Source organism: Entelurus aequoreus, linkage group LG10 (genome assembly GCF_033978785.1).
Source record: "Entelurus aequoreus isolate RoL-2023_Sb linkage group LG10, RoL_Eaeq_v1.1, whole genome shotgun sequence".
NCBI classification, from domain to species: Eukaryota; Metazoa; Chordata; class Actinopteri; order Syngnathiformes; family Syngnathidae; genus Entelurus; species Entelurus aequoreus.
The window spans coordinates 66,900,769-66,972,857 of NC_084740.1; the positions used below are offsets into that span (position 1 = coordinate 66,900,769).

General features: G+C 38.5%; 9 protein-coding genes and 1 long non-coding RNA gene across 10 annotated transcripts; 6 read left to right on the plus strand and 4 right to left on the minus strand.

Annotated features, from left to right (window-relative positions):
• The first annotated feature begins 3,576 nt into the window (after window positions 1-3,576).
• On the plus strand, window positions 3,577-4,518 carry LOC133659199 (olfactory receptor 2AG2-like). The gene has a single exon (XM_062061936.1). It carries the CDS (start codon window positions 3,586-3,588, stop codon window positions 4,516-4,518), a length of 933 nt encoding a protein of 310 aa, XP_061917920.1. The 5' UTR covers window positions 3,577-3,585.
• Window positions 4,519-10,730: 6,212 nt separating this feature from the next.
• Window positions 10,731-20,892, plus strand: LOC133659200 (olfactory receptor 11A1-like). Its single transcript, XM_062061937.1, has 4 exons — window positions 10,731-11,170; window positions 11,402-11,472; window positions 11,515-11,645; window positions 20,716-20,892. The coding sequence occupies exons 1-4, from the start codon at window positions 10,731-10,733 to the stop codon at window positions 20,890-20,892; spliced, it is 819 nt and encodes a 272-aa protein (XP_061917921.1).
• Window positions 20,893-21,987: 1,095 nt separating this feature from the next.
• LOC133658081 (olfactory receptor 11A1-like) lies at window positions 21,988-22,899 on the plus strand. Its single transcript, XM_062059696.1, has one exon. It carries the CDS (start codon window positions 21,988-21,990, stop codon window positions 22,897-22,899), a length of 912 nt encoding a protein of 303 aa, XP_061915680.1.
• Window positions 22,900-24,766: 1,867 nt separating this feature from the next.
• Window positions 24,767-25,644, plus strand: LOC133658082 (uncharacterized). Its single transcript, XR_009827395.1, has 3 exons — window positions 24,767-25,004; window positions 25,146-25,411; window positions 25,537-25,644. It is a non-coding gene; the product is annotated as an uncharacterized LOC133658082 (long non-coding RNA).
• Window positions 25,645-31,114: 5,470 nt separating this feature from the next.
• On the plus strand, window positions 31,115-32,568 carry LOC133658083 (olfactory receptor 11A1-like). Its single transcript, XM_062059698.1, has one exon. It carries the CDS (start codon window positions 31,115-31,117, stop codon window positions 32,057-32,059), a length of 945 nt encoding a protein of 314 aa, XP_061915682.1. The 3' UTR covers window positions 32,060-32,568.
• A 5,890-nt stretch (window positions 32,569-38,458) lies between these two features.
• Window positions 38,459-39,391, plus strand: LOC133659201 (olfactory receptor 10J4-like). Its single transcript, XM_062061938.1, has one exon. The coding sequence runs from the start codon at window positions 38,459-38,461 to the stop codon at window positions 39,389-39,391; it is 933 nt and encodes a 310-aa protein (XP_061917922.1).
• Window positions 39,392-47,759: 8,368 nt separating this feature from the next.
• LOC133659202 (olfactory receptor 10J4-like) lies at window positions 47,760-48,692 on the minus strand. The gene has a single exon (XM_062061939.1). The coding sequence runs from the start codon at window positions 48,690-48,692 to the stop codon at window positions 47,760-47,762; it is 933 nt and encodes a 310-aa protein (XP_061917923.1).
• A 5,152-nt stretch (window positions 48,693-53,844) lies between these two features.
• On the minus strand, window positions 53,845-54,777 carry LOC133659203 (olfactory receptor 10J4-like). Its single transcript, XM_062061940.1, has one exon. The coding sequence runs from the start codon at window positions 54,775-54,777 to the stop codon at window positions 53,845-53,847; it is 933 nt and encodes a 310-aa protein (XP_061917924.1).
• A 3,278-nt stretch (window positions 54,778-58,055) lies between these two features.
• LOC133659204 (olfactory receptor 10AG1-like) lies at window positions 58,056-58,985 on the minus strand. Its single transcript, XM_062061941.1, has one exon. It carries the CDS (start codon window positions 58,983-58,985, stop codon window positions 58,056-58,058), a length of 930 nt encoding a protein of 309 aa, XP_061917925.1.
• Window positions 58,986-66,779: 7,794 nt separating this feature from the next.
• Window positions 66,780-67,709, minus strand: LOC133659205 (olfactory receptor 10J4-like). The gene has a single exon (XM_062061942.1). It carries the CDS (start codon window positions 67,707-67,709, stop codon window positions 66,780-66,782), a length of 930 nt encoding a protein of 309 aa, XP_061917926.1.
• Window positions 67,710-72,089: the final 4,380 nt, after the last annotated feature.

Sequence of the window (72,089 nt, forward strand, 5' to 3'; positions counted from 1 at the left end):
TCAAATTCTATTTGAGTTTTGTCTCTCTTAGAATTAAAAATGTCAGGCAAAGCGAGACCAGCTTGCTAGTAAATAAATAAAATTTAAAAAATAGAGGCAGCTCACTGGTAAGTGCTGCTATTTGAGCTATTTTTAGAACAGGCCGGCGGGCTACTCATCTGGTCCTTAAGGGCTACCTGGTGCCCGCGGGCACCGCGTTGGTGACCCCTGCTCTAGGCTCACTGCAAAAAGTCAGTGTTCAAAAACAAGAAAAAACTAAACAAAAATTAGGGGTATTTTATTTGAACTAAGCAAAATTATCTGCCAATAGAACTAGAAAATGTGGCTTGTCAAGACTTTCCAAAACAAGTACAATTAGCTAACCTCAATGAACCCCAAAATAGCTTATAATAAGTATATTCTCACTAATAACAAGTGCACTTTTCTTGGTATAAAAAAAAAAGATATGCGCTCGGCATTACATTTCTTGAAACCAGCAAACTTACACTAAAAACTAATGTATTGTTCTTAATGGAAAGGCAACAAGGCAACCGCTTGTTACTCTCGGGGTCTCCTAGCCACTCAGGCAAATCATATTGTCTAAAAATGCATTTTTCCATCGATAACATGACATCATCGCGCCAAGTGCATGCTTTTTCAGTCAATTGGTGCACATATATACAGCCTGGCCCCCGGCCAAAACATTTTTTTATTGTAATTTTGAGGAATTCATCTGAATGTGTATGAACTATTTCTGTTCAAAATAGTTTGAAATGTCACATGTAAAATGTTTAAATATTAACTGTCAGTTTGCTGTACTGTGCCAACTGTACTACTATATGAGTACGTATTCTCTCTTGTTTCATTGAAAATAAAACAGCAAAGTCCATTTGGCTGTCAACCGTTTTAATTATGAGACACAATTGTGTCAAAGTCATGATTTTTTTTTCATGCTTGAAATAAGAAATGATTACTTTAAAAAAGTAGTTTTATACTCGTGAGTGTTGATGACACAGCTTTGCAACAGTTGATATTCTAGTTTCAAGCATGTTTTACGCAATATAGGTCATAAAATCTCAGCAACAAGCTGTAATATCTTACTGAGATCATTTCGGACCAAAACCCTTAAAACAGGGGTGCTCACACTTTTTCTGCAGGCAAGCTACTTTTCAATTGATCAAGTCGCGGGGATCTACCTCATTCATATATATAATTTATATTTACTTATTTATGAAATATATGTTTTTGTTAACAAGTTAAAGGTGTTTAATGATAATGCAAGCATGTTTAACACATATAGCTAATATTGTTAATAAATTAAAGGTGTTTAATGATAATACAAGAATGTTTAATACATATAGTTAATATTGTTAACAAGTTAAAGGTGTTTAAAGATAATGCAAGCATGTTTAACACATATAGTTAATATTGTTAACAAGTTAAAGGTGTTTAAAGATAATACAAGCATGTTTAACACATATAGTTAATATTGTTAACAAATTAAAGATGTTTAAAGATAATGCAAGCATGTTTAACACATATAGTTAATATTGTTAATAAATTAAACGTGTTTAATGATAATACAAGAATGTTTAATACATATAGTTAATATTGTTAACAAATTAAAGGTGTTTAAAGATAATACAAGCATGTTTAACACATATAGTTAATATTGTTAATAAATTAAAGGTGTTTAATGATAATACAAGAATGTTTAATACATATAGTTAATATTGTTAACAAATTAAAGGTGTTTAAAGATAATACAAGCATATTTAACACATATAGTTAATATTGTTAACAAGTTAAAGGTGTTTAATGATAATACAAGCATGTTTAACACATATAGTTAATATTGTTAATAAGTTAAAGGTGTATAAAGATAATACAAGCATGTTTAACACATGTAGTTAATATTGTTAACAAGTTAAAGGTGTTTAAAGATAATACAAGCATGTTTAACACATAGTTAATATTGTTAACAAGTTAAAGGTGTTTAAAGATAATGCAAACATGTTTAACACATAGAGTTAATATTGTTAACAAGTTAAAGGTGTTTAAAGATAATACAAACATGTTTAACACATAGTTAATATTGTTAACAAGTTAAAGGTGTTTAAAGATAATGCAAACATGTTTAACACATACAGATTCCTTTCTTTCATGAAGACAAGAATATAAGTTGGTGTATTACCTGATTCTGATGACTTGCATTGATAGGAATCAGACAGTAGTGCTGATAACATCCGCATTTTCAAATGGAGGAGAAAAAAAGTCCTCCTTTCTGTCCAATACCACATGAAAGTGGTTGGTTTTTGGCATCTTATTTGTCCAGCTTCCGTACTCCTTTGTATACACTTTACAAGAAATACATTGGCGGCAAACTCCGTAGCTTGCTAGCTTGTGCACGGCAGCTTTCTGAGACTCTTATTTTGTTAGTGCAGGCAGGATGAAGCAGAGCTTTCATTGTGCAACTGTGCAGTCGGTCTTTGGAGTTTTGACGACAGGTACGGCGCCAGAGTCTGTTGAAATAAAAAGTGTTTCTCGCCTTCCTGTCGGTAATGTTTTCTTAATAATGAGCTGGCCGCAGCCAGCGTCATCCCAGAAGACCCTTGGGTGCCGTGAATGTCAATCAAGTGACGAAAGTGACGTCATAGTGAAGATTTATGATCGCTCATTTTTCAGACTATTTTTTTAATGCCTGACTGGCGATCGACTGACACACCCTCCACGATCGACCGGTAGCTCGCGATCGACGTAATGAGCACCCCTGCCTTAAAACAAGTAAAACACTCTAACATAAAATCTGCTTAGTGAGAAGAATTATCTTATCAGACACAAAATAAGCAAATATCACCCTTATTTGATATATTTAATCTTACTTAGATTTCAGTTTTTGCAGTGCTGCTGTGCTCTGTTTAGTCTAAAAGCCAGAGTTGCTATCCTGGCGGCCAGCGCATCTTTGAAGTTGTCAGCATCAATTGGAAGAAGATCAGCTGAAAGCTCAACCAAACCAAATTTAGGGAAACAAAACATGCAATTCAAACCACGAGTACTTGAATAAACAAATGCTGAAAACCAGCAAACATAACAAAACACTAATGCAACAAACTTAGCACCATTTGAAAGCTAACACTTAGTCTAAGTATCATTCCTCTACAGCTAATACTCACTAAATAAGCAGCTTGATTTACTTTTATCTAGGAGCAAATATATAAACACATTTTATCAACGGTAACCATCAAGGTCTCTCCCTGACTTTGATACCAAGATCATCAGTTAATTAGCATACAGTGTGCATTACAACACACACAGTCCTGCGATAGCCGCCCATCTGATGACGAAGACAAGGAAAGAGTCATGTGTTTGGGTCACGTGTTACAAACTGATTTCTTTGGAGGACTACCAAGTACAACAGCTTTGAGGCAGTCCTGAAAAGATGGGTTACTTCTTACTCTTCTCAGCATTGACTGCTCACAACAAGTTCCAAGACTTGGAGGAGGTTGTTGACATGACAGCAGCGCTTGGTGGAGCGCTTAATGAGATCCATGGAGGCTAAAGGAGGTTTGTTAAAGACTTCTTTGACTATTTTTTATCTTTGGTGTCATGGATGCTGAATTCAATGGAACATTTATAACTCTTGGTGGCTTAGTAGACCTGGACCAATACAGATATCTTTACTTTGTCATCTTTTTAACATTATATATTCTCATCCTCTTTACTAACGGCACCATTATATGTGTGATCTGCATTCACAGGAACCTTCATGAGCCTATGTACATTTTCATTTCTGCTTTGTCACTCAACTCTCTTTTGTTTAGCACTGCTATCTACCCTAAACTTTTCATTGACGTCCTATCTCAAAAACAGACCATTTCTCATTCAGCATGTTTGTTTCAGTTTTTTCTTTTCTATTCATTTGCAAAATCAGACTTCCTACTGTTGTCAGCCATGTCTTATGACAGGTATGTGTCTATCTGCAAACCTCTGCAGTATCCAACTATCATGGGAAAAAGAACTGTCGTTGTCCTCTTGACTTTGGCCTGGTTTCTACCTGCATGTGCGGATGTAGTGGCAACTGTGATTAATTCTCAACAAAAACTATGCAACTTTAAAACAAGAGGAATTTTATGTAACAACACAATTCATAAGCTTCACTGTGTAAAATCAGCATTTTTTACAGTTTTTGCTTACTTTATGCTGACGACGGCTGTTGTTGTTCCTGTGATGTTCATCCTTTTTACGTACATAAAGATATTTATAATAACTTATCACAGTTGTGCAGAAGTCAGGAAAAAAGCTGCAGAGACATGTTTACCTCACCTGATTGTTTTATTCAGTTTTGTTTGTTTGGGTTCATTTGATGTCATCGTAGCTCCACTGGAGTCAGATCTTCCAAAAATTGTACGTTTAATAATGACTTTACAAATAGTTGTGTATAGTCCTCTGTTGAATCCAATCATATATGGAGTGAAAATGAAAGAAATTTGGAAACACATCAAGAGATTGTTTTGTCAACTGGTGAACAAAAGAATATGATCACACTTGTTAGCATTGAAGTCTTTATTTCTCCATGCTGCCTTATTTGTGGTGTTTATAAGATGTATGAAAAAGGACAATTAGATCCATGCTGTCTGATGTCATTTTATATTTTAAATATTATTTTATAATCAATATTAAGTTGTTGCCAAGTCAATATCCCGCATTTATTAATACTCCACTTGTCACTTTCAACCTCTGTACTAAGGTATTTCTAATGTATCTATAATCTAGGCTGAAAACACATCAATTTGATTATGAAAACTGAAATTATGTAATCTACACTCACATTTTAATTTGAATTTTGATCATTTTTATGGTGATTCTAGTTAATATAATACTTATTTTTACCCTCATGTATTTTTCTGTAAAGCATTCTGAATTGCCTTTTGTACATATTTCACTTTATAAATAAACATGCACTTGCCTTGCCTATAATATCTTTATTTTAATTTGTTTATCTATGTGCATATACTTTTGTGGTCATTTATAATGTTTAAACCTTTATCACTGCATAAGCCAAACATATATTGTCACAAATGCTCTATTATTTTATCTTATGAAATTGTAATATTTTAACAAAGAAAGTAAAGAAACAATAATGACATATGGAGAAAGTGTAGGAATAAATATGATCTGCTTCTACCTAGTTCTTTTCTGACATATTCAATTGTTTATTTATAAATATGTGTTGTGCTTTAATGTAACATTGTCACACACATTTCAAACACATACATTTGTTAAATACTGATGAATCATTAACAAGAAATGTAAAATGTTGTAATTGTTTTTACATTCTGCACCTTAATAAACTATCCTGACATACTTTTGTGTTTTATGTCATCAGCATGAAGTCAAAATGATACTTTCTTCTAGGCAGCCACTTTGATAATGGACATTATAACAATGCTACGACTCTGGTCGTCGAGTTAAAAGCTTGAGCTGTCAATATGATGTGATAAGGTGTTAGGGTGTGAGGTTTCACATGGCATAGCCATAGGTCTCTTCAGTACTTGCTGCAGGTGAGTGTGAAGAGGATAAAAACATGAGGCCTGATTTTCAATTGGAAAATGGTATGTTCCTGCACCAGGTGGAGGCCTTGAAAAATGGCAGGTGTTGGAAGCGCCGTCATAAATCATTGATCATAGATAAGATCATGATAAGAATATAATGGAAAAGTCCCACAGATTTTCTCAGAGTGGCACGCAGCATTAGTTGTTTTGGAATTTTTCATATTTGACAAAGCGACGTCCAAAGAAAACTAATGTATTTGAAGTATTTTGTTTTTAGATTTCAAATAGCACCAGAATTACAAAGGAGAGAAGTTTACGCTGCTACAGAAAGAAAGAAAGAAAAACGAGCAAGTAGGAAAAAGAGTGAGAGAACTCCTTTCAGTACATGATGACTTTTTGGGAATGAGAGGGGAAGTAGGAGGTGTTGGGTGAAACATCCCATCCTGGGAGGAGCAGAGAGAAGAAAATGGGTGAATGCAAGCTCTATGTGATTGTGGACAGAATTGTTTCGGTTAAGCATTGGGTAAGGCAGGTATAAAAGAAAGCCATTTGAAGAGTGACCTTTTGACCAAAATACAAATACAACATAAGTTTGTGATCTCCCAACATCACAGCAATCTTTGTTTCATACTTGGAGAAATTTGCGGTTTGGAGACATCCTGAATGAGCTCCAAAAAATTACAGGCTATAATAGTGTCTTATATCTGACAACACCCAGGCACGGGCAGCTAAGGAGAACAAACCCTCTGCAAACACTTAGGGCCTGATTTACTACAGGTTTGCATGCACTAAAACACGTGCAAACTTGATATCCCACGCAAAGCTGATCTACTAAATGTGTCCAAAGTGAGCAGAATAAGGTGTGCAATCCATTTTGCGTTGCTGTCTTTATTAATATGCAAAATATATGCAGATCATTCAAAATGTCCACAATACTAGGAGGAGAAGATGCACATATAATTATTTACCACGTGCAATGTGATTCATCAATACTCATCATCGTTTTGCAAGCATTATTTTGCGTTTTGTTTAGCACCTGTGCGACGACATGCTAACTGATAGTTCCACACACGGCTGCAGGATCAGTGCTTGCCCTGCAAAGACTAAAGATGGACAGACGAGAATCCTCCATCCCACGTGTGTGTGTGAGTGTGTGTGTGTGTGAATGTGTGCAAATAGAGTATTGTTGGTGCTTTTTTGGATGTTTATTTAGAGTCCTTTATGGGCATAGTAGAGGACCTACCATTAACTCTATTGTCAGTGGACTTTTTTTTACGATTTAAAATGCATAAAAAAACAAATTTTTCTTCTTGTCTCTCATAATAATTGCGAACGATAGGCAAAATACCCCCCAAAAAATGCAGTTCCCCTTAAAGGGGCTGATTAAAATGAATTGAATTGATGCTTTTTGAAGTAATTTTGTATTTTTTTGATGTTAATTTTTTTCGCATAGAATATATACATTATAGAAATATTTCTTATATTAAAAAAAATATTTAAATATGCATTTTTTGTGTCTTTGGGAGAATAAGTGCAGCCTCTCTCCAATGAGCACACCTCGTCGGTAAAAAAACAAATAAAAAAGTGTCAATGTAAATGCACCGCCGGACTGCTTCTAAAATGCCCATAAAAAGTGGTACATGTATCCCGCATGTTTGAAAACATAGCAAAACACAGCAGATATGAGCATGATAACATGGATGTACAGTAAAGGAGTGTCTTTCTGGTGATGCCATGTATAGTACAAGCAAAATCCTCATTTAAATAAGGCGGTCTGCACCACTTTACAATTGCACATGCAGTCTTAGTAAATCACACGCAACACGCCCACTAATAGACACGTTTAAAATATTTGGTCGAGGGCCGAAAGCAGACTTAATGTAAAGTAACTACATACAGTGTACGGTATATATATAATATATATATATATATATATATATATATATATATATATATATATATATATATGATTGGATATTAAGAGATTGTGTAAGTTGGACTACTACCTTGTTTACTTCTGTGATGACATCCTTAAAGTTTTGTAATCAGTCTATTAAATTGAGTATATGTCGAAAACGATTTGCAAATCATTGTATTCTGTTTTTATTTACCATTTACACAACGTGCCAACTTCACTGGTTTTGGGTTTGGTAATTTCACAATTCACTTATTAATAATTATTTAACACTTCAAACACACGACACAGAGCACACACAGTAGCTAATACAAATAATAACAGACACAATTAATGAATTGAACAGATGGTTTGACAAAAACAGACTATCTTTAAGTCTTTGTAAAGCTAAAATAATGCTATTCGGTAGCAGCAAGAGAGAAAGTCAAACACACGAGCGGGGTGCGAAATCTACATCGCCCGAACTGAGAGGTAAGTGGGCGAACCACTAGGCTAAAAGCCAGAGTTGCTAACCCGGCGAACAGCACATCTTTGAAGTTGTCAGCATCAATTGGAAGAACATCAGCTGAAAGCTCAACCAAACCAAATTTAGGGAAACAAAACATGCAGCCAGTAGCACAGCCCTTGAAGGAGCGTAGGTATGGGCAGTGTAATATTCTGGGTTGGAATCAATATCCAGGCGAAGTGACGAAGTTAGGTCTCTTTACTTCATACTTCAGAACCGACTCCCACACTTGCCGTCAGGGTGCGCAATACAACGTAAACCGTTGGACAACCAAAAAGTAACCACAGAACACTATACGGTATAGTGTTTTGTGGTTACTTTTTGGTTGGCCAAGCGGACGTGATGACAGGCTGTCCTCATTCAGGTCCGCACGGACCTGGAGGGGGCGTGCCTTAAGTCCGTCTGGAAATCGGGAGAAATTCGGGAGAATGGTGGTTCTGGGAGATTTTCGGGAGAAACACTGAAATTCGGGAGTCTCCCGGAAAATTCGGGAGGGTTGGCAAGTATGCTTCCCTTACTGCCACCGCTCCGAACGGGGCGCGAATCTACATCACCCGAATTGAGAGGTAAGTGGGCTAGCCACTAGTCTAAAAGCCAGAGTTGCTCTCCTGGCGGCGTTATTTTACGTTATTTTTTATGTAGTATCGGCTAGAAACAGATGCGCTGCGGTGTCGTTCTGCTGAATCTTCCTCTGTCACAAGCCGGAGAGAAGAAAAGAGGCGTGTGTGTGGGTGTGGGGAGGGGAGGGACACACGTGATCCGCGGTTTGATATATGAAACAAAAAAAAAGTTGTTCGCACGTTCAGTCCACACACAGCGTGGTCATGGCGAGCGGAGTAACGGAGGAGCTTGAACGCCCCGCGCCATTTAATCGGTGTGTTTATTATAGGTGCAGACTCCGTTGTGCAAGATGAAGCTTTTAAACACATGCTGAACGTGCTTGAGCCACGTTACGACATCCCGTCGCGCACCCACTTCAGCGATAAGATTGTGCCAGATCTTTATGAGCAGGAGAAGAAAAAAGTTGTGGATGAACTATCCCGAGCATCATCTGTTGCGCTCATGACAGACTGGTGCACGTTCAGGGAAACTATGTGACGATAAGCGCTCACTTCATCACAGCAGACTGGCAGATGAGAAGACACGCCCCCTCTACGAGAGTCACCTTGCGCAGGTACTGACACAAGCAGTGGAGGAATGGAAGATAAAGATATCCCAGTCACACGTGATAATGCCAAAAATCAAATAAATGCAGTGAATGACGCAGGACTGGGACCACAGACAGTGCATGTAGTGAATTTGGCATCACATCTCAGTCAATAGGATGGAGCGCCTCCTTGGGAGGATCAGGAAGGAGGTTTTCCACTTCCACCAAAGCACAACAGCTGTTCATGTGCTTAAGACAAAGCAAACAATGCTAAAGCTGCCTACTCATAAAGCTCATACATGATGTCATAAGGAGGTGGAACTCCACTTATAAGTTGGAGCAGCAGGCAGCTATATACTCTGCATTGACCCACAACACCCTGAAGACAAATGTCAAAGACATCATCACCCTGTCTGATGATGATGTGAGAGTGGCAGAGGAGGTCCTCCAGGTGCTTAAACCCCTCAAAAGTGTTACATCTGAAACTTCACCATCTGTGTCAATGATCCTGCCACTGAAAACAAGGATTGTACAATCCATGACTCCAAGTGTGGAAGACAGCAGCATCACTCCAGATGTCAGACTTTATTTCACTATCTATGTTTCAAGGAAGATGATGTGCCTTCTTATGTTGCTCTTTCAGTTGTTTTTTTTATTAATGGTCATTGGTCCAAGTTTCAAGAAAGGAGAAATGCCTTTTTGTGTTGCACTGTTTTTCGTTAATTATGTTAAAAGGAAAATAAAAATGCATGTCAAGTTGATCAACAGATTGTATTATTCTCCAGTGCAATAACAGTATTGTAATGAAGGCTAAAAGGCCATTAATGGGAGCTTTAAAAAAAAAAAGAAGAAAAAAAGAAGTAACTAAATAGTTACTTTTCACAGTAACGCATTACTTTTTGGTGTAAGTAACTGAGTTAGTAACTGAGTTACTTTTGAAATTAAGTAACTAATAATTGTAACTAGTTACTGGTTTTCAGTAGCTAACCCAACACTGGTCAGCATCAATTGGAAGAACATCAGCTGAAAGCTCAACCAAACCAAATTTAGGGAAACAAAACATGCAATTCAAACCACGAGTACTTGAATAAACAAATGCTGAAAACCAAAAAACATAACAAAACACTAATGCAACAAACTTAGCACCATTTGAAAGCTAACACTTAGTCTAAGTATCATTCCTCTACAGCTAATACTCACTAAATAAGCAGCTTGATTTACTTTTATCTAGGAGCAAATATATAAACACATTTTATCAACGGTAACCATCAAGGTCTCTCCCTGACTTTGATACCAAGATCATCAGTTAATTAGCATACAGTGTGCATTACAACACACACAGTCCTGCGATAGCCGCCCATCTGATGACGAAGACAAGGAAAGAGTCATGTGTTTGGGTCACGTGTTACAAACTGATTTCTTTGGAGGACTACGAAGTACAACAGCTTTGAGGCAGTCCTTAAAAGATGGGTTACTTCTTACTCTTCTCAGCATTGACTGCTCACAACAAGTTCCAAGACTTGGAGGAGGTTGTTGACATGACAGCAGCGCTTGGTGGAGCGCTTAATGAGATCCATGGAGGCTAAAGGAGGTTTGTTAAAGACTTCTTTGACTATTTTTATCTTTGGTGTCATGGATGCTGAATTCAATGGAACATTTATAACTCTTGGTGGCTTAGTAGACCTGGACCAATACAGATATCTTTACTTTGTCATCTTTTTAACATTATATATTCTCATCCTCTTTACTAACGGCACCATTATATGTGTGATCTGCATTCACAGGAACCTTCACGAGCCTATGTACATTTTCATTGCTGCTTTGTCACTCAACTCTCTTTTGTTTAGCACTGCTATCTACCCTAAACTTTGCATTGACGTCCTATCTCAAAAACAGACCATTTCTCATTCAGCATGTTTGTTTCAATATTTTCTTTTCTATTCATTTGCAAAATCAGACTTCCTACTGCTGTCAGCCATGGCTTATGACAGGTATGTGTCTATCTGCAAACCTCTGCAGTATCCAACTATCATGGGAAAAAGAACTGTCGTTGTCCTCTTGACTTTGGCCTGGTTTCTACCTGCATGTGCGGATGTAGTGGCAACTGTGATTAATTCTCAACAAAAACTATGCAACTTTAAAATAAGAGGAATTTTATGTAACAACACAATTTATAAGCTTCACTGTGTAAAGTCAACATTTTTTACAGTTTTTGCTTACTTTATGCTGACGACGGCTGTTGTTGTTCCTGTGATGTTCATCCTTTTTACGTACATAAAGATATTTATAATAACTTATCACAGGTGTGCAGAAGTCAGGAAAAAAGCTTTAGAGACATGTTTACCTCACCTGATTGTTTTATTCAGCTTTGTTTGTTTTGGTTCATTTGATGTCATCATAGCTCGATTGGAGTCAGATCTTCCAAAAATTGTACATTTGATAATGACTTTACAAATAGTTGTGTATAGTCCTCTGTTCAATCCAATCATATATGGAGTGAAAATGAAGGAAATTTGGAAACACATCAAGAGATTGTTTTGTCAACTGGTGAACAAAAGAATTTGATCACACTTGATAGCATTGAAGTCTTTATTTCTCCATGCTGCCTTATTTGTGGTGTTTATAAGATGTATGAAAAAGGACAATTAGATCCATGCTGTCTGATGTCATTTTATATTTTAAATATTATTTTATAATCAATATTAAGTTGTTGCCAAGTCAATATCCCGCATTAATTAATACTCCGCTTGTCACTTTCAACCTCTGTACTAAGGTATTTCTAATGTATCTATAATCTAGGCTGAAAACACATCAATTTGATTATGACAACTGAAATTATGTCATCTACACTCACATTTTAATTCGAATTTTGATAATTTTTATGGTGATTTTAGTTAATATTCATTTTTGCCCTCATCTAATTTTCTGTAAAGCATTCTGAATTGCCTTTTGTACATATTTCACTTTATAAATAAACATGCCCCTGCCTTGCCTATAATCTCTTTATTTTAATTTATTTGTTTATCTATGTGCATATACTTTTGTGATCATTTATAATGTTTAAACCTTTATCACTGCATAAGCCAAACTTATATTGTCACAAATGCTCTATTATTTTCTCTTATGAAATTGTAATATTTTAACAAAGAAAGTAAAGAAACAATAATGACATATGGAGAAAGTGTAGGAATAAATATGATCTGCTTCTACCTAGTTCTTTTTTGACATATTCAATTGTGTATTTATTATAAATATGTGTTGTGCTTTAATGTAACTTTCTCACGGACATTTCAAACACATACATATTGATGAATCATTAACAAGAAATGTAAAATGTTGTAATTGTTTTTACATTCTGTGCACCTTAATAAACTATCCTGACATACTTTTGTGTTTTATGTCATCAGCATGGAGTCAAAATGATACTTTCTTCTAGGCAGCCACTTTGATAATGGACATTATAACAATGCTACGACTCTGGCCGTCGAGTTAAAAGCCCGAGCTGTCAATATGATGTGATAAGGTGTTAGGGTGTGAGGTTTCACATGGCATAGCCATAGGTCTCTTCAGTACTTGCTGCAGGTGAGTGTGAAGAGGATACAAACATTAGGCCTGATTCTCAATTGGAAAATGGTATGTTCCTGCACCAGGTGGAGGCCTTGAAAAATGGCAGGTGTTGGAAGCGCCATCATAAATCATTGATCATAGATAAGATCATGATAAGAATATGATGGAAAAGTCCCACAGATTTTCTCAGAGTGACACGCAGCATTAGTTGTTTTGGAATTTTTCATATTTGACAAAGCGACGTCCAAAGAAAACTAATGTATTTTAAGTATTTTTTTTTTTAGATTTCAAATAGCACCAGAATGACAAAGGAGAGAAGTTTACGCTGCTACAGAAAGAAAGAAAAACGAGCAAGTAGGAAAAAGAGTGAGAGAACTCCTTTCAGTACATGATGACTTTTTGGGAATGAGAGGGGAAGTAGGAGGTGTTGGGTGAAACATCCCATCCTGGGAGGAGCAGAGAGAAGAAAATGGGTGAATACAAGCTCTTTCTGATTGTGGACAGAATTGTTTCGGTTAAGTATTGGGTAAGGCAGGTATAAAAGAAAGCCATTTGAAGAGTGACCTTTTGACCAAAATACAAATACAACATAAGTTTGTGATCTCCCAACATCACAGCAATCTTTGTTTCATACTTGGAGAAATTTGGGGTTTGGAGACATCCTGAATGAGCTCCAAAAAAGTACAGGCAAATAATAGTGTCTTACAAACCCTGTTTCCATATGAGTTGGGAAATTGTGTTAGATGTAAATATAAACGGAATACAATGATTTGCAAATCCTTTTCAATCCATATTCAATTGAATGCACTACAAAGACAAGATGTTTGATGTTCAAACTCATAAACTTTATTTTTTTTTTTGCAAATAATAATTAACTTAGAATTTCATGGCTGCAACATGTACTAAAGTAGTTGGGAAAGGGCATGTTCACCACTGTGTTACATGGCCTTTCCTTCTAACAACACTCAGTAAACGTTTGGGAACTGAGGAGACACATTTTTTCAGCTTCTCAGGTGGAATTCTTTCCCATTCTTGCTTGATGTACAGCTTAAGTTGTTCAACAGTCCGGGGGTCTCCATTGTGGTATTTTAGGCTTCATAATGCGCCACACATTTTCAATGAGAGACAGGTCTGGACTACTGGCAGGCCAGTCTAGTACCCGCACTCTTTTACTATGAAGCCACGTTGATGTAACACGTGGCTTGGTATTGTCTTGCTGAAATAAGCAGGGGCGTCCATGGTAACGTTGCTTGGATGGCAACATATGTTGCTCCAAAACCTGTATGTACCTTTCAGCATTAATGGCGCCTTCACAGATGTGTAAGTTACCCATAGGGATGGCGTGGCGAAGTTGGTAGAGTGGCTGTGCCAGCAATCGGAGTGTTGCTGGTTACTGGGGTTCAATTCCCACCTTCTACCTTCCTAGTCACGTCCGTTGTGTCCTTGGGCAAGACACTTCACCCTTTGCCTCTGATGGCTGCTGGTTAGCGCCTTGCATGGCAGCTCCCGCCATCAGTGTGTGAATGTGTGTGTAAATGTGGAAATACTGTCAAAGCGCTTTGAGTACCTTGAAGGTAGAAAAGCGCTATACAAGTACAACCCATTTATCATTATTTATGTCTTGGGCACTAATACACCCCCATACCATCACAGATGCTGGCTTTTTAACTTTGCGCCTATAACAATCCGGATGGTTCTTTTCCTCTTTGGTCCGGAGGACACGACGTCCACAGTTTCCAAAAACAATTTGAAATGTGGACTCGTCAGACCACAGAACACTTTTCCACTTTGTATCAGTCCATTTTAGATGAGCTCGGGCCCAGCAAAGCTGGCGGCATTTTTGGGTGTTGTTGATAAACGGTTTCCACCTTGCATAGGAGAGTTTTAACTTGCACTTACAGATGTAGCGACCAACTGTAGTTACTGACAGTGGGTTTCTGAAGTGTTCCTGAGCCCATGTGGTGATATCCTTTACACACTGATGTCGCTTGTTAATGCAGTACAGCCTGAGGGATGGAAGGTCACGGGCTTAGCTGCTTACGTGCAGTGATTTCTCCAGATTCTCTGAACCCTTTGATGATATTACGGACCGTAGATGGTGAAATCCCTCAATTCCTTGCAATAGCTGGTTGAGAAAGGTTTTTCTTAAACTGTTCAACAATTTGCTCACGCATTTGTTGACAAAGTGGTGACCCTCGCCCCATCCTTGTTTGTGAATGACTTGAGCATTTCATGGAATCTACTTTTATACCCAATCATGGCACCCACCTGTTCCCAATGTGCCTGTTCACCTGTGGGATGTTCCAAATAAGTGTTTGATGAGCATTCCTCAACTTTATCAGTATCTATTGCCACCTTTCCCAACTTCTTTGTCACGTGTTGCTGGCATCAAATTCTAAAGTTAATGATTATTTGCAACAAAAAAAATGTTTATCAGTTTGAACATCAAATATGTTGTCTTTGTAGCATATTCAACTGAATATGGGTTGAAAATTATTTGCAAATCATTGTATTCCGTTTATATTTACATCTAACACAATTTCCCAACTCATATGGAAACGGGGTTTGTATATCTGACAACACCCAGGCACGGGCAGCTAAGGAGAACAAACCCTCTGCAAACACTTAGGGCCTGAATTACTACAGGTTTGCATGCACTAAAACACGTGCAAACTTGATATCCCACGCAAAGCTGATCTATTAAACCTGTCCAAAGTGAGCAGAATAAGGCGTGCAATCCATTTTGCGTTGCTGTCTTTATTAATATGCAAAATATATGCAGATCATCAAAATGTCCACAATACTGGGAGGAGAAGATGCACATATAATTATTTAGCACGTGCAATGTGATTCATCAATAATCATCACCGCTTTGCAAGCATTATTTTGCGTTTTGTTTAGCACCTGTGCGACGACATGCTAACTGATAGTTCCACACACGGCTGCAGGGTCAGTGCTTGCCCTGCAAAGACGAGAATCCTCCATCCCACGTGTGTGTGTGAGTGTGTGTGTGTGTCAGAAATAGAACATATTAGACGTGTCGTTTATTCAGCAACATCATTTTATAATTTTATAGCTGCTAAAGGGGAACTGCTCTTTTTTTTCGGAATTTTGCCCATCATTTACAATCATTATGGAAGACAAGAACACATATGCTTTTCTTTTTTTATGCATTCTAACTAGTAAATAAATGTGATCAAATGTCTGCTTACAATGGAGCCTATTGGAGTTGCTCTATTCTACCTGTACAGGGCTTAAAATAATCATCCAAAAACCTTCATCAAAGTACATATGTAATGTAGTAACAAGCACATTAATAATAACACGTAATATTTATGTATTTTGCTCATTTTAAGCATACGGCGGTGCATTCATTTCAAAAACACATTCCAAAGTTTGCTTTTTCCTTCGACAGCGTTACTGATTACTACTCAGACTTCATGAGAGCCAACAAACATAATAAAACAATCACTTACCGTACAATGTCTGCTGTCACTGGGATGCCGACTGACAGGATGTTGATATATTCCTGTTTAGATGAAGAACGACTCATAATCTTCGCAAACAAAAAAGACAGGCGTCTTTTTGTGTCTTTCTCGCCATATTGGATGCCAAAGTTGACCAACTTGTCGAATTATGTCCTCATCCTTCTACTACCAAGGAGAGAAGCATTATTTATGACCCAAATAAACTTTCACGAGCTCCGTGGTGAGAAAGCAGCTCACTAGCTCATGACCTCCAGATAGCAGCAACAATCTTGTTAGCTCTCTGTGACAATGCGCCGTGTTAGCGCTTATAATAACAATATCACTTATACTCTGTTAAAATTCACAAAATGTCAATAGAGTATTGTTGGTGCTTTTTTGGATGTTTATTTAGAGTCTTATGGGCATAATAGAGGACCTCCCATTAACTCTATTTTTTTACGATTTAAAATGCATAAAAAAACAAATTTTTCTTCTTGTTTCTCATAATTGAGAACGAAAAAGTGCAGTTCCCCTTAAAGGGGCTGATTAAAATTAACTAAATTGATGCTTTTTGAAGTAATTTTGTATTTTTTTTTATGTTAGTTTTTTTCGCATGCAATGTATATATTATAGAAATATTTGTTATATTAAAAAAAAATATTCAAATACGCATTTTTTGTGTCTTTGGGAGAATAAGTGCAGCCTCTCTCCAATGAGCAGACCTTCGGCGGTAAAAAAAAAAAAGAAAAAAAAAAAGGTGTCAATGTAATGCACTGCCGGACTGCTTCTAAAATGCCCATAAAAAGTGGCACATGTGTCCCGCATGTTTGAAAACACAGCAAAACGCAGCAGATATGAGCATGATAACATGGATGTACAGTAAATGAGTGTCTTTTTGGTGATACCATGTATAGTACAAGCAAAATCCTCTATTAAATAAGGCGGTCTGCACCACTTTACAATTGCACATGCAGTCTTAGTAAATCACACGCAGCACGCCCACTAATAGGCACGTTTAAAATATTTGGTCGAGGGCCGAAAGCCGACTTCATGTAAAGTAACCACATACAGTGTATATGTATATATATATATATATATGTATATATATATATATGTATGTATATATATATATATATATATATATATATATATATATATATATATATATATATATATATATATATATATATATATATATATATATATATATATATATATATATATATATATATGTATACATACATATATATATATATATATATATATATATATATATATATATATATATATGTATATATATATATATATATATATATATATATATATATATATATTAGTGTTGTGTCGTTCGCGAACGATTCGTTCGAAAGAACGAATCTTTTGAGTGAACGTACTGAACCGAATCACTTCATGAACTGATTCGTTCCTTTCTCAGTTCAGTTGAGCTCCGCCGCGACCATGCCGGTATGAGTGGAACTGGCGCATTCTGTGACTCACTGAACCCTCGACGTCGGCGAACGACGCAGCCGATGAGAGGGCGGGGGGAGGGACTGAGCGAACGATTCGTTCACCGCGGATTAACGACATGATTTGGTGAACGCATTTTTTGAACGAATCAATTTAAGGAACTGATTCTAGTGATTCAGTACAGTCAAAAGAACTGCCGATCCCATCACTAATATATATATATATATATATATATATATATATATATATATATATATATATATATATATATATATATATATATATATATATATATATATATATATATATATATATATATATATATAAGGCTAACTTGTTATATTCCTTTGTAATCTCTGCCTACTGAGCCTATGGTGCTGTTAAGTTATTGTGGCTCAATTTGCCTCCATTTTTTTTATGTTAATGTTATATTATTTAATATATATTATTGTTTTAGTTGCTTAAGAGATATTCCTGGCTCTGAATTTGCTCATTGCTATTTTTAAGTTTTTGTGCATCATTAGTTGCCGTCATCATTAAACGAACAGGTTACTGTAGGCACGGCGTGGCGAAGTTGGTAGAGTGGCTGTGCCAGCAATCGGAGTGTTGCTGGTTACTGGGTTCAATTCCCACCTTCTACCTTCCTAGTCACGTCCGTTGTGTCCTTGGGCAAGACACTTCACCCTTGCTCCTGATGGCTGCTGGTTAGCGCCTTGCATGGCAGCTCCCGCCATCAGTGTGTGAATGTGTGTGGAAATAGTGTCAAAGCGCTTTGAGTACCTTGAAGGTAGAAAAGCGCTATACAAGTATAACCCATTTATTTATTTATTTACTTGAGTAGTTTTTTCACAACATACTTTTTACTTTTACTCAAGTAAATATTTGGGTGACTACTCCTTACTTTTACTTGAGTAATACATCTGTAAAGTAACAGTACTCTTACCTGAGTACAATTTCTGGCTACTCTACCCACCTCTGCTAGGGATCTTGTTCACAAGTGAAGGAAGGTGTAAGCCTAATTTGTGCAGCGTCTGCAGAAGGACTGTCTTTGACTAAGGATTTTTATCATCAAATCTGATCCGTTAGATTTTTCCCACAGTCAACGATAAATTGAATCTATGGTTATGGTTAAAGATTATTTCGAACATGCATACAATTTCAATATGATACATGACATATTTCACATATTTTCATTTTCTCCTTACAATATGTCCCAAATGGAGTACGAAGAAGCAGATTTGATCCAATCCTCCCCCGTTCCCTTTTCATAGTATTTACTGTAACTCCCGGGCTATAAGCTGCTACTTTTTTCCTACACTTCGCACACCGCGGCTTATAAAACGGTGCAGCTATTTTATGAATGTTTCCTCTCTGACGGCCGTAAAATAAATAAAAAATTGAAATGTTAAAAAAAACGCAAAAGGAGTGTTATTGTTTGTGCCATCTTTTGGACGAAGTTGCTCACTGCAGGTATATCAGTGTCCTTCCATTTAGAGCTTTCAACCGGAAGTAGAACTGCCTTTCCGTCTTCGAGCAGACAATAACGTTTCTACTGGTTTAGATTGGTCATCACTCCAAGCAATGTTTGTAAGTTTTACAATATAGTAAAAACTTTTCATGTCTACTAAACTAACCCAAGTATGATTTCTTTCAGAGTGTTTTCATGCATATTTGTACGTGCTATAGTAATGTAATCAAGCCAGTGTCGTTAGCATTTGCTAATATGCTAACACGTTTACGAGTGTCTGTGTTAATAACATACAATGGCATTCTTTTTGTATTGTTTTGGGTTCACAAATTCCTCAGTAAATTCACCAAAATGTCACCGTGGAGTTATTAAGTCTGTTTAGCTGATTGGAGAGCTAGCCTTCGCAGCTAGTGGGTCCATGACGATGACATCACCTGTTTTACTGCCGTCTTACAGGCACCGTTTGGAAACAATAAAAACATGTAAATAAACGTTTGCAGAATCTTTTGGTATAAATAACTAATTTATTACGTATATATCTGGAGCTAATAGTCTGGTGCGATTAATATTTGAGAAAACACATTCCCAAAATTTTGTGGGTGCATTTACTGGGTGCGGCATATTTACTGGTGCGCCCCATAGTCCGGAAAATACGGTACTATCACAATTGTCCGCTTCCTGTTCTCATTATGTAACACAATTCAAATCAGTTAATAATGAATAATGAATACAACCATTCTCTTAAATAAATAGTTAAGTAAGTTACGATTCACATAATGAGATGGATAAGATCACCTAAAGTTCTTTTCAGGCAATACAATATATTTAGTGAAAGCCAATGCGAAGCTGAGAATATTTTTTATGTTATTTAGGATATGATTGGTTAGACTTCTATTTATCCCACAATGGGGAAATGGTGTGGTTGCAGTGCAGCTTTTTACATACAGTTGTCAATGGGTGGTTAGCGTTGCTTGATTCGTGACCTAAAAATGCAGAGAATGGCAGGCGCAATGCAAGTAAAAAAAACATTTATTACTTACAAGGCAGCGTGGAACCAAAACAGCACACGAAGCATCGGCCTCAAAAGAAAGAATGATCCAGCCCTGAAGAAGCCACCCGGGTGGAACTAAATATAACGAATTAAACGGGGAACAGGTGTGCTGACAGGACATGGAACAGGAAGTAAAGGTGCTGCAAAACACAGAGACCAAACAGGAAACACTGACAAAACAAGAGCACCAGGACAGGAAGTGACTTTAAACACAGGAAAACCCAAACATAACCAAACTGTCAAGAGCACTTCTGACAACAGTAACAGAAGTAAAACGTAATGAGAAACTAAAAATGAGTAATACATAATACATATTGCTCACTAACGACTGCACTATGTTTAGCTAAACAGTCAAACAAAAACACTATCTTAACACCCGCATTGCACACCAGGAAAAATAGCAGGTCACAGTAATCACATAAGGGCGTTGTAAAGTCCTTTGGATGTGGGTAGAAAGGACCTGCAATAGCGCTCCTTCTTGCACTGTGGATGTAACAGTCTGATGCTGAAGGAGCTACTCAGGGCCTTCAGAGGGATTGAACATCATGTCAACTTGGTCTGCATTCTTCTGTCGGTCATCTCTTCATTGCTGTCTAGTGGGCAGCCTTGGACGGAGTCAGCTCTCTTAATCAGTTTATTAAGTCTGTTCATGTCTCTGACCGTGCTGGCCACACCCCAGCAAACGACGGCATAGAACAGCCGCCACAGTGTCGTAAAAAATGTGCAGCCAACCTGAAGGACCTCAGTCTCCTCAAGAAGTCTAGGCGACTTTAACCCTTCTTGTACGGGACTCTGTAGTTGTGAGTCCAGTCCAGTGTATTGTTGAGGTCTGATCCCTGGATATTCACCGGTGTGGGTGGTGGAGCTGACCGCCGGAAGCCAATCACAAGCTCTTTTGTCTTACTGGTGAGTATGTGCACATCAGTCAACGAAGCCTGAGATGACTTCTCTGTATTCCTGGCTCGGCTCCCCTCAAAGCGTACAAGGTCAAGTCCCAGCCACTGCGGAGTCAGGTCCTAGAACTTGCTGCAGATTAGGCAGCTGGTGGCGTAGTGTCCAAAGGTCGTGAGGGGTATGGCAGCGGTAGAAACAGTTAAGGTAAGAGAGCTGACTCGTCCTTGGGAGCCCACTGTGTCAGCAAATGACCGACATCCGAAGAAGCAGTCACGCAGCCCCACGTACTGTCATCCTTGGGCCTGAGTAGATAGTTCAGATGATCCATCCAGCCAGGTGATGGTCCTCTTCCAGTTTCACCCGGTGCAGTGCCGGCTAGATTGTGTTGAAAGTGCTGGAGAAGTCAAAGAACATGACTCCCACGGCACTTCCCCTGGTCTCCAGGTGGGTGAAGGCCCGATGCAGCAGGTAGATGATGGCGTTATCCACCCCGAGGTCCATTGCTGACAATTATGTTATGTTATTGTCTCTGATCACTGACAGGATCTTCATTGATGACTATCGACATGATGACCATTAACATACTGATCAATGTCGCCACCTCCAGACCCCGTAAAGGGGCCAGTGAGGTTGTGAATGACCAGGACAAGGACACAATATCACAAAAAAGACAGAATTTGTCACAAGTTTACGATACATGTTACGAATTAAGGTCTTTGGAGGATTGGGAAGTAAAAGAGGAGAACGCCTCTGCTACTTAGCGGCCAATCACAGGCAGTCTTCATTCTTATAAGGTGATGACTTCTTACTCTTCCCAGCATTGACTGCTCACAACAAGTTCCATCAACATCACCATGAAGACTTGGAGGAGCTTGTTGACATGACAGCATCTTTCGATGGAGGACTAATTGAGATCCATGGAAGGTGAACAATTATCATAACAGACTTGATTTGACTACTTTTCTGTTAGGTGTCATGGATGCTGAATTCAATCAAACATTGATAACTCTTGGTGGTTTTGTAGACGTGGACAAATACAGATATCTTTACTTTGTCATCTTGTTGACATTATATATTCTCATCCTCTCTACTAACTGCACCATTATGTGTCTGATCTGCATTCACAGGAACCTTCATGAGCCTATGTACATTTTCATTGCTGCTTTGTCACTCAACTCTCTTTTGTTTAGCACTGCTATCTACCCTAAACTTTGCATTGATGTTGTATCTCAAAAACAGACCATTTCTCACTCTGCTTGTCTGTTTCAATATTTTCTGTATTACTCATTTGCCGCATCAGACTTTTTACTGTTGTCAGCCATGGCTTATGACAGGTATGTGTCTATCTGCAAACCTCTGCAGTATCCAACTATCATGGGAAAAAGAACTGTTGTTGTCCTCTTGACTTTGGCCTGGTTTCTACCTGCATGTGAGGTTGTAGTGGCAACTGTGATTAGTTCTCAACACAAACTCTGTGACTTCACATCGAAAGGCATTTTTTGTAACAATACATTTTTTAAGCTTCACTGTGTAAAATCAGCATTTCTTACAGTTTATGGTTTGTTTGTAATGATGAATCTTGTTGTTGTTCCTGTGATGTTCATCCTTTTTACGTACATAAAGATATTTGTAATAACTTATCACAGGTGTGCAGAAATCAGGCAAAAAGCTGCAGAGACATGTTTACCTCATCTGATGGTTTTATTCAGCTTTGTTTGTTTAATTTTATTTGATGTCATCGTAGCTCGATTGGAGTCAGATCTTTCAAAAATTGTACGTTTAATATTGACTTTACAAATAGTTGTGTATAATCCTCTGTTCAATCCGATCATATATGGAGTGAAAATGAAAGAAATTTGGAAACAAATCAAGAGGTTGTTTTGTTGACTGGTGAACAAAAGAATTTGATCACACTTGATAGCATTGAAGTCTTTATTTCTCCATGCTGCCTTATTTGTGGTGTTTATAAGATGTATGAAAAAGGACAATTAGATCCATGCTGTCTGATGTCATTTTATATTTTAAATATTATTTTATAATCAATATTAAGTTGTTGCCAAGTCAATATCCCGCATTTATTAATACTCCACTTGTCACTTTCAACCTCTGTACTAAGGTATTTCTAATGTATCTATAATCTAGGCTGAAAACACATCAATTTGATTATGACTACTGAAATTATGTAATCTACACACACATTTTAATTCAAATTTTGATCATTTTTATGGTGATTCTAGTTAATATTTATTTTTGCCCTCATGTAATTTTCTGTAAAGCATTCTGAATTGCCTTTTGTACATATTTCACTTTATAAATAAACATGCCCCTGCCTTGCCTATAATCTCTTTATTTTTAATTTATTTTTTTATCTATGTGCATATACTTTTGTGATCATTTATAATGTTTAAACCTTTATCACTGCATAAGCCAAACATATATTGTCACAAATGCTCTATTATTTTGTCTTATGAAATTGTAATATTTTAACAAAGAAAGTAAAGAAACAATAATGACATATGGAGAAAGTGTAGGAATAAATATGATCTGCTTCTACCTAGTTCTTTTTTGACATATTCAATTGTGTATTTATAAATATGTGTTGTGCTTTAATGTAACTTTCTCACGGACATTTCAAACACATACATTTGTTAAATATTGATGAATCATTAACAAGAAATGTAAAATGTTGTAATTGTTTTTACATTCTGCACCTTAATAAACTATCCTGACATACTTTTGTGTTTTATGTCATCAGCATGGAGTCAAAATGATACTTTCTTCTAGGCAGCCACTTTGATAATGGACATTATAACAATGCTACGACTCTGGCCGTCGAGTTAAAAGCCCGAGCTGTCAATATGATGTGATAAGGTGTTAGGGTGTGAGGTTTCACATGGCATAGCCATAGGTCTCTTCAGTACTTGCTGCAGGTGAGTGTGAAGAGGATCAAAACATGAGGCCTGATTCTCAATTGGAAAATGGTATGTTCCTGCACCAGGTGGAGGCCTTGAAAAATGGCAGGTGTTGGAAGCGCCGTCATAAATCATTGATCATAGATAAGATCATGATAAGAATATAATGGAAAAGTGCCACAGATTTTCTCAGGGTGGCACGCAGCATTAGTTGTTTTGGAATTTTTCATATTTGACAAAGCGACGTCCAAAGAAAACTAATGTATTTTAAGTATTTTGTTTTTAGATTTCAAATAGCACCAGAATGACAAAGGAGAGAAGTTTACGCTGCTACAGTAAGAAAGAAAAACGAGCAAGTAGGAAAAAGAGTGAGAGAACTCCTTTCAGTACATGATGACTTTTTGGGAATGAGAGGGGAAGTAGGAGGTGTTGGGTGAAACATCCCATCCTGGGAGGAGCAGAGAGAAGAAAATGGGTGAATACAAGCTCTATCCCAGGTAACACCTAACGTTAACGTAACGTTCCCTTATGGTTCTCTTTTGGTATGCAAGATGAGAACGTTCTAAGAACGTTCTAAGAACGTTCTTAGAACATATCAAAAAAATAAAGTTTTTGATATGTTCTAAGAACGTTCTAAGAACGGTCTTAGAACATATTAAAAAATATGTTTTTTTAAAAATATGTTCTAAGAACGTTCTTAGAACGTTCTCATCTATATACCAAATATAAATTTGCCTGCAATGGAAACAGCAACTGTTAGGCTTTTATAAATGTTTTTTTCGCAAATTTACTTTTTATACAGTATGTTGTAACGTTTCCCTAACTTTCTGCGAAAGTGTTGTGTTTTGTGAACAATCTGACGCCGGCTGAGTCAAGGCTGCACGCACAGTAGGTGGCGGTAATGCACACACAAGGTTGCTTGCCAACCGCCATAAAAATCAGAAGAAGAAGAAGAAGAAGGAGAAGAAGACTGCACGCATGCACAATTGAAGCTGCTCCGTGAGACAAAGAAGGACGAAGGCTAACTACTTCCAGAATCCCGATTTTAAAGCAATTTGGTGCGCCATCCATTTATCACAAGTAAGTATAGAAAGAGTGAAATACGAAGCACGTTTTTGTATAACAATTTCCAACTTACATGATTAATTTCAGACCATTTTACGGTTTTAGCATTGTGTATAAATGCGCGCCGGCGCTAACTAGCATACATTTCTCGTGCAGGTTGGCTGTTATAAAGTTTCCAAACTGACCAAAGACCAACGAATGACTTCTGATGAAGGGTGGATTTAGTTGTAGTTTAGTTAAACAATCATTTGCCCCGTCAGTGATATGGTTTGAATGCTGCCTGAACGTTCCGAATTTGGCAGACACGGTGAGGACAATGCTGAGGAAAATTGCCACAAACAAAGTCCTGGAGCAGCTTGGCCTCCGTGGAATGTCAGGAAAAGTGGCGTTTGAGGACTTGCCCCTTTACAGAATAATAAATAGTAAGTGTTAATCATAGGTTTGCATCTTTGAACATATGTTGCATGTATGCTCACAAGGTCGATCTAGCTGTTATTATTACAGTATTTATTCTAAAGGGAATTCTAAATTGTGCTGGTGATTGCAGAGGCATGCAGGGGTGTTTACAAGGAGACGACCACAGCTGAAGTGGATTGTGAGCTTGGAGAGGTCCTGAAACTGGCCACTTTTCGAAAGGGAGGTTCAAAATTTGAGGTACGGAGAAGATAAGATATCCCAATTTTGAATTCCCATTTTATTGAAGTTCCACTGCATGTCTTTTGAATTTGCAATTATAACTACTTGCAGGAGAAGAGGAGGAATTAAGAGGGAGGACAAAAAAGGAACAGAAAAAGAACAGAGTGAGATGAGAGGTAAATGATAAAGTAATTATGCCAATGTTTTAATTCAATTCAATTAATCTACATTCAAGTGCTGTCTTTGTTGTATTTGTGATAATTATTTACTTCCAGGATTTGGGTTTCCCTGCTTGGGCTGCTGCCCCCGCGACCCGACCTCGGATAAGCGGAAGAAGATGGATGGATGGATGGATGGATTTACTTCCAGGAAGAGAACCAAGAAGGGGCAGGATACACTGACGCGCACGACCAAGACCACTGCATTCCATTCCATTTATAAATGATAAATGGGGTATATGTCAAAGCGCTTTGAGTACCTTGAAGGTAGAAAAGCGCTATACAAGTATATACTTGTATAGCGCTTTTCTACCTTCAAGGTACTCAAAGCGCAATTGACAGTATTTCCACATTCACCCATTCACACACACATTCACACACTGATGGAGGGAGCTGCCATGCAAGGCGCTACCAGCACCCATCAGGAGCAAGGGTGAAGTGTCTTGCCCAAGGACACAACGGACGTGCCAAGGATGGAAGAAGGTGGGGATTGAACCCCAGTAACCATCAACCCTCCGATTGCTGGCACGGCCACTCTACCAACTTCGCCACGCCGTCCCCATTTTTGTATTATATCACTAATAAAGAATTATTTCTGTTGAAATCACTATCACAAATAAAGAATTAATTCTGTTGAAATTTCTGTTTGAGTGTTATTCCTGACAATATAGCATAAAAACAGATGTAAATAGCATGTTCCTAAACAGTTCCCTAAACGTTCTAGCCAAACGTTCTTGGCTAACGTTCTGCTAACCAAGCAAGAACTCCACAACCAAACGTTCTTTGAACGTTATAAACGAACGTTCCCAGAACAATACCACAACGTTCTCCTAACGTTCACATAACGTTCCCTTGTTACCTGGGATGTGATTGAGGACAGAATTGTTTCGGTTTAGCATTGGGTAAGGCAGGTGTAAAAGAAAGCCATTTGAAGAGTGACCTTTTGACCAAAATACAAATACAACATAAGTTTGTGATCTCCCAACATCACAGCAATCTTTGTTTCATACTTGGAGTGTGTGTGTGTGTGTGTGTCTGTGTGTGTGTGTGTGTGTGTGTCAGAAATAGAACATATTAGACGTATCGTCTATTCAGCAACATAATTTTATAATTTTATAGCTGCTAAAGGGGAACTGCTCTTTTTTTCGGAATTTTGCCCATCATTTACAATCATTATGGAAGACAAGAACACATATGCTTTTCTTTTTTTTCTGCATTCTAACTAGTAAATAAATGTGATCAAATGTCTGCTTACAATGGAGCCTATTGGAGTTGCTCTATTCTACCTGTACAGGGCTTAAAATAATCATCCAAAAACCTTCATCAAAGTACATATGTAACGTAGTAACAAGCACATTCATAAAAACACGTAATATTTACGTATTTTGCTCATTTTAAGCATACGGCGGTGCATTCATTTCAAAAACACATTCCAAAGTTTGCTTTTTCCTTCAACAGCGTTACTGATTACTACTCAGACTTCATGAGAGCCAACAAACATAATAAAACAATCACTTACCGTACAATGTCTGCTGTCACTGGGATGCCGACTGACAGGATGTTGATATATTCCTGTTTAGATGAAGAACGACTCATAATCTTCGCAAACAAAAAAGAGAGGCGTCTTTTTGTGTCTTTCTTGCCGTATTGGATGCCAAAGTTGACCAACTTGTCAAATTATGTCCTCATCCTTCTACTACCAAGGAGAGAAGCATTATTTATGACCCAAATAAACTTTCACGAGCTCCGTGGTGAGAAAGCAGCTCACCAGCTCATGACCTCCAGATAGCAGCAACAATCTTGTTAGCTCTCTGTGACAATGCGCCGTGTTAGCACTTATGATAACAATATCACTTATACTTGGTTAAAATTCACAAAATGTAAATAGAGTATTGTTGGTGCTTCTGTGGATGTTTATTTAGAGTCCTTTATGGGCATAATAGACGACCTCCCATTAACTCTAATGTCAGTAGACTTTTTTTTACGATTTAAAATGCATAAAAAAACAAATGTTTCTTCTTGTCTCTCATAATAATTGATGACGTCCTTAAAGTTTTGTAATAATCAATCAGAAATATCAAGCAGCTAAAATGAGCTCAACATGGATAAGTGTGTGGCACTAAGTGATTTAATTTGACTAAAATAGTTGCCCCCCCATTAAAAACTCTTTAAGGTCAGAAAACTTGATTTAAATACTGTTTATAGACTAATGTTTTGTGATGTCAAGGTTTTCTATGTATTTCTATGCAGCATGCGATATTTAGTTACACCAGCAGAGGGCGCTTGGTGCCGTTGGTATCAGTAGCTGGCGCCGTAGAAGAAGTCTGCCAGTACGTGATATGAAAAGAAGCATATGCATCAAGCTCCAGTTGTAACGCAGTGTCAATTGTTTTGCAGGTAAGCTTGTTTGCATATAACACATAAAAGCAGTAGTAGAATTCATTCTGTACCTTTTAGAGTAAGCAATGTTAAGCTAATGTCTGTTTTGTGAATGTTATGAGTTAAAAACGAGTTACATTCAGGGTATTTTCTAAGATGGCGGACGTTGGTCCGAGGGTAACCACGGTGACGAAGCAAAATACAGTTCGCTTTAGTTTAAGAGTAAGTTCACAACATAACTCCTCAGAGATACTTGAAAATAAAATGTTAAATGCCATTTATGTTACAAGGACATGCTAAACGAACTTTTGAGTGTTGTATTGATCATAAGCACACAGACACGTGTGTCAAAGCTGAACTATTGTTAGTGTGCTAAGGCAGTAGATTTACAGTCGCACATAGGACAGTAGATTGAGTAAAAGTAATGATAAGATGACATTGAATTGAAGTATTTGAATTGAAGTATTTATTTAAATACTAAATAAAATAAATAATAAATAAATACATCTAATAAATACAATCCATACATTATTAAACAGTGATTAAGAGCATGATTCAAAGGTAGATAGAAATAGTAAAAAGGGGTTTTGTGTATATATATGTATGTGTATGTGTATACATAAATATATTTTTGGAATATTTGTAAAATTGTTCAACTCCAGACATTGTATTTTGTAGAAGAAGTCTGCCAGTACGTGATATGAAAAGAAGCATATGCATCAAGCTCCAGTTGTAACGCAGTGTCAATTGTTTTGCAGCTTGATCCTGAAAAATAAATGTGTCGCACAACGAAAGAGTTGGCCCATCTTTCGAGCCGTGTAACATGAAGATAGTGTTTTGCATTTTTCCCCATCATGTTTTGCAATGGATTTAAATGTGTGTAATTCAAAATGTTTTTATGGTACATGACAGTTTTTTATAATATCCACAATTTGTGTTGTACTGTGTTATGTGTGACCATGTATGTTGGCATTTTGTGTTGGCTTGATTTTCTTTTTTGCATCACGGCTACAGAAGGTAGTTTGCATTGGGTCCTATAAGTAAATGCTGCGCTTGGCATTAGTCAACGCATGATAAGTGGTCATAGACTTGATATACTCATCTCGCATACAAGATGGCTGCCTGGCAGAAGCATGAACATTGAGCGTTTAACTTGATTGATATCACCCTTCGGCAGAGGTGGGTAGTAACACGCTACATTTACTCCGTTACATCTACTTGAGTAACTTTTGGGATAAATTGTTGTTTCGGTTTGTCAGACAGACCTTCAAAGTAGGATCTATCGCATGCCTGCGTTTCACCAATCAAATGCAGTCACTTGGGACGTTTGACTCCGTTTCATCAATCAAACAGAGCCAGGCGGTCACATGTGACTGCCGCTGAAACATAAAGTTTCAGCCGCAAAACAACAACAAGCTTAAGCTTACATGAACTCCACATCAAATTTCAGAAAGCACATGGCGGTAAATAACGTTAGTAGATATTTTGGCTGTCACCGTAAGCTGATGTTAGCTTCCCTGCTATGAATCACCGTCAAATGTACAAACGTACAATTTTAACACTTTTGTGCAAATAAGCACAGTTGCACTTGTTTTTTCAAATGTGTTTATTCTGTAAAGGAATGAGTTAAATGTTTAAAATGACTGGTTAATTGTGCTATTATGAAGTGCAATGTCAGCACAATTTTTTTCCCTGCAATTTCAAATGCACTTGTTTTAACAAATAAATACAGCGTTTTAAAAGCATACAAAATCTGTGTAAATATATTAGTCTGTGGTTAAAAGGACTTGAAAGGACTCGAAAGTCAAAATGCAGGACTTGGGACTCGACTTGAGACTTTCCAGTCTTGACTTTGGACTTGACTCGGAACTTGCCTGTCTTGACTCGGGACTTGACTCGTGACTTGAGGGCAAAGACTTGAGACTTACTTGTGACTTGCAAAACAATGACTTGGTCCCACCTCTGCTGGGCGGACAGGGTAAGCAGCTCGGCACGTGTAAAAATTAAACTCCCCGCTGAAGTTCAAGCACATCCACTGTGACACATAGCACAGGTTTTCAGGCTGCAAACTGACTATGGAAACATATACCGGCGACAGAAAGCCCCATATATAAATGTTATACAGGTGTTGCGGCTCTGCGTTGGTATCGATCTTCTCTTTCTTCCACCGCTCCGAACGGGGCGCGAATCTACATCACCCGAATTGTGAGGTAAGTGGGCTAGCCACTAGTCTAAAAGCCAGAGTTGCTATCCTGGCCGCCAGCACATCTTTGAAGTTGTCAGTATCAATTGGAAGAAGATCAGCTGAAAGCTCAACCAAACCAAATTTAGGGAAACAAAACATGCAATTCAAAGCACAAGTACTTGAATAAACAAATGCTGAAAACCAGCAAACATAACAAAACACTAATGCAACAAACTTAGAAAGCTAACACTTAGTCTAAGTATCATTCCTCTACAGCTAATACTCACTAAATAAGCAGCTTGATTTACTTTTATCTAGGAGCAAATATATAAACACATTTTATCAACGGTAACCATCAAGGTCTCTCCCTGACTTTGATACCAAGATCATCAGTTAATTAGCACACAGTGTGCATTACAACACACACAGTCCTGCGATAGCCGCCCATCTGATGACGAATACAAGGAAAGAGTCATGTGTTTGGGTCACGTGTTACAAACTGATTTCTTTGGAGGACTACGAAGTACAACAGCTTTGAGGCAGTCCTTAAAAGATGGGTTACTTCTTACTCTTCTCAGCATTGACTGCTCACAACAAGTTCCAAGACTTGGAGGAGGTTGTTGACATGACAGCAGCGCTTGGTGGAGCGCTTAATGAGATCCATGGAGGCTAAACGAGTCTTGTTAAAGACTTCTTTGACTATTTTTATGTTTGGTGTCATGGATGCTGAATTCAATGGAACATTTATAACTCTTGGTGGCTTAGTAGACGTGGACAAATACAGATATCTTTACTTTGTCATCTTCTTGACATTATATATTCTCATCCTCTTTACTAACTGCACCATTATGTGTCTAATCTGGATTCACAGGAACCTTCATGAGCCTATGTACATTTTCATTGCTGCTTTGTCACTCAACTCTCTTTTGTTTAGCACTGCTATCTACCCTAAACTTTGCATTGATGTTTTATCTCAAGAACAGACTATTTCTCATTCTGCTTGTCTGTTCCAATATTTTCTGTATTACTCATTTGCCGCATCAGACTTTTCACTGTTGTCAGCCATGGCTTATGACAGGTATGTGTCTATCTGCAAACCTCTGCATTATCCAACTATCATGGGAAAAAGAACTGTTATTGTCCTCTTGACTTTGGCCTGGTTTCTACCTTCATGTGAGGTTGTAGTGGCAACTGTGATTGGTTCTCAACAAAAACTCTGTGACTTCACAACGAAAGGCATTTTTTGTAACAATACATTTTTTAAGCTTCACTGTGTAAAATCAGCATTTCTTACAGTTTATGGTTTGTTTGTAACGATGAATGTTGCTGTTGTTCCTGTGATGTTCATCCTTTTTACGTACATAAAGATATTTATAACAACTTATCACAGGTGTGCAGAAATCAGGCAAAAAGCTGCAGAGACATGTTTACCTCACTTGATGGTTTTATTCAGCTTTGTTTGTTTAGTTTTATTTGATGTCATCATAGCTCGATTGGAGTCAGATCTTTCAAAAATTGTACGTTTAATAATGACTTTACAAATAGTTGTGTATAATCCTCTGTTCAATCCGATCATATATGGAGTGAAAATGAAAGCTATTTGGAAACAAATCAAGAGATTGTTTTGTCGACTGGTGAACAAAAGAATATGATCACACTTGATAGCATTGAAGTCTTTATTTCTCCATGCTGCCTTATTTGTGGTGTTTATAAGATGTATGGAAAAGGACAATTAGATCCATGCTGTCTGATGTCATTTTATATTTTAAATATTATTTTATAATCAATATTAAGTTGTTGCCAAGTCAATATCCTGCATTTATTAATACTTCACTTGTCACTTTCAACCTCTGTACTAAGGTATTTCTAATGTATCTATAATCTAGGCTGAAAACACATCAATTTGATTATGACAACTGAAATTATGTAATTTACACTCACATTTTAATTCAAATTTTGATCATTTTTATGGTGATTCTAGTTAATATTTATTTTTGCCCTCATGTAATTTTCTGTAAAGCATTCTGAATTGCCTTTTGTACATATTTCACTTTATAAATAAACATGCCCCTGCCTTGCCTATAATCTCTTTATTTTAATTTATTTTTTTTTATCTATGTGCATATACTTTTGTGATCATTTATAATGTTTAAACCTTTATCACTGCATAAGCCAAACATATATTGTCACAAATGCTCTATTATTTTATCTTATGAAATTGTAATATTTTAACAAAGAAAGTAAAGAAACAATAATGACATATGGAGAAAGTGTAGGAATAAATATGATCTGCTTCTACCTAGTTCTTTTCTGACATATTCAATTGTGTATTTATTATAAATATGTGTTGTGCTTTAATGTAACTTTCTCACGGACATTTCAAACACATACATTTGTTAAATATTGATGAATCATTAGCAAGAAATGTAAAATGTTGTAATTGTTTTTACATTCTGTGCACCTTAATAAACTATCCTGACATACTTTTGTGTTTTATGTCATCAGCATGGAGTCAAAATGATAGTTTCTTCTAGGCAGCCACTTTGATAATGGACTTTATAACAATATTACGACTCTGGCCGTCGAGTTAAAAGCCCCAGCTGTCAATATGATGTGATAAAGTGTTAGGGTGTGAGGTTTCACATGGCATAGCCATAGGTCTCTTCAGTACTTGCTGCAGGTGAGTGTGAAGAGGATACAAACATTAGGCCTGATTCTCAATTGGAAAATGGTATGTTCCTGCACCAGGTGGAGGCCTTGAAAAATGGCAGGTGTTGGAAGCGCCGTCATAAATCATTGATCATAGATAAGTTCATGATAAGAATATAATGGAAAAGTCCCACAGATTTTCTCAGAGTGACACGCAGCATTAGTTGTTTTGGAATTTTTCATATTTGACAAAGCGACGTCCAAAGAAAACTAATGTATTTTAAGTATTTTGTTTTTAGATTTCAAATAGCACCAGAATTACAAAGGAGAAAGGTTTACGCTGCTACAGTAAGAAAGAAAAACGAGCAAGTAGGAAAAAGAGTGAGAGAACTCCTTTCAGTACATGATGACTTTTTGGGAATGAGAGGGGAAGTAGGAGGTGTTGGGTGAAACATCCCATCCTGGGAGGAGCAGAGAGAAGAAAATGGGTGAATACAAGCTCTATGTGATTGTGGACAGAATTGTTTCGGTTAAGTATTGGGTAAGGCAGGTATAAAAGAAAGCCATTTGAAGAGTGACCTTTTGACCAAAATACAAATACAACATAAGTTTGTGATCTCCCAACATCACAGCAATCTTTGTTTCATACTTGGAGAAATTTGGGGTTTGGAGACATCCTGAATGAGCTCCAAAAAAAGCACAGGCTATAACAGACCTGGGCATTCTGCGGCCCACGGGCCGCATCCGGCCCTTTGTGCACCCCTGTCCGGCCCGTGTGAGGCCAATCATAAATTACAAAATAAATTTTAAAAAGTATCTATGTCGAGTGTGCAATACAACGATGCTGCTTTTGTTTTGAAAAGCGTTATTTGTATTACTTCCGTGTGGACGTATGCGCGTGTGCGATTGTGAGTGAACTGAATAGCGCATTCACAAAATACAAAATAAAGTTTAAAAAACATCTATGTCGTGCGCGCAATACAACTGTGCTGCTTTTATTTTGAAATGTGTTATTTATGGGCGTATGTCCGTGTGTAACCTGTGCGTGGAGGTGCACAGCGACAAGTGATGAGACGCTGAAAAGAGAAAAGTTGATGAGGAATGGCGTGTTTTCAACAAGACATGGACTGCCAAGTATTTCTCTACATAAATTAAAGGTAAAGCCGTGTGCTTAATTTGTGGTACACAGGTTGCTGTGTTTAAAGAATATCATTTGAATCGCCACTACATGACGAAGCACGAGGGAAAATACCGGAATCTGTCTGATGAAGCGCGCGCAAGGGAGGCTGATGCGTTGATGGTAAAACTGCAAACCCAACAAGGACTTTTTGCCATATTTCACACCCCCGGAGATGCAGCTGTCAGGACAAGTTTCGTCATTTCTCACAAAAGCTCCAGAAAAAGTAAGGCGTTTTCTGACGTGGAGTTTAATAAGGAGTGCTTATTGGACTCTGTTGCACTGATATGCCCGGAGACATGGACTGTTTTTCGCTAACTTTGGATGAGAGCTGTGATGTACGTGACACCGCCCAGCTGCTCTTCTTCTTACGTGGGATAACTGCAGACTTTCAAATCACGGAGGAGCTGGCAGCCATGCAGTCAATTAAAGAGACAACCACAGGTAATGACTTGTTCACATAGGTAAATGCGTGTTTGGACATGTTAGGACTGAAATGGGACAAGCTGGCAGGTGTGACAATCCAATCCAATCCACTTTATTTATATAGCACAATTTATTACTTACAAGGCAGCGTGGAACCAAAACAGCACACGAAGCATCGGCCTCAAAAGGAAGAATGATCCAGTTCTGAAGAAGCGACCCAGGTGGAACTAAATATAACGAATTAAACAGGGAACAGGTGTGCTGACAGGACATGGAAGAGAAAGTAAAGGTGCTGCAAAACACGGAGACCAAACAGGAAACACTGACAAAACAAGAGCACCAGGACAGGAAGTGACTTTAAACACAGGAAAACCCAAACATAACCAAACTGTCAGGAGCACTTCTGACAACAGTAACAGAAGTCAAACGTAATGAGAAACTAAAAATGAGTAATAAATAATACATATTGCTCACTAACGACTGCACTATGTTTAGCTAAACAGTCAAACAAAAACACTATCTTAACACCGCATTGCACACCAGGAAAAATAGCAGGTCACAGTAATCACATAAGGGCGTTGTAAAGTCCTTTGGCTGTGGGTAGAAAGGACCTGCAATAGCGCTCCTTCTTGCACTGTGGATGTAACAGTCTGATGCTGAAGGAGCTACTCAGGGCCTTCAGAGGGATTGAACATCATGTCAACTTGGTCTGCATTCTTCTGTCGGTCATCTCTTCATTGCTGTCTAGTGGGCAGACTTGGACGGAGTCAGCTCTCTTAATCAGTTTATTAAGTCTGTTCATGTCTCTGACCGTGCTGGCCACACCCCAGCAAACGACGGCATAGAACAGCCGCCACAGTGTCGTAAAAAATGTGCAGCAATGACCCACACAACCCGAAGGACCTCAGTCTCCTCAAGAAGTCTAGGCGACTTCAACCCTTCTTGTACAGGACTCTGTAGTTGTGAGTCCAGTCCAGTGTATTGTTGAGGTGAACACCTAAGTCTATAACTGATTCCACTATTTCTATGTCTGATCCCTGGATATTCACCGGTGTGGGAGCAGTGTTGTTTTTGACAACCATCTTACATTTAGTCTTAGTCTTAGTCTTTTGGACTAAAATGCTTATTAGCTTTAGTCACATTTTAGTCACTTTTATATGTGATAGTTTTAGTCAAGTTTTAGTCGACGAAAACTCAAAAGGGTTTTAGTCTAGTTTTAGTGGATGAAAAGTCAAAAAGGTTTTAGTCTAGTTTTAGTCCAAAAAAAATAGAATAAAAAGTATAATATAAGTATATAAGTATAGTCTTTTAACAAATCAATTTAGGTCAATCAGTATTGGAGATTGCTGTTGGGCAGTGTCACACATAAGTTGTGAAAATAGCAGCAGATCTATAAGTTCAACCCATTGTAAGCTTGCAGATCTGCTATTTTCACAAATAATAACAATAAAGGAATGGTTTTAGACATATAAGGTTTCCACCCAACAGCACATTTCTGATCCAAGGATTGTGTATTACACACAGATAAAGTGGTAACAGTGGAATCAAAGTTCATTACTCCAAAAAAGCCAAAAAAACAAAAACATTCTACTTCAGCAATTGTGGCTTTATTTCTCAGAATTTGTTAAAGTACAATGAACATAAACATGCCCAAAATATGAGTGATGGATGAGGAACACATATGCTCAACTTGGCCCTGTCTGCCAGTGCAATTACAACAGATATCATACAACCCCACTCTCTTTCATTTGTGCAAACCATGTAATAAAATAATCAATTAATTCCTGATTCCTTAATGGGGCTGCACAACGTCACTTGTGGCTTTTAGGCTAAAGCTAGCAGACTCTACGTATAACAGTAACTTGACCTGTTTAACATATCAAGTTACGTGCTGACAGAACGTACTCACAAAGAGATAACCACACCGTCACTGAATGTAAACATGGCTAAACATGCTGCTAAAGTAACACACACATAATGAATTGACGTTAGCGTAACAAAAGCTAACTTTAGCCTGAAGTTAGCAGCCCATTTGCGCCAGGAGTATGTGGAAAACGTACTAATGTATTAGCTTACTATGACATTTATCGATTATGTTAACAGCATTTGTAACTTACCTTCGAAAAAATATCCTTGTGGCGAGCCTTAAGGTTGGTCGTATTTTTTCCGCATATTTTGTGGCCACATTTGTCACCGTCTTCCTTCACAATACACTGTTTTATTATCTGCTGGGTTATATTTAAAATACACCCATATGTCGTCTCTACGTTTGCGACCACCGAGCCCCTTTGTTGAAACTGCCGCCGCCATCACGATCCATTGCCTGATGAGTAACAACAGTCTGACGTGTTGAGCACCTGGGGCCGTACTTATCAAGCTTCTTAGAATTACTCCTAAGAAGTCTGCTAAGAGTTGACTTAAGAGTAAATAAATTCTTCGCTGAAAGCTGCACTTAAAAGTTAGTTATCAAGCGTCTTACTCACACTTTCAGCGAAGTGTAGGACTGAATCTTAAGTGTCACACTCAGAGCTGAATTACGACATTACTATGTGCCGTAAACAGAATTTTAGGTGACGTCATTTCTGTGTCCATAGAAATGACCAATCACGGAAGGGAATCCGTTGTCTAAGAATAAAGAAATATCTTGGAAATATTTAAGTGGACAATGGGAGTGTATATTTTGACAATAAACTACAAAATAATACAAAACAAACTAGTCCCCGCCGGCACTCACGCTACCGCTCCCTGTCTTCTATCGCCCACACACTCACTGACGTCACTCACCTCACGGCCACACACGTACGCTACTGTCATAGCATTTTCTTTCCAATTCATTAATTAGGCAACTAATTTGAAACTGGTGTGGGTGGCTCTATATATACTAGCCCACTGCAGACACATGCAGAAATCAACAAGGAATCGAAAAGTATTAAATCTGTGACAAAAATAATATCCGCTCTGTCTAAACGATACCGTTTGATCAGCTGCTCGTCATAAAAAAAACAACAACATTGTTCCGTTCCCTGAACGTTCGCGCACGTCTCCCTCGCCTCAGTGCCATCCCCTGCTGGCAACTCCTAACCACTTAAGACACCTCTGAAGGTCTCTTAAATATCGTGGAGAGTAGGAGTGATTCTTAGACTTAAGAACGTTGATAAAAAGCTTTTATTCTTAAGTTTGAGAGTAGGACTAAATTTCGCAAATTCTCAGGACTTAAGTGTAAAATGGCACTCTAAGAAGCTTGATAAGTACGGCCCCTGGTCTCCAGGTGGGTGAAGGCCCGATGCAGCAGGTAGATGATGGCGTTATCCACCCCGAGGTCCATTGCTGACAATTATGTTATGTTATTGTCTCTGATCACTGACAGGATCTTCATTGATGACTATCGACATGATGACCATTAACATACTGATCAATGTTGCCACCTCAAGGCCCCTCAGAGGGGCCAGTGAGGTTGTGAATGGCCAGGACAAGGACACAATATCACAAAAAAGACAGAATCTGTCACAAGTTTACGATACATGTTACGAATTGAGGTCTTTGGAGGATTAGGAAGTAAAAGAGGAGAACGCCTCTGCTACTTAGCGGCCAATCACAGGCCGTCTTCATTCTTATAAGGTGATGACTTCTTACTCTTCTCAGCATTGACTGCTCACAACAAGTTCCATCAACATCACCATGAAGACTTGGAGGAGCTTGTTGACATGACAGCATCTTTCGATGGAGAACTAAATGAGATCCATGGAAGGTGAACAATTCTCATAACAGACTTGATTTGACTACTTTTCTGTTAGGTGTCATGGATGCTGAATTCAATCAAACATTTATAACTCTTGGTGGCTTAGTAGACATGGACAAATACAGATATCTTTTCTTTGTCATCTTGTTGACATTATATATTCTCATCCTCTGTACTAACGGCACCATTATATGTCTAATCTGCATTCACAGGAACCTTCATGAGCCTATGTACATTTTCATTGCTGCTTTGTCACTCAACTCTCTTTTGTTTAGCACTGCTATCTACCCTAAACTTTGCATTGATGTTTTATCTAAAAAACAGACCATTTCTCATTCTGCTTGTCTGTTTCAATATTTTCTGTATTACTCATTTGCCGCATCAGACTTTTTACTGTTGTCAGTCATGTCTTATGACAGGTATGTGTCTATCTGCAAACCTCTGCAATATCCAACTATCATGGGAAAAAGAACTGTTGTTGTCCTCTTGACTTTGGCCTGGTTTCTACCTGCATGTGAGGTTGTAGTGCCAACTGTGATTAGTTCTCAACAAAAACTCTGTGACTTCACAACAAAAGGCATTTTTTGTAACAATACATTTTTTAAGCTTCACTGTGTAAAATCAGTAATTCTTTCCTTTTATGGTTTGTTTGTAATGATGACTGCTGTTGTTGTTCCTGTGATGTTCATCCTCTTTACGTACATAAAGATATTTATAACAACTTATCACAGGTGTGCAGAAGTCAGGAAAAAAGCTGCAGAGACATGTTTACCTCACCTGATGGTTTTATTCATCTTCCTTTGTTTAGCTTTATTTGATGTCATCGTAGCTCGATTGGAGTCAGATCTTTCAAAAATGGTACGTTTAATAATGACTTTACAAATAGTTGTGTATAATCCTCTGTTCAATCCAATCATATATGGAGTGAAAATGAAAGCTATTTGGAAACACATCAAGAGATTGTTTTGTCGACTGGTGAACAAAAGAATATGATCACACTCGTTGGCATTGAAGTCTTTATTCTCCCAAGTGATTCTTAGAAAAAGTCATTCACATCATCATATGGTGGTCATAAGATGTATACATGGAAGAAAAAGGAAGCTAAAAGCCATGCTGTCTGATGTCATTTTATATCCTAAATTGTATTGATTTATCAATATTAAGTTAAGTTAATATCCTGTGTTTGTCACTTTCAACTTCTGTTCTTATTTATTTTTAAGGTATCTAAAATATCCCGTATTGTAATTAAATATATTTATGTTCATATACTTTTTTGATGATTTATAACATATTTATGTAAGTTTGCACTAGGTTTTTTTCTGAAAAATGAACAAGATATGGAGAAATTGTCAGGTTATATCAAATCTGCTTTTTCTCACCTTTATTCCGACATATGAAATTGTGTTTATAAATATGAGTTATCCATTACGCACATTACAAACAAATTAAACCATCACCATTAGGGATGTCCGATAATATTGGACTGCCGATATTATCGGCCGATAAATGCTTTAAAATATAATATCAGAAGTTATCGGTATCGGTTTCAGAATTATCAGTATCGGTTTCAAAAAGTAAAATGTATGACTTCTTAAAACGCCGCTGTGTACACTGACGTAGGGAGAAATACAGAGCGCCAATAAACCCCCCACCTCATTCCTGCCCCCCAACCTCGCCCACCTCAACTTTCTCATGCTCTCTCAGGGAGAGCATGTCCCAAATTCCAAGCTGCTGTTTTGAGGCATATTCAAAAAAACAATGCACTTTGTGACTTCAATAATAAATATGGCAGTGCCATGTTGGCATTTTTTTCCCCATAACTTGAGTTGATTTATTTTGGAAAACCTTGTTACATTGTTTAATGCATCCAGCGGGGCATCGCAACAAAATTAGGCATAATAATGTGTTAATTCCACGACTGTATATATCGGTATCGGTTGATATCGGAATCGGTAATTAAGAGTTGGACAATATCGGATATCGGCAAAAAATCCATTATCGGACATCTGTAATTACCATTTGTGAATCATGAAAAATAAATGTAAAATGTTGTAATTGTTTGTACATTCTGTGCATCTTAATAAACTACCCTGACATGTACTTTTGTGTTTTATGTCATCAACATGGAGTCAAAATGATACATTCTTCTAGGCAGCCACCTTGATAATGGACGTTATAACAATGCTACAGCACCAGTCAATGAGTTAAAAGCCTAAGCAATATAAATGATGTGATAAGGTGTTGGGGTGTGAGGTTTCACATGGCATAGCACTGGCTGGCCTCTGTTACATTTGAAAGGTCTCTTCAGCATTTGCTGCAGGTGAGTGTGAAGAGGATGAGAACATGAGGCCTGATTGTCAATTGGAAAAAAGTGCGTTCCTGCACCAGGTGGAGGCTTTGAAGAACAGCAGGTGTTGGAAGCGCCATCATAAATCCCGATGAAGCCGAGCCAAGGAGAAAAAGAGTGGCGACAACAGCAGAAGGGAAACATTTTTTTTATTTGCACTTTTCCATGTTTTTGTTTTGTTACAAAACATGCATGAAAATAAATTAAACTTAGATTAAAAAGTATAATAATTGTTTCACAGAATTTAAAAAAATTTGAGTTGGAGGGGGCGTTTCGAATACAGCTGGGGTGGGCTTCAGCACTCCTGTGACCCTGAGAAGGACAAGTGGTAGAAAATGGATGGACTGATATTATGAGTATGTGAAAGTTGGACTCTTACCTTGTTTACTTCCGTGACAACCTCCTCAAAGGGGAACCACACTTTTTTTTGGAATTTTGCCTATTGTTCACAATCATTATGAGAGAGATGACGACGGATGTTTTTTTTTTTTAATGTATACTAAATATTAAAGGTGCCATATGTAATCATTTCATGTCAAGTCATCATTAAATGGCCCTGATATGTCAAAAGGCATTAATAAAACATGTTCTTTTCAAATACCTCTATAACTGATAACAGTAGTTCAGCCGGGATATGCTCATTTCAAAATTTGATTTACAGCCCCGAAATCGTGTTTTTGTTTTCATTTTGATGCCCCGCCCTCCACCGTTTGACCAATTAGAAAGTCTGTGAGTGTGTCACATCCAGGTTGCCAGTTTCGCAGCGCCACCTTTGTCTAGCTACTGCCACTGGTAAAGTTACTAAACATGTCAGACCTTAGTAAATCTAAAAGGCCTCGTTACCATTTTCAACTTATTAATGACAAAGCCAGGAACAAAACCAAGATTTGTATCGGGGATGCCTTTGAAAGATGGAGACGATTGAAGGCGGAGAAGATTTTTATCTGACGCCAAACTCGCTAATTTCCTCCTTGATAGGTAAGTCAGGCATTTATGTTTTCTTATTACTTGTAATGAATGGAAATGGACATTTGGTATGTAAACTATACTGTCCAATACAGTCTATGATCTTGTCTAACAAAAATAGGATGTTCGTGCAACGAATGCTTAGCATGCTAGCCCGGTCAATGACACATCGACATACAAGCTAACAGGGGAAACATATGCCCGTTAGCCTGTATGCCGATGTGTCATCCAACTGCCAGGTTTTATTTGTCGAAAATATATTTTGCCCTATGTGGATATGGGTAGTGTCAGTGCCTATTTCTTTCTCAATATGCTGAGGAAATGGGTTCCAACATTAGCACGGCTAATTGTGGTTTCTGGTACTGTATGTGCATCACACACATATGGGGTGGTATTTGTTTGACACAATATAATGCATTACATGTAATGATTTTCTACTTTGTGTATTGACATGGTAGTAAGCTATATGATTTATGCGTAACGGGGTTTTGACGTAACGTGGGTTGGCTCATAGAATTGCACTCTGCACTGAAAGATGGTGAATGGAAGAGAATTCAATGCGTCAGGTTGGATGCAACATGGAGTTATCCATCCATCCATCCATTTTCTACCGCTTATTCCCTTCGGGGTCGCGGGGGCGCTGGAGCCTATCTCAGCTACAATCGGGCGGAAGGCAGCGTACACCCTGGACAAGTCGCCACCTCATCGCAGGGCCAACACAGATAGACAGACAACATTCACACTCACATTCACACACTAGGGCCAATTTAGTGTTGCCAATCAACTTATCCCCAGGTGCATGTCTTATGCTGAACGAAATGTGGCAGTCATTTTACTGTTGGCCTTGGCTTGCCATCAAAGTAAGCCTGTCATATATAATATATTATTATACAGTATATAATTATTTCGATGGTGGTCTGTGCGGTCAAACTAGACATTTTAGCAGGGTAATGCAGACAATCTGTCCCGACTCCCGACAAAAATGTCGCTGCCTAACTTTACGAATACACTTGGTTAATCGACATCAGTAAAATGTGGCATAATTACTTAGTAAACCATTTTGCAAGAAGCATAAACAAGAGTAACCTACATCGAGGACTCGTCGATTGCCATGTGAAGTTCCTTGAAGTAGGATTCGGATTCGGCTGCGTATCTGGCAACCTCAATCATGGAAAGTGGGAGGGGACTACATAATTTTGACCGTGATTGCAGTAACCTTTCTGGCTCCTTTAAATAAAAAGAAAAAAAAGTCAGCTTACAGTGGATCCAATGGGAGCTCCACTATTCCGCCCATACAATACGATAAATAACCACTCAAAAAGCGCCAACAATACTGAATTTACATTTCGTGACTTCAATATTAACCAAGTATTAATGATATTGTTATTATAACGCGGAAAAAATACAAACCCCGTTTCCATATGAGTTGGTAAATTGTGTTAGATGTAAATATAAACAGAATACAATGATTTGCAAATCCTCTTCAACCCATATTCAATTGATTGCACTACAAAGACAAGATATTTGATGTTCAAACTCATAAACTATTTTTTTTTTGTTGCAAATAATAATTAACTTAGAATTTCATGGCTGCAACAAGGTGCCAAAGTAGTTGGGAAAGGGCATGTTCACCGCTGTGTTACATCACCTTTTCTTTTAACAACACTCAATAAACGATTGGGAACTCAGGAAACTAATTGTTGAAGCTTTGAAAGTGGAATTCTTTCCCAGTCTTGTTTTATGTAGAGCTTCAGTCGTTCAACAGTCCGGGGTCTCCGCTGTTGTATTTTACGCTTCATAATGCGCCACACATTTTCGATGGGAGACAGGTCTGGACTGCAGGCGGGCCAGGAAAGTACCCGCACTCTTTTTTTACGAAGCCACGCTGTTGTAACACATGCTGAATGTGGCTTGGCATTGTCTTGCTGAAATAAGCAGGGGCGTCCATGAAAAAGACGGTGCTTAGATGGCAGCATATGTTGCTCCAAAACCTGTATGTACCTTTCAGCATTAATGGTGCCTTCACAGATGTGTAAGTTACCCATGCCTTGGGCACTAATGCACCCCCATACCATCACAGATGCTGGCTTTTGAACTTTGCGTCGATAACAGTCTGGATGGTTCGCTTCCCCTTTGGTCCGGATGACACGATGTCGAATATTTCCAAAAACTATTTGAAATGTGGACTCGTCAGACCACAGAACACTTTTCCACTTTGCATGAGTCCATATTAGATGATCTCGGGCCCAGAGAAGCCGGCGGCGTTTCTGGGTGTTGTTGATAAATGGCTTTCGCTTTGCGTAGTAGAGCTTTAACTTGCACTTACAGATGTAGCAACAAACTGTATTTAATGACAGAGGTTTTCCAAAGTGTTCCTGAACCCATGTGGTGATATCCTTTAGAGATTGATGTCGGTTTTTGATACAGTGCCGTCTGAGGGATCGAAGGTCACGGTCATTCAATGTAGGTTTCCGGCCATGCCGCTTACGTGGAGTGATTTCTCCAGATTCTCTGAACCTTTTGATGATATTATGGACCGTAGATGTTGAAATCCCTAAATTTCTTGCAATTGCACTTTGAGAAACGTTGTTCTTAAACTGTTTGACTATTTGCTCACGCAGTTGTGGACAAAGGGGTGTACCTCGCCCCATCCTTTCTTGTGAAAGACTGAGCAGTTTTTGGGAAGCTGTTTTTATACCCAATCATGGCACCCACCTGTTCCCAATTAGCCTGCACACCTGTGGGGTGTTCCAAATAAGTGTTTGATGAGCATTCCTCAACTTTATCAGTATTTATTGCCACCTTTCCCAACTTCTTTGTCACGTGTTGCTGGCATCAAATTCTAAAGTTAAAGGCCTACTGAAATGAATTTTTTTTATTTAAACGGGGATAGCTGATCCATTCTTTGTGTCATACTTGACCATTTCGCGATATTGCCATATTTTTGCTGAAAGGATTTAGTAGAGAACATCGACGATAAAGTTGCAATTTTTGGTCGCTGATAAAAAAAAGCCTTGCCTGTACCGGAAGTAGCAAGACATCAACAGTTGAAAGGCTCCTCACATTTTCCTATTGTTTTCAATGCAGCTAGAGCGATTCGGACCGAGAAAGCGACGATTACCCCATTAATTTGAGCGAGGATGAAAGATTCGTGGATGAGGAACGTTCGAGTGAAGGACTAGAATGCAGTGTAAGACATATCTTTTTTTCGCTCTGACCGTAACTTAGGTACAAGCTGGCTCATTGGATTCCACACTCTCTCCTTTTTCTATTGTGGATCACAGATTTGTATTTTAAACCACCTCGGATACTATATCCTCTTGAAAATGAGAGTCGAGAACGCAAAGTGGACATTCACAGTGACTTTTATCTCCACGACAATACATCGGCGAAGCTCTTTAGCTATTGAGCTAACGTGATAGCATCGGGCTCAAATGCAAATAGAATCAAAATAAATAAATCCCTGACTGGAAGGATAGACAGAAGATCAACAATACTATTACACCAGGGACCTGTAACTACACGGTTAATGCTTTCCAGCCTGGCGAAGGTTAACAATGCTGTTGCTAACGACGCCATTGAAGCTAACTTAGCAACCGGATCTCACAGAGCTATGCTAAAAACATTAGCTATCCACCTACGCCAGCCAGCCCTCATCTGCTCATCAACACCCGTGCTCACCTGCGTTCCAGCGATCGACGGTGCGACGAAGGACTTCACCCGATCACAGATGCGGTCGGCGAGACGAAGGAAGTTAAGGTGAGTTCGCCGGCTAGCGCGTCTGCTATCTGTCAAAGTTTGTAGGTGACGAACCCCAAGATGCAGAGATGATAGCAGGCATAGTGCGAGAAAACATGATTTAATTAAATGCTTTGGCAAAACACAAACAAAAGGGAACAAACAAAAGGCGCGCACAAGGCGGAGAACAAACTAGGCTATAAACTAAAATAGCACAAAGGCTACACTATGGACAAGAAACAAAAAACACTTACTGTGACACGAAAGAACTGTGACTGAAGCGGAGTGGACAAAAGTAGACGGAGCTACAACGACAAATTGGTAGCAGGTAAGTGACAAGTGACAAGTATTTTAAAGACACTACCATGACAATGATCCAGCAGTGACTGGAGGGCAGGACAGGTATAAATAGGCAGCTGGCTGACTGACACCAGGTGTGGCCAGGTGCCAATCAACCACAGCTGAGGGGACAAAGCACTCAGGGAACAAACAGGAAACTGAATCAAAATAAGAGTGCTGACAGGAACTAAAGACAGGAAACTAAGACAAACGCAGAGGAAAACTAAAACTTGATCAAACTGTCAGGGACAACCCTGACACTATCCATCTCTGTCCTCCTGGCTGTGTTGCTGTAGTCCGCCGCTAATACACCGATCCCACCTAAAACTTTCTTCTTTGCAGTCTCCATTGTTCATTAAACAAATTGCAAAAGATTCACCAACACAGATGTCCAGAATACTGTGGAATTTTGAAATGAAAACAGAACTTTTTTGTATTGTATTCAATGGGGTACCAATACTTCCGTATCAACCGTTTACGTCACACGCATACGTCATCATATTTAGACGTTTTCAACCGGAAGTGTGGCGGGAAATTTAAAATTGCACTTTATAAGTTATCCCGGCCGTATTGGCATGTGTTGCAATGTTAAGATTTCATCATTGATGTATAAACTATCAGACTGCGTAGTCGGTAGTAGTGGCTTTCAGTAGGCCTTTAATGATTATTTGCAACAAAAAAAAAAGTTTATCAGTTTGAACATCAAATATGTTGTCTTTGTAGCATATTCAACTGAATATGGGTTGAAAATGATTTGCAAATCATTGTATTCCGTTTATATTTACATCTAACACAATTTCCCAACTCATATGGAAACAGGGTTTTGTATTTGTAGCGGTGCCGTGATCCCTTCCTGTATCCCTATGTTTACATCATGCCGTTTCCTCGCTTCCTTGCTCCCTGTAAGTTTATTGCAGATCATAAATCCTGCCTCTCACCTGAAAAGTAGATGGCTGAGAATATAATCCGCCAAGTTGGGACACTTTAACAGCCATTTAGGTCCTGGAAGTAGCGAGAACCACACAAAAAGCACTTGTGTGTCCCCCCTCCATCTGTTTCTTCGTGAATATTATGAGACATTTTTCATCTGAACGGTTTGTTTGGATGTTTTTTAGGGGCTTTATAGGCAGAATTAAACGGCTCACAAAGGTTTCAATGAAAGCAGACTTTCGATCGATTTAAGATTTAGAATCCTTTAAAACAATTGTCATGTCTCTCATGATTGTGAACGATAGTCACAATTCCAAAAAAAGTGCAGTTCCCCTTTATAGTTTTGTTATATCAAGCAGCTAAATCGTGTCAAACATGGATAAGTGTGGAGATAGTGTTTTGCGAGTACATGTCAGGGTAGTTTATTAAGATGCAGAATGTAAAAACAATTACAACATTTTACATTTCTTTTTCATGATCCATCGATGGTAATGGTTTTATGTGTTTATAATGTGCGTAATGGATAACTCATATTTATAAACACAATTTAATATGTTGGAATAAAGGTGAGAAAAAGCAGATTTTATATAATCTGACAATTTCTCCATATGTTGTTGATTTTTCTTTACTTTATCTGTTAAAATATTACCATTTTAAAAGAGGGAGAGAACAGAATGTGTGACAATACATGGATGGCTTACGCAGTGAAAAATGTAAAAAGAAACCTAGTGGGAAATTACATAAATATGTGTTATAAATCAGTATATGAACAACAATATATTTAATTTAAATGAGGGAGCTTTTAGATACATTAAAAATAAATAAGTACAGACGTTGAAAGTGATAAACATTATATAATGTATCAAACACAGGATATTGACTTAACTTAATATTGATAAAGCACTACAATTTAGGAAATAAAATAACACCAGACATGGCGTTAAGCTTCCTTTTTATTCCATATATACATCTTATAAACACCATATGATGATGTGAATTACTTTTTCTAAGAATCACTTGGGAGAATAAAGACTTGTGTGATCATATTCTTTTGTTCACCAGTCGACAAAACAATCTCCTGATGTGTTTCCAGATTTCTTTCATTTTCACTCCATATATGATTGGATTGAACAGAGGATTATACACAAGTATTTGTAAAGTCATTATTAAACGTACAATTTTTGGAAGGTCTGACTCCAATCGAGCTATGATGACATCAAATGAAACTAAACAAACAAAGCTGAATAAAACCATCAGGTGAGGTAAACATGTCTCTGCAGCTTTTTTCCTGACTTCTGCACACCTGTGATAAGTTATTATAAATATCTTTGTGTACGTAAAAAGGATGAACATCACAGGAACAACAACAACATTCATCATTACAAACAGACCATAAACTGTAAGAAATGCTGATTTTACACAATGAAGCTTCAAAATTGTGTTGTTACAAAAAATTCCTCTTGTTGTGAAGTCACAGAGTTTTTGTTGAGAACTAATCACAGCTGCGACTACATCCTCACATGCAGGTAGAAACCAGGCCAAAGTCAAGAGAAGAACAACAGTTCTTTTTCCCATGATAGTTGGATACTGCAGAGGTTTGCAGATAGACACATACCTGTCATAAGCCATGGCTGACAACAGTAAAAAGTCTGATCCTGCAAATGAGTAATACAGAAAATATTGAAACATACAAGCAGAATGAGAAATGGTCTGTTTTTTAGATAAAACATCAATGCAAAGTTTAGGGTAGATAGCAGTGCTAAACAAAAGAGAGTTGAGTGACAAAGCAGCAATGAAAATGTACATAGGCTCATGAAGGTTCCTGTGGATCCTGATTAGACATATAATGGTGCCGTTAGTACAGAGGATGAGAATATATAGTGTCAAAAAGATGACAAAGTACAGATATCTGTATTTGTCCACGTCTACAAAGCCACCAAGAGTTATAAATGTTCCATTGAATTCAGCATCCATGACCCCAAACAGAAAAGTAGTCAAATCAAGTCTGTTATGAAGAATTGTTCACCCTCCATGGATCTCATTAAGTCTTCCACCAAGCATTGCTGCCATGTCAACAAGCTCCTCCAAGTATTCACGGTGATGTTGATGGAACTTGTTGTGAGCGGTTAATGCTGAGAAGAGTAAGAAGTAACCCATCTTTTAAGGACTGCCTCAAAGCTGTTGTACTTCGTAGTCCTCCAATGAAATCCGTTTGTAACATGTGACCCAAACACACGACTCTTTCCTTGTCTTCGTCATCAGATGGGCAGCAATCACAGGACTGTGTGTTGTAATGCACACTGTATGCTAATTTTCTGAAGATCTTGGTATCAAAGTAAGGCAGGGACCTTGATGGTTACCGTTGATGTGAAAATGTTTATTTGCTCTTAGATAAAAGTAAATCAAGCTTCTTTTTCAGTGAGTATTAGCATTAGAGGAATGATACTTGGGCTAAGTATTAGCTTTTAAAACAGTCTTTTTTTAATCTTTACCAAGCAGGCACAAGACATTGATGCGAGGATGTCGTTGTGGCTTGTACAGCCCTTTGAGACACTTGTGATTTAGGGCTATATAAATAAACATTGATTGATTGATACAACGTTGATTATACCTACATGTCCTTTCAAACTGACTTTGAAACAACGTTGCAAAAGAGTTGTATTTGTAAAATGAGACAACGTTGGTGTCCAACGCTTGCTCCACGTTGTTGGTTGGGAAATGACCAAATTTCAAAGGTCAAATCAACGTCACAACCTGACACTGAATAAACGTTGTCAAAAAGCATGTTGTTTCAACATTGTATTTGTGTTGTGGAATATTGGTTGGGAAATGACCGAAATTCAATGGTCAAATCAACCTCACAACCCAACATTCATTAAACATTGTCAAAAAGCATGTTGTTTCAACGGTATGTTTGAGTTGCTCAACGTCAGGACCGAATTCAACTAGTTATCAATTATTGTTTTAAAAAGGCCTACTGAAAGCCACTACTACCGACCACGCAGTCTGATAGTTTATATATCAATGATGAAATCTTAACATTGCAACACATGCCAATACGGCCGGGTTAACTTATAAAGTGACATTTTAAATTTCCCGGGAAACTTTCGGCTGAAAACGTCTCGGTATGATGACGTTTGCGCATGACGACACGGGTTGAAGAAGACATTTTGGACGGTGGCCAGCTTAAGTCGTCTGTTTTCACCACATAATTCCACAGTATTCTGGACATCTGTGTTGGTGAATCTTTTGCAATTTGTTCAATTAACAATGGAGACTGCAAAAAAGAAAGCTGTAGGTGGGATCGGTGTATTAGTGACTGGCTGCAGCAACACAACCAGGAGGACTTTGAGTTGGATAGCAGACGCGCTACCGTGAGTACAGCTTTGGCTTCCAAACATTTGACCGCTTGCCCGTACGTGCGTGCCGCTATGTGCATGTCACGTACGTAACTTTGGGGAAATATATGTTTCTTGCCGACTCTGATGGCGGCCGGGGTGTCGTCGAAAGCTACAACGCCGTCCGCCGCCGCGCCGCTGTCCTCACCTGTCTGGGTTGACTTCCTCCGTCTCCGGGCCGCCGACCGCACAGACCATCGCGGTGAAGTCCTTCGTCGCGCCGTCGATCGCTGGAACGCAGGTGAGCACGGGTGTTGATGAGCAGATGAGGGCTGGCGTAGGTGGAGAGCTAATGTTTTTAGCATAGCTCTGTCGAGGTCCCGTAGCTAAGTTAGCTTCAATGGCGTCGTTAGCAACAGCATTGCTAGGCTTCGCCAGGCGGCACAGCATTAACTGTGTGGTTACAGGTCCAGGGTTTGGTAGTATTGTTGATCTTCTGTCTATCCTTCCAGTCAGGGGCTTATTTCTTCTGTTTCTATCTGCAGTTAAACACGATGCTATCACGTTAGCTCCGTAGCTAAAGTGCTTTGCCGATGTATTGTCGTGGAGATAAAAGTCACTGTGGATGTCCATTTCGCGTTCTCGACTCTCATTTTCAAGAGGATATAGTATCCGAGGTGGTTTAAAATACAAATCCGTGATCCACAATAGAAAAAGGAGAGAGTGTGGAATCCAATGAACCAGCTTGTACCTAAGTTACGGTCAGAGCGAAAAAAAGATATGTCTTGCACTGCATTCTAGTACTTCACTCGAACGTTCCTCATCCACAAATCTTTCATCCTCACTCACATTAATGGGGTAATCGTAGCTTTCTCAGTCCGAATCGCTCTAGCTGCCTTGAAAACAATAGGAAAATGGGAGGAGCCTTTCAATTGACAATATCGCGAAATGATCAAGTATGACACATAGAATGGATCTGCTATCCCCGTTTAAATAAAAAAAAATTCATTTCAGTAGGCCTTTCAATTCACGGGCAATTGCTCTGGTGGACTGCATTCAGCATGCCAACTGCACGCTCCCTCAAAACTTGTGACATCTGTGGCGTTGTGTTGTGTGATAAAACTGAACATTTCAGAGTGGCATTTTATTGTGGGCAGCCTAAGGTACACCTGTGCAATAACCATGCTCTTTCATCAGCATCTTGATATGTCACACCTGTGAGGTGAGATGGATTATCTTGGCAAACAAGTTTGCAATACACTGATCTAATCTGATGTGCCCAAGCCAGATACCTGCCATCTTTTCTTTGATGCTAGTTCATTAATGTCGGGGTTTAGGCTTTGAGCTGAGGCTACCTTCATTATCGAACAAAGGTGTTCATCAGTCATTATTTCTCGTATTCCACAGTCTTGGGGGCGTGCCTTACAGGCACTGCTTTTAACGTCCTCTACGAGCTGACGTCACGTCCGCTTTTCATCCCTTCTAACAACGTGCCCGCCCAGTCACAAGATATGAGCGGCTCCTGTACGCACACACACGTGAATGCAAGGCATACTTCATCAACAGCGATACAGTTTACACTGAGAGTGGCCGTATAAGCAACTTTAACATTGTTAGAAATATACGCCACACTGTGAATCCACACCAAACAAAAATGACAAACACATTTTGGGAGAACATCCGCACAGTAACACAACATAAACACAACAGAACAAATACCCAGAACACTTTGCAGCACTAACTCTTCAGGTGTTGTGCCGGATAATGCACCCCCGGCGTAGAATGCACCCCTGACGGGAGTGTTATATCAACTAAAGCCCACACTTAAAGTTTCCACGTGCAAGATTGAATCTATTTAAAAAAGTTATTTAATAAGACGCCAAAAGTGCAAAACCAATAGTGTTCGTGTTGGAGGAGTTGTGAATGAATGAAATATGAAATCCGTGCTGCAGTCGCTGCTGGGCCACAACATTAGGTACACCTGCAGACTGCAGCACGGATTTCATATTTCATTCATTCACAACTCCTCCAACACGAACATTATTGTTTTTGCACTTTTTGTTAGGATCCGCTGCTCGGATCACAGTTTGTTTACTTTTTAGTGTCACGTGTGTTTTCAGCACCTTGTTTTTGTTTCTGTTGCCATGACGGCAGATTGTGCTCACCTGCCTCTGGTTAGCGTTCGGGACGCGCACCTGTTGCCCGAGCGCTAATCAGAGGGCTATTTAGTCTTTGCCCGGGCCTCACTCGGCCTGGCTTGCTAATTTGCTTTTACGCAACCGCTAACGACCGCTTTGATTCCTGCTAGCTTTCATGCTATATTAGTTTTGCTTGCTAGCTCCCACGCTAGTCCCTTTGTTTTTTTGTCTTCCGTGCTATGAGCACGTTTTTGTTTTTCCTGTCTGATTTATTTGCCTAAATAAATCATTTTCCTACCTGCACGCTGTGTCCGAAGCCGTCTGCATTCCTGGGAGAACAACCTCGCACCACGATGCGACCAGGTCGTTACACTTTTGGCTTCTTATTAAATAACTTTTTCAAATAGATTCAATCTTGCACGTTGAAACTTTAAGTGTGGGCTTTAGTTGATATAACACTCCCGTCAGGGGGTGCATTCTACGCCGGGAGTGCATTATCCGGCACAACACCTGGACGCTACAATATACACCCCCACTACCTCCAAACCCCGCCGCCCCCCACACACACACACACCTTGTAGCGTCCCGGAAGAGTTAGTGCTGCAAAGGGTTCTGGGTATTTGTTCTGTTGTGTTTATGTTGTGTTACGGTGCAGATGTTCTCCCAAAATGTGTTTGTCATTCAAGCCGCACATATTATGTAACTGGGCCAGCACTTAGCTTCTTAATAAATATATTTCATGGAGCGGGAAGAACTTAAATGTACAAACATTTAGACCACATTATTATGTACCGGGTAGTCGTAAAATGCTTAAAAAAAAACAGGAGAAATGCTCATCAACTTTGGCCGGATGCTCGGTCGTGTACAAAAAAAGGACAAACCAAGTAAGGCAAGACAAACTGTTTCTGAGGTGAGATAGAAAGGTAAGAATAAAAGAATGTAAAGCGCTAAAAACTACCCAACTAAACTTTCTCTATATTGCATTGTTTTTCTCTACTTTTAAAATATCACCTTTTTTTTTTTATGAGGGAGAAAAAAGAATAGAGAATTTGTGACAATACATGAATGGCTTATGCAGTGATTAAGGTAAAAAAGTGTTACATTACATAAATATGTTATAAATGATCACAAGGTATATATGATAATATACAATAAAGTACAATAAAGACATTATATGCAAGGCAAGGGCAAGTTTATTTATAGAGCACACATTTGTACACAAGGAAATTCAAAGTGCTTTACAGAAATTACAAGACAGCAAATATTTAAAATAAAATAAAATCACCATAGAAAATAATCAAAATTTAAATAAAAATGTGAGTGTAGATAACATAATTACAGTTATCATATGAACTATTAAAAGTGTTTTCTGCCTGGATTATAGATTACTAAAAATACATAAGTAAATAAGTTGAAAGTGATAAGTATTGTTTAATGTATCAATAAATGCTGGATATTGACATAGCAATAATTTCATATTGATAAAGCAATACAATTTCAGATATCAAATGACATCAGACAGTATGGCTCTTGGCTTCCTTTTCATTCTATATATACAGTACATCTTATAAACACCATATGATAATGTAAAAACGTTTTTTTTTTTTAAATCAATTGGGAGAATAAAGACTTCAATGCTAACAAGTGTGATCATATTCTTTTGTTCACCAGTCGACAAAACAATCTCTTGATGTGTTTCCAGATGTCTTTCATTTTCACTCCATATATGATTGGATTGAGCAGAGGACTATACACAGCTATTTGTAAAGTCATTATTAAACGTACAATTTTTGGAAGGTCTGACTCCAATCGAGCTATGATGACATCAAATAAAACTAAACAAAAGAAGCTGAATAAAACCATCAAGTGAGGTAAACATGTCTCTGCAGCTTTTTTCCTGACTTTTGCACACCTGTGGTAAGTTATTATAAATATCTTTATGTATGTAAAAAGGATGAACATCACAGGAACAACAACAACATTCATCAGTACAAACAAACCATAAACTGTAAGAAATTCTGATTTTACACAGTGAAGCCTGAAAATGGTATTGTTACAAACAATTCCTCCTGTTGTAAATCTGCAGAGTTTTTGTTTAGAACTAATCACAGTTGCCACTACAACCTCACATGCAGGTAAAAACCAGGCCAAAGTCAAGAGGACAATAACAGTTCTTTTTCCCATGATAGTTTGATACTGCAGAGGTTTGCAGATAGACACATACCTGTCATAAGACATGGCTGACAACAGTAAGAAGTCTGAAAGACCTGATGAACAATAAAGTAAATATTGAAACATACAAGCAGAACGAGAAATGGTCTGTTTTTGAGATAGAACGTCAATGCAAAGTTTAGGGTAGATAACAGCGCAAAACAAAAGAGAGTTGAGTGACAAGGCAGCAATGAAAATGTACATAGGTTCATGAAGGTCCCTGTGGATCCAGATCAGACATATAATGGTGCAGTTAGTAAAGAGGATGAGAATATATAGTGTCAACAAGATGACAAAGTAAATATATCTATACTTGTCCACGTCTACAAAGCCACCAAGAGTTATCAATGTTCCATTGAATTCAGCATCCATGACACCAAACAGAAAAGTATCAAATCAAGTCTGTTATGAGAATCGTTCACCCTCCATGGATCTCATGAAGTGCTCCATCAAAAGATGCTGTCATGTCAACAAGCTCCTCCAAATCTTCATGATGATGCTGATGGAACTTGTTGCGAGCAGTCAATGCTGAGAAAAGTCAACCATCTTTTAAAGATGACTCACAGGATGAAGACTGTCTGTGATTGGTCTCCAAGTTGAGGAGGTGTTCTTCTTTTTTACGTCATAGTCCTCCAAAGACCTCAAAATGTAACATGTGATGAAAACTCATGACAAATCCTGTCTTTTCTTTTATAGCATAGGGTCCTTGTCCTGGTCATTTGCAATAAAACTTGGCCTTATACAGGGTCTGGAGGTCTGAAAAGGTGGTGACATTGATCAGTATGTTAATGGTCATCATGTTGTAATCAATAATCATCAATGATGATCATGTCAGTGATCACTAGACAATAACATAAGCGACGGTAAATGCCTTTCAATGACAGAGTCGACTGATCGTCGACTGTGGCAACATCTAACAAATCTGATTCGACTATGACACTCCTTTTTCCGTCCGAGAACCTGGCCTCAGATTTGGAGGTGCTCATTTAGAGGGCTTCATACTCAACTTTCACCAATCCGAGTTAAAGGTCACAGTCTGATGAAGGCATCAGTACCCTATCATCTGCAAATAGTAAATATGAGATTCTAAGGCCCCAAAGTGGACACTTTCAATGTCTTGGCTGCACCTCCAAATTCTGTCCATGAAAATTATGAACAAAACTGGTGACATAGGGCAGCCTTGGCGAAGGCCAATGTTCCCAGTAACAGGTTCAACTTACTGCTGGCAATGCGAACTAGACACCTGCTGTGGTTGTACAAAGACATTGAGTGTCTACTGATAGGTAGGTAGGTAGATAGATAGATAGATAGATAGATAGATAGATAGATAGATAGATAGATAGATAGATAGATAGATAGATAGATAGATAGATAGATAGATAGATAGATAGATAGATAGATAGATAGATAGATAGATAGATAGATAGATAGATAGATAGATAGATAGATAGATAGATAGATAGTACTTTATTTATTCCTTCAGGAGAGTTCCCTCAGGAAAATTTAAATTCCAGCAGCAGTGTACAAAATTGTAAAAAGTACAAAGTAAATAATGGGGGTATAAATGGAAGCAAAATAGAAAAATATTACAGCCAACCTCCAGTCCCTATTGATGTGTGTACTGTAGCGTGAGGGAGATATGTATGCTTGTGGGAACTAATAATGCGATTAAAATTGGGGGACATCAAGGCCATGGTGGGTCCCAACCGAGCCGAGCCCCCCAAAACCCTAAGTGTCTAATATGCAGCTAAAATTGAAGGATGGATGAGCAGGGGACAAGACAGGAGGACTGGAGACCCATGGAGTCCCATCCTCATCCCCCTCCGCAAAAAAATCCCTCATAGTTTTATATGTGTGTATGGTGCTGTAAGTAGGAGGAGCAGAGGGCCCGGACATACCCCCAGCACCTCCCCTGTCCACGCAGGAGGCAACCAAGAACCCCGGCAAGTCCCCCAGGCCCCCGGGCACAACCCCTCGTCCAACTACCGACGAGAGGGACAGCCCCCCACTCAACCCAAGGCGAGCACCCCCATCCACCCCAAACCGCTAGACCACCCAAGGATCAGCCCATAACTTTTTAACACACCGCAGGCCCATCCGGCACCCAGGACACCCCGTCCTAGGGGCAGAGCCACAGCCCTGGCCCCCATGGGAGTCAGGTCAGGAAATTCATTAGCGGTGCCCAAAGAGATCGGAATTCTATCAGTTGTTGTTTTCATTCAGCAGACATTCTCTCCACAACTATATAATCTAATAAAAATGTTTTTGTAAAGGTTTATACAAAAAGTATTTGTTTATTTCCAATTATTGAGAATAGTTTTCTTGGGGATGCCTAATGCGTTGATAAGGAGGAAAGTCTCCCTGATCAAACGAACATGCGGCGAGTCGACCGAGTCCAGGTTTTTTGGAACCCGGCGCCGAGCAAGGTCTGAAAGGATCATTACAGTTTTCCGTTGTGTTTATGTGTCTTATGGACATACTGTATATGTACATCTCCCGCTCTGCATCTCGCTCCAATGAGACATTCTGTCCACAGGAGTCAAAAATAGAACAGGTTGCCTGGGTGGTGGTCAACATCGACCGTGAACAATTTGCTTTACTGTCCCGAGCTTCCAAAAACCGTGTCAACCATGACAGTCCACAGTTATAAATCGGGCTTTTCGGTTCGATAGAGAAACTGGAGCGTCAAAATTCACACAGTGGTGAGGTCTATCTTTTTACTTATGGCATTTGGCAAAGAGTACACCAGCAGACAGTAATGTATACCTTCCTCACGTCTCGGCTGGATGATTGCAATGCTGCTTATTTTGCTGTCAACCAGTCTTTTCTCTCCCGTGTACAGCTGGTCCAAAACACAGCTTCACTTTTCAAACAGTTACAGCAGAGAGATAACACTTTTTTTTTTTTTTTGCTTTGGCTTCACTGAGCTATTTAGAGTTCATTCCAAAATCATAATTTTTTTTTAAAATCTTCAAATGGTCTTGCTCGGTATTACTTCTGGGCTGTTTCATCCTGATTCCCATGCCTGTACCCTCAGGTCAGCTGAACAGCTGCTCTATAGGTACTAAAAATCTAAGCGCAAGGTCAGAGGGGACAAGGCCGTTTCCTTTACTTCTCCCGAAATGTGGATTGATCTTCCTGTTCTCGTGAGACAAGCCCTGTCTTTGTCCACTTTAATCCACGTTTAATCGATGACCTTTAAATCTGAATTAGATATTGAACTTTTGTTTTCATTCAGCATTTTATCATATTTTATGCAACCTTTTATTTTTATGTTTTCCATTATTTAACTTATTTCTGATGCACAGCACTTTGTTTTCAACTATGGTTGTTGTTAAAGGGCTTTATAATTAAAGTTAGTATGGTACTCATCTTGGCAAATGTGATTAGTTTGTTTGCCGGCAAAAAGTACTTTGGAGCTGAAACCTGAAACACATCACACAGACAAAGTCCAACTTCAAATTATTGCAAAGCTGTCTCATAACCTCATGAGTTGAGATCTTTTGAGAAAAAAGACTCATACACTTTATGTATATTTACTGATTTGTTTATTTGGACATGACACACTTTTAAATTAACATTATTTTCAACATGTATTACAATCAGTGATAAAACATCACTATTACACAAACATCCCCTTTATACTCATTTTATTTCAGGGGTTTGACCTGACAAAACAATGTTTTGATGTGTTTGGAAATGTCTTTCATTTTCACTCCATATATGATTGGATTGAACAAAGGAGTAAACACAATTATTTGAAAAGTGATTACTAAAAGTATACTTTTTGGAAGATTTGACTCCATTCGATCGGTCATAGCATCAAATGCACCTAAACTAGAAGAGCAGATTAAAACCATCAGGTGGGGTAAACATGTCTCTATAGCTTTTTTCCTCACTTCGACGCTACTTTGATAAGTTATTTGAAATATTTTTATGTACGTAAAAAGGATGAACATCACGGGAATAACAACAATACCTATTATGAAAATCAAAACATAAACTGTAAGAAATGTTGATTTTACACAGTAAAGCCTGTGGACTGAATTGTTGCACCAGAATCCACCTGTAGTAAAAGTGCACATTTTTTGTTTAAACATAATTAAAACTCCAACTGCAAGCTGGCTTGCAGGTAGAAACCAGGCCAAAATCAAGAGGACAATGACCGTTCTTTTTCCCATGATAGTTGGATACTGCAGAGGTTTGCAGATAGACACATACCTGTCATAAGCCATGGCTGACAACAGTAAGACATCTGAAGGACCTAGAGAATTATAGATACAATATTGAAACATACAAGCAGAATAAGAAATGGTCTGTTTTTGAGATAAGACGTCAATGCAAAGTTTAGGGTAGATAACAGTGCTAAACAAAACAGAGTTGATTGACAAAGCAGCAATGAAAATGTACATAGGCTCATGAAGGTTCCTGTGGATCCAGATTAGACATATAATGGTGCAGTTAGAGCAGAGGATGATAATATATAGTGTCAACAAGATGACAAAGTAAATATATCCATATTTGTCCACGTCTACAAAGCCACCAAGAGTTATAAATGTTCCATTGAATTCAGCATCCATGAAGTTAGTCATAAAAAAGATCCAGCAGTCTGTCAAAGCAAACAAGAGTCCTAAAATGAAGATCACATTGATTCATGTGCAGGGAGCTGATCTTCATCTTCATCTCCACAATGCACAAAGTGAAGTGTCGGAGGAGGATCACATCTTTTATAAGACTTGTTCGCCCTCCATGGATCTCATTACGTGATCCACAAAGAGTTGCTGTCATGTCAACAAGTACCTCCAAGTCTTCAGGGCCTCCTGTCACTCAACTCTTTCTTTAACATGTCAACACATTATACACATTGACATGCATTAATCTTGGTCAGTTCAACTTCAACTGACAACATAACCCAGATAAACAGATAAACTGTTGTTATTTTTTCATTTGTCCTCCAGTTGAATTCAGTGCATTCTGGGTTGGTTTCCACCACCACGTCAATAGTCATCATCCATCCATCCATCCATCCATCCATTTTCTACCGCTTTTCCCTCTCGGGGTTGCGGGGGGCTTGTGCTTATCCCAGCTGCAGTCAGGCAGAAGGCAGGGTAAGCCCTGGACAAGTCGCATTAGTCATCATGTCAATGGTCACTTCAATACAAAGAACTTGATTTGTCCCCATGGGGCAATTCATGGTAACGCAGAGTAGCAAATAAAGCAACAAAAAGCAAATAGACTTTTCGCAGCTGTAAACACGGACTATAAAAACAGAAAAAGCACATATTGAATAATTACACATTAAATATAGCTAATGTTAAAAATGCTGGAATACACATGAGGACAACAGTGCTACAGGAATAAAATAGATAAACTATAATTATTGCTGAATTACTAAAAACGTTTCTAGTGTGAATATATCGCTTTTATTTATTTCTCTACAGAATTTCCTCTCTGGTCAACAAAAGCACCTTGAGGATTCTGGCGGGAACTCTCGTTCAACCCTTTTTCGATTACGCATGCACCTCCTGGTACCCTAGCACCTCCAAAACCCTCAAATCTAAACTCCAAACATCTCAGAACAAGCTAGTCAGGTTACTTCTAGACCTCCACCCCAGATCCCGCCTCACTCCTACCCACTTCTCTAAAGTGGGCTGGCTCAAGGTGGAGGACAGAGTTAAACAACTTGCACTGAGCCTAGTCTATAAAATCCGCTACACCTCCCTGATACCGAAGTACATGTGAAACTACTTCCTTAACGTAAATGACCGCCATAACCACAACACCAGGGGGTGCTCCACTAACCACGTTAAACCCAGATTCCGAACTAACAAAGGTCTTAACTCATTCTCTTTCTATGCCACATCAATGTGGAATGCGCTCCCAACAGGTATAAAAGAAAGGGCATCTCTATCCTCCTTCAAAACCGCCATAAAAGTTCACCTCCAGGCAGCTACAACCCTAAACTAACACCCTCCCCGGATTGCTAATAATCAAATGTAAACAATCAAATGCAGCGGCTGCCTGATGTGAGCCACTCAAATTTGGGGAACACAACATGGGAGGAATCTCGTATAATATGGCCTGCATGTTTTGTAAGACGATCACAAACAGACAACAAAGACCTAAAAGCGGTCCCAACTATTTTAGAGCAGACAGTTAGTTTTTTGCAGGCATCTTTTTGTCCCCAAGGCTTATTGACTTGAACAAGCTGATGATTGACAATGTCAGGATGCTCCCAATGAAGGAGTAATATAACGTTTTTTAGATGTTCCGTTTCCCTTGCCTGTGCTTACTTTTTCCTGAGTAAAAAGAGGGTCAATGGTCATCATGTCAATGCTCAACAATGGTTATCATGTCAATGGTCAACATATCATGTCAGTGTTCCGAATGTCAATAACATGTTAATGGTCAAAACACCAATGGTCACAATGTCAATCGTAAACATGTCAATAGTCCCAATGTTAATGGTCAACACCATAATGGTCAACATTACAGTGGTCAAAATGTCAATGGTCATCATGTCAATTTCATCATGTCAATGGTCAACGCGTCAATGAGCATTGTGTCAATAGTCAAAATGTCAAGGGTCTTCATGTACATGGTCCTTATGGCAATAGTCATCATGTTATTAGCCAATATACTGTATAAATGGTCCTCATTTCAATGGTCATCACGTCTATAGTAAACATGTCAATAGTAATCATGTCAATGGGTCAAAAATTCAATGGTCATCATGTCAATGTTTAAAGTGTCAACGGTTACAATGTCAATGGTCCCAATGCCAATGGGCCTCATCTTTGGTCATCACGACAAAGCCGATAAATCAAGAGTAAACTTGTCAATGGTCAACATGTCAATGGTTATCAATGTATTTTCAAAATGGGAACATTTTCATCATTCAATAGTCATTATGTCAATAGTCAACGTGGCACTGGTCAACAGGTTAATTGTCAAAATTTCAATCGTTGTTGTGTAAATGGTCATCATCTCAGTGGTCAACATTTCAATGGTCATTATGTCAATGGTCATCAATGCAATTTCTAAATTTTAAAATGTTCATCATTCAATTGTCATTATGTCAATAGTCAACATGGCACTGGTCAACAGGTCAATTGTCCAAATTTCAATGGTCCTTGTGTAAATGGTCATCATCTCAGTGGTCACCAGGTTAATGCTCAACATGTCAAGGGTCCCCATACCAATGGTCATCAGGTCATTGTTCAACAGGTCAATGGTCCTCGTCTTTATGTCAGGGGTCAACATGTCAATTTTCATCGAATAACTCGTCATCATGTCAATTGTCGTTATGTTGATGGTCATATTGCCCATGGTCAACATGTCAACAGTCTTCAGGTCAATGGTCATTTTGTCGATGGTCATATTGTCAACGGTCAACATGTCAATGGTCATCAATGCAATTTCAAAATTGTAACATTTTCATCATTTAGTAGTCATCATGTCAATAGCCAACATGTCAAAGGTCAACAGGTCAACTGTCAAAATTGTAATGGTCCTCGTGCAAATGGTCCTTATGTCAAAAGTCATCATCTCAGTGGTCAACATTTCAATGGTCATTAGCAATGTTCCCTCTAATTTTCCATATGCGAGAGCAAACGCAAAAACTCCTTGAGCATTCAGTGGAGCACATGTGAGCGACGTCACACTGTGGCCACACCAGCAGCACACCTGTCCCAAACCTGACTAAAGAACAAGTTAAATGTTTGATTATTATAATCAAATGACAGCAGTCATTTCCATGGGATTATTTTGTAATATAAGTGTTTTGGCCCTTTTACAATGACAGTAACACAACATATTGTTTTTCATGAGCTGTATACTAGTATTGAATGTCTGGGTGGGGGTCCTGCTTTGGAAATAATTTGTACCCCTTTCCGATATTGCATTTAGTTCCCACTAAAACATTCACATGTTGCACAATGAGATGTAAACATGGGATCATGTGTACATTCCTGTCACTGTCTGTTTATAAAATGTATCTTTATTAGTATTTCTTTAAGATAATATTTCATGGTTAATATTTATAAATTAAGATTAAATTAAGAAAAAAAACATTTTATTTTTCACTAAAGAAGGGTTCGGTGAATGTGCATATGAAACTGGTGGGGTTCAGTACCTCCAACAAGGTTAAGAACCACTGGTTTAATAACTTACCTGAATTTGGCGTTTTTCCTACTGGGGGCGTCAGGGTCGGTCAGGGCCAAAGTGTAAAGCTTACTGGGGTCGCATGATGCTCGTTCCTTTTCTCTCTGTCTTTTGCGTTTTCCCGCAATAATGTACCAATCCCCTGTCCCATCTTCAGTCTTCGTACAATTCCAACAGCTTTCAAATGACTTTTCTGCTGAATGTGACGCTTGAGGTAGTCCAACTTCCATTCAGTCCACATTTTTCCCTCGGAAAACTCATTTGCTACTTTAGCTTCGCGGCATGTTTTGCAGAGTAGACCCTTCTCACTCGAAAAAGAAAAAATCTCACCCAGTTTTACCGCTTGTTCTTCTATTTCATGGGAGTCAAACTCTGGCCCGGGGGCCAAATTTCACCCGCCGTGTAATTTCACTTGGCCCTTGAGGCGATATTAAATTAACACTAAAGCTGGCCCGCCGATTATATATTGCGGCGGAGCCGCGGTAACACCGCATTCACCGCTAATTCTAATACTTGCCAACCCTCCCAGGAGTCTTCCAAACTGCAGGCGCTCCTCCCGGAAATCGTCACGTCTGCTTTACATAACATGTGCGGCTTCTGCACGCACACACAATCGAATGCAACGCATACTTCATCAACAGCGACACAGGTTACACTGAGGGTAGCCAAATAAACAACTTTAACAATGTTAGAAATATACACCACACTGTGAATCCACACCAAACAAGAATGACAAACACATTTCGGGAGAACATCCACACCGTAATACAACATTAACACAACAGAACAAATACCCAGAACCCTTTGCAGCAATAACTCTTCCGGTATGTTACACTGAGTTTTTAATAGACATTGATGGAACGAGATATTTTCCATATATCCATATTTAAGTGTTACTTCTTTCTAAAAACTCCTATAGTCATATTTACATCAGCTAATGTCTCGTGTGGTACAAAGTGCTTGGATTCGAGTGTCCTTGGGTAGAGTCGGAGCGCTGTCTTTGTTGGGACTGCCATTACATTCCTAAGATAAGAGGCACAGCTGGACTGGGGAAGCAGCAGGTGGGGGGGGGGGGGGGGGGCAGGAGAGGGAGGAAGTGGACAGGAGTTCCGGGGTTTTGGTAGACCGATCTGGACCGGGCTAGGGAACGCTTGGGTGCTGGATTGGTCTCAGTTTGTCCTCTAAGCTTGGAGAATAAACCACAAAATACCAACTTCTGCCTGGTGATTGAATATAAACAACAGCATATCGCCATAAAAAGAATCTGGGAGAGACTAGCAATTTGAATTCCCCATTGGAGGAATGCTGGTCGACGCAACAATTTGGGGGCTCGTCCGGGATCGACTATCATCTGCAGTCTTCTTCAGAATAATCACCTGACCAGTGTGACGGGTTGCCTATTAGCTGTTCTCATAGGCGTGGCCAAGCTGAGTTATGTATGTACATTTAGCTAATTCCTTTATAGTGTTAGCATCTTGACTTTTCTTAGGTTTTCTTAGTGTTATTCCTATTCAGGGATCAGCAAGAGTAGTTCACATACGGTAACTATAAGCTTAATTGGGTCACTCTCGCCTGGGGCGTCAATTGACCTAGAGCTGGCACTGCTCAGAACCATCCGCACACGGACAAATAGACTAAAAAGCAGCATCTTTCTCAGAGCTGCGGTCAAACTCCTCATCCCATAACACTCCGTCCCTATCCCTTGCTCCTTTGTGAAAAAACATATGTGAAAAAATGACTCTACTTACAATGTGCAATAATGACCCACTGCTGTTCGGTACTATGTGCAATAACTATTTAATTCACTGTTCTGTTAACTTTCTCAACCCACCAGCACTGCTTATTTATTAACTGCGCTTTAACTGTCAACTTATTCAGTCCACTGTAACTACGCATCCGCTGCAATTTAAATATCTACATATTCACAGCAATTCAGATGATTATTTATCCACTGCTGTTTAACTGCATATTTATTCACTGCAGCCTGTCTATCTATTTCCTGCCACCTAACCATTTTGTGTTGGAAAATGTTGGAATATGCCATGGTATGACATTTATATACCATTGTATGTTTTACAATTGTACTCTTCTTGCTGTGGTTTATTCATCCTGAGTGTAGCAACTTTACTTTTCTTACAACCCTCAGTCCCATTCCGAAAGTCTATGTTGCTGATAAAAACACATCCTGTTAATGAAAGCACATTCTGACCAGGTTGCTGTGAACTGTATCTCTTCCTCCCTCTTTCTACTCCCAGGTGCCTTCCACCAAGGTCTCCCCTCTCCTGACTGAAACCTGCTCCCCCCCCCCTCCAAACTGAGCCTACTCCTCCCCACCCTGACTGTATTCAGTGCATAAAGAATGACATATCCCTCACTCTGCGCCTTTTTCCTTTAATATTTGCTATGAACTGTGCCTTTTTTTGAGATGCTCGAGCTTCTTAAATACATCTAAGAAAGACAACTTTGTTTGACTGCTTTATTAGAAATGTTCTAATACAGTTTATTTATACACTGTTTATTCCCCCTTCAATGCCATAATACTATTATCTATATGTATTGTCGTATAACTATTATCTATCCACTACCATATAACTGCTAACTTGCCGAAACCAAGATGCTCAACAAAGTTTTGTTGTGTTCCAAACACAATGACAATACAGCGCCTACCCTATTCCAATTTGTTTTGGTTTTGTTTTTGAATCGTAAAAGGGGCTGCTTCATCATGAAGCCCATGCCCGGTCCTTTAGGTGAGCTGATCAGTTGCTCTAAAAGTACCATTATCAAAGCGCAAGGGGACAAGGCCTTTTCCTTTACTGCTCCCGTAATATAAATCGATCTGCCCTTTTAAAACTTATCCCAGAATCCATGTTTAGACTATGACATTTAAGTGGGAATTCAGCTATTGTTTTTATGTAGCATTTTATTATATTTTATACAACCTTTGTTTTTATATTTTCCATTGTTTTTTTTTTATTTTGTTTTCACAGTGGTGAGGTCCATCTTTTTCACTTATGGCAGTTGGCAAAGAGTAAACCTATTCTATCGAGGCAGCACTTTGAGACAGTAATCTATAAACGTCCTCACGTCTCAGCTGGATTGTTGCAATGCTTCTTATTTTGCTGTCAACCAGTCTTCCCTCTCCCGTGTGCAGCTGGTCAAAAACACAGCTGCATCTCTTTGAAAATTTACAGCAGATGGAGAACATTTTGTTTCCCTTTTAACATCAAATTATTACAATGCCTTTTAATAACGTCATGACATGAGGTGGGTATATTTGCAGAATAAACACTCATAGACATTCTGCAGATTAACTTGTTTACTTTCACATAACACAACAATCCCACATGACAACAACCTGGTCCTTAACACCACCAAGACGAAGGAGCTGATCATGGATTTCCGGAAGAAAAAAACAATAAACATCCAACCACTGTACATCAATGGGGACTATGTGGAAAGGGTCTCTAACTTCAGGTTCCTGGGGATCCAGATCGAGGAAGACCTGTCGTGGAGTATGAACCCCTCAGGGACCATCAAAAAGGCTTTACTTTCTGAGACTCCTCAAAAAGAACCACCTGTCACAAAAACGGCATGTGTCCTTCTATCGCTGCTTAATAGAGAGTGTGCTGACATACTGCATGTGTGTATGGTATGCCAGCTGCACGGCGGCAGAGAGAAATGCACTTTAGAGGGTCATAAAAAGTGCCATGAAGATCACTGGCTGCTCTCTCCCCTCTCTAGATGAACTGTACAGTGCCAGGTGCCTCAAGAAGGCCCAAAACATCATAAGGGACCCATCTCACCCCAGACATAAACTTTTTGAACTGCTGCCCTCTGGCAGGAGATACAGGACAATAAAATGCCGGACAAACAGACTTAAGAACACTTTTTACCCGAGAGCAATAGTGTCGCTGAACACAAGACGACAATAATGACTGTACATGTGAGCTGTGTGCTTGGTATTTTCATGTATTTTATGTATTTATCTATTTATCTATGTTCTTATGTTTTAATGTGTTATGAATTTGCACTGAATTAGTTTTGCTTACAATTTCGTTGTACAATGTACAATGACAATAAATATATATTCTATTCTATTCTATGACAACATTTTTACTACACTACAAATATAAATGCTTGTTTTTTTCCAGCATGTGTTACAATCAGTGATAAAACATCACTATTACACAAACATCCACATTACACTTATTTTATTTCACGGGTTTGACATGACAAAACAATCTTTTGATGTGTTTTGAGATTTCTTTCATTTTCACTCCATATATGATTGGATTGAACAGAGGATTGTACACAATTACCTGTAAAGTCATTACCAAACTTACACTTTTTGGAAGATCTGACTGCATTTGATCGGTCATAACATCAAAACTACCAAAACAAGAGAAGCAGAATAAAACCATCAGGTGGGGTAAACATGTCTTTGTAGCTTTTTTCCCAAATTGTACACTAATGTGGTAAGTTATTATAAATATCTTTATGTATGTAAAAAGAATGAAAATCACAGGAGCAACACTGGTAGTTATCGTCACAAACAGAACATAAACAGTAAGAAATGATGATTTTACACAAAAAAGCCTGTGGACTGAATTGTTACACCATACTCCACTTGTAGTAAACTTGCACATTTTTTGTTTTAAATTCATTACAGTTCCAACTGCAAGCTGGCTTGCAGGTAGAAACCAGGCCAAAGTCAAAAGGACTATGACCGTTTTTTTCCCCATGATAGTTGGATACTGCAGAGGTTTGCAGATAGACACATACCTGTCATAAGACATGGCTGACAACAGTAAGAAGTCTGATCCTGCAAATGAGTAATACAGAAAATATTGAAACATACAAGCAGAATAAGAAATGGTCTGATGTTGAGATAAGACGTCAATGCAAAGTTTAGGGTAGACAGCTGTGCTAAACAAAAGAGAGTTGACTGACAAAGCAGCAATGAAAATGTACATAGGCTCATGAAGGTTCCTGTGAATCCAGATTAGACATATAATGGTGCAGTTAGAGCAGAGGATAAGAATATATGTTGTCAAAAAGGAGACAAAGTAAATATATCCATATTTGTCCACGTCTACAAAGCCACCAAGAGTTATATAAGTTGCATTGAATTCAGCATCCATGAAGTTAGTCCCAGATGAAAACATAAAAAAGATCGAGCAGACTGTGTCGAAGCAAACAAGAGTCCTACAATGAAGATCACATTGATTCATGTGCAGGGAGCTGGTCTTCCTCTTCATCTCCACAATGCACAAAGTGAAGTGTCCGAATAGGTTCACTTATTTTATAAGACTTGTACGCCCTTCATTACGTGTTCCACCAGGAGTTGCTGTCATGTCAATAAGCACCTCCAAGTCTTCAGGGCCTTCTGTCACTCAACTTTTCTGTGACAGCTGGTCATAAACATGTCAAAACATTATACACATTGACTTGCACTATTAAATAACTCAGATAATCAAGACCTCTGTTTTTTTTTATTTGTCCTTTAGTTGAATAGAGTGCATTCTGGGTCGGTTTCCACCTTCATGTAAATGGTCAATTCAATCCAAAGAACTTGTTTTGGCTCCATGGGGCAATTCAAGGCACGTAGAGCAGCAAATATATCAGCAAAAGGCAAGTAGACTTTCAGCAGCTGTAAACATGGACTATAAAAAAAGAAAAGCCCCAAAATATTGAATAATTACACATTAAACAAACCAAAAATACTCATGATGACAATCGTACTACTGGACTAAAATACTAAAAATACAAAACTAATGTTATGTACCAAAAAAAATCCAATTCAACATGTCAATAGTTTAGATATCAATGGTCAACATGTCAAAGGTCAACATGTGTGTCAGTGAGGAGACTATAGCTTGTTTTTTTGTTTGTTTTTTAACTTAAATGTATATGCTCTTTGAGTATATTGTCACTATTAAATACGTTTTGGTCCCCATTGCTTTAATGAAATAAATAAAATACTTGGCGTGTTTCTTACATTTCTGTAGTTGTATCTGAAGCAGCACTATCTATCTCTCATGAAAATGTACTTGTATGATCACATTCATTTTGTTTTGAAGTCCAGTTTAGAGAATCGTTTGTTCTTGGGTATATAAGTATTCTAATTGGCCGACACATTCATTCATTCATTCCATTTCGTTGAAAACGGTGAATGTTTTAGCATCTGACAATATGTATTACAAAGGCCATGTTTGTTATAAATAAAGTTGCTTGAAAAACGCTGGCTTCCGCTCGTTAAACATTGTGGAGACATGCTTCTGCTAACTTGATCGCCCCCACTTCTCTCAGTGTGGTGAGTTAGAGTACTGCTTAGATATGGGGCGGGGGTCAGCAACCCGCGGCTCTCGAGCCGCATGCGGTTCTTTAGCACTGCCATACTGGCTCCATGGAGCTTTTTTAAAAATGAATGAAAATGGAAAAAGATGACATAAAATATATATTTTTTGTTTCAATATGGTTTGTGTAGGAGGACAAACATGACACAAACCTTCCTAAATGTTAGAAATCCCACTGTTTGTATTAAACATGCTTCACTGACGAGAGTATTTGGCCAGCACCATTTTGTCCTACTAATTTCGGCAGTCCTTGAACTCACCGTTTTTTTACATGTATAACTTTCTCTGACGCTGCCACAGAAACACATGTTTTATGCCACTCTTTCTTTGTCTCATTTTGTCCACCAAACATTTTATGTTGTGCGTGAATGCTCAAAGGTGAGCTTTGTTGATGTTATTGACTTGCGTGGAGTGCTAATAATCCATGCTAACATGCGATTTAGGCTAGTTGTGTGTACATATTGCATCATTACGCCTCGTTTGTAGGTATATTTGAGTACATTTAATGTCCTTTTCTTATGTCCTCTGTGTATTTAATTTATATTTGCATGTCTCATGACACATTATCTTTATGTAATATTGGCTGCATTTCTGATTGTGTGCCATGTTGTTCCAGACCACAGCAAACGTTACCCAGCTTGCAAAGATTGTAATAAAAAATCCATTAGAAGAAGACAGCCTGTACTTTCCTTTAACTTGGGCACACGCATGTATACCCTTGGCAGTTTTAAAGGCCTACTGAAACCCACTACTACCGACCACGCAGTCTGATAGTTTATATATCAATGATGAAATCTTAACATTGCAACACATGCCAATACGGCCGGGTTAACTAATAAAGTGCAATTTTAAATTTCCCTGGAAACTTCCGCTTGAAAACGTCTATGTATGATGACGTTTGCGCGTGACGTCAATGGTTGAAGCGGAAGTATTCGGACACCATTGCATCCAATACAAACAGCTCTGTTTTCATCGCAAAATTCCACAGTATTCTGGACATCTGTGTTGGTGAATCTTTTGCAATTTGTTTAATGAACAATGAAGACTGCAAAGAAGAAAGCTGTAGGTGGGATCGGTGTATTAGCGGCCGGCTGCAGCAACACAACCAGGAGGACTTTGAGTTGGATAGCAGACGCGCTATCCGACGCTAGGCGCTGACCGCATTTTTTTTAATTATCGGTATCGTTTTTTTTTGTATTGTTTTTTTTATTAAATCAACATAAAAAACACAAGATACACTTACAATTAGTGCACCAACCCAAAAAACCTCCCTCCCCCATTTACACTCATTCACACAAAAGGGTTGTTTCTTTCTGTTATTAATATTCTGGTTCCTACATTATATATCAATATATATAGGGCTATATAAATAAACATTGATTGATTGATTGATATCAATACAGTCTGCAAGGTATACAGTCCGTAAGCACACATGATTGTGCGTGCTGCTGGTCCACTAATAGTACTAACCTTTAACAGTTAATTTTACTAATTTTCATTCATTATTAGTTTCTATGTAACTGTTTTTATATTGTTGTACTTTATTTTTTAGTCAAGAAAATGTTTTTAATTTATTTATCTTATTTTACAAATTTTTTTAAAAAGTACCTTATCTTCACCATACCTGGTTGTCCAAATTAGGCATAATAATGTGTTAATTCCACGACTGCATATATCGGTTGATATCGGTATCGGTAATTAAAGAGTTGGACAATATCGGAATATCGGATATCGGCAAAAAGCCATTATCAGACATCCCTAATCTTAATAAAATCTAAATGTGAGAGCTAAATCTCTCGCCAATTCTAAAGATGAATATTTAGAATGTCAATATTCCACCAATCCGAGGCCTCTCAGCCACAAAGCCGCGCCCCCATCTCTGCCTCCCACTGCACGACCCCCAGACATCTGCAGAAGAAGGAGACATGACGGATGATTAATGACAAATAATGCCAATAAAGTTGCTTATTGGTAAAATGTTAACTCTAAATGTGTGCGTGTGCGTGGTGTGTTGCGTAAAGACATATTTGAAAAAGTGTCTTGCTCAAGGACACAACGGCAGTGAGTAGGATGGCAGAAGCTGGAATTGAACCCATAACCCTCAAGTTGCTGTCAAGACCGCTCTACCAACTGAGCCACGCCGCCCCAAAACAGAATTACCGTAAGTGTATACATGCAGACTGCCTCGGTGTAAGAATATATTCAATTCATTCTCAAATCCGGAAGTCAAGCACCTAGCTGTTTGTGCGTCTTGTTTTCAAATATGTCTTTTTGCAACACAATATCCACACTCACACGTTTAAAGCTAACATTTTTAACAATATGCAACTTTATTGGCATTCATTTTTCATTCATCAACATGTTTCGTCAATATATCAATGGTCATCATGTCAACGGTCTACATAACTATGGTCAACTGTCAATGGTCCTCAAAGAATGTCCTTAAATAAAATGGTCATCATGTCGAAAGTCAACAAGTCAATGGTCATCATGTCAATATTTAACAAGTCAATTGTCAATATATCAATGGTCATCATGGCAATGGTCTACATAAGTATGGTCAACTGTCATTGGTCCTCAAAGAATGTCCTTAAATAAATGGTCATCATGTCAATAGTCAACAAGTCAATGGTCATCATGTCAATGGTCTACATAAGTATGGTCAACTGTCATTGGTCCTCAAAGAATGTCCTTAAATAAATGGTCATCATGTCAATAGTCAACAAGTCAATGGTCATTATGTCAATATTTAACAAGTCAATTGTCAATATATCAATGGTCAACATGTCAATAGTCAACAAGTCAATTGTCAATATATCAATGGTCAACATGTTAATAGTCAACAAGTCAATTGTCAATATATCAATGGTCATCATGGCAATGGTCTACATAAGTATGGTCAACTGTCAATGGTCCTCAAAGAATGTCCTTAAGTAAATATATGGTCAACAAGTCAATGGTCATCATTTCAATAGTCAACAAGTCAATCGTCAATTTATCAATTGTCAATATATCAATGGTCAACATGTCAATAGTCAACAAGTCAATGGTCATCATGTTAATAGTCAACAAGTCAATTGTCAATATACTGTATCAATGGTCATCATGTTAATAGTCAACAAGTCAATATACTGTATCAATGGTCATCATGTTAATAGTCCACAA

What these genes read in the sequence shown, in the direction of transcription:
- LOC133659199 (XM_062061936.1), top strand. Translation starts at nt 3,586, where the DNA reads ATGGATGCTGAATTCAATGGAACATTTATAACTCTTGGTGGCTTAGTA.
- LOC133659200 (XM_062061937.1), top strand. Translation starts at nt 10,731, where the DNA reads ATGGATGCTGAATTCAATGGAACATTTATAACTCTTGGTGGCTTAGTA. An exon ending in TGTTTTATTCAGCTTTGTTT is followed by an intron (nt 11,473 to 11,514) that starts GTTTTGGTTCAT and finishes GATTGGAGTCAG; the next exon opens with ATCTTCCAAAAATTGTACAT. An exon ending in AGAGATTGTTTTGTCAACTG is followed by an intron (nt 11,646 to 20,715) that starts GTGAACAAAAGA and finishes ATTGCTGTCTAG; the next exon opens with TGGGCAGCCTTGGACGGAGT.
- LOC133658081 (XM_062059696.1), top strand. Translation starts at nt 21,988, where the DNA reads ATGGATGCTGAATTCAATCAAACATTGATAACTCTTGGTGGTTTTGTA.
- LOC133658083 (XM_062059698.1), top strand. Translation starts at nt 31,115, where the DNA reads ATGTTTGGTGTCATGGATGCTGAATTCAATGGAACATTTATAACTCTT.
- LOC133659201 (XM_062061938.1), top strand. Translation starts at nt 38,459, where the DNA reads ATGGATGCTGAATTCAATCAAACATTTATAACTCTTGGTGGCTTAGTA.
- LOC133659202 (XM_062061939.1), bottom strand. Translation starts at nt 48,692, where the DNA reads ATGGATGCTGAATTCAATGGAACATTTATAACTCTTGGTGGCTTTGTA.
- LOC133659203 (XM_062061940.1), bottom strand. Translation starts at nt 54,777, where the DNA reads ATGGATGCTGAATTCAATGGAACATTGATAACTCTTGGTGGCTTTGTA.
- LOC133659204 (XM_062061941.1), bottom strand. Translation starts at nt 58,985, where the DNA reads ATGGATGCTGAATTCAATGGAACATTTATAACTCTTGGTGGCTTTGTA.
- LOC133659205 (XM_062061942.1), bottom strand. Translation starts at nt 67,709, where the DNA reads ATGGATGCTGAATTCAATGCAACTTATATAACTCTTGGTGGCTTTGTA.